Genomic DNA, 65,078 nt, shown 5'->3' with positions numbered 1-65,078 from the left:
GGGGGGCGTGAGCCGCTCTACGGGAGCACGGGTCGATCCTGCCGGCTGGGAAAGGCGGGACCGCCGCGGGCAGCGCTTCCCCTTTGTCTGCCGGCTCCTCGTCCCGCTTGGCAGCGGGGTGGCCGGAGGAGCGGTCGCGTCACTAGTTTGGAAGCAAAATCACTCACCACAGGGTCAGTTTGACTCTGGGGAAGTGTCTGTGCGGGAGGTTAACCCCGTTCAGCTAAAACTGCCTGAAAGGCACTTTCAGTTCGTTTCATTAATACGTGTGCACGCCAATACCCCTTCCTTGGAGACTTAGAGTAGGCTCAGATAAGCGTGGCTTAAAATGAAAGCTGTTGTTGACAGCACGAAGGTTTGCACTAGTTCAATTTTTTAATTATACCTGAAGTTCAGTTGCAGCTATTTTCTTCTTCTGGTTTAAACCCCATAGCTGAAAAGTTAGGAGCAAGCCTGTGCGTACAGAAATTGGCTAAGTTTTCGTAAGTTGAATTTGTAGATTATCTAAACCGGTACTAATCGGTCAACAAGGCCTATCAGAGTCACCCAGTCTAATCGCTACTCAGTCTTTTAATCGAAAAACAAAAATGGATTTTTCTGTCACTTTCTTAAAAACTTAAGTGACAAAAACAAAAGCAAAGTTGTCTGATCGTGTAATCTGTGTGGTTTCTAAACAGGACAGCTATGTTGCAAGTCTCTCTCCATTACCTTTTATAAAAATTCCAGAAGCACAGTGAACTTGGTCACTGAAAACTGTCAGCCAGGACCTGTAAATAACACTCATTCCTACTCCTTGAAGGAGGACCCTTACAGCTGATTACTACAAGGTGTAAAAGCTAAGGAATTGCAGGTTCCTTGAATGTTTTAGGATTTCATATAGCTCCTCTGACTCATCCTTGTGCAGTGAGGGAACAGTGCCAAGATGTATCATAGGTAAATTATTTAATATACCTCGTTCCCATGCTGAAATCCCACTAGGATTAACCAGAGGACTTAGAACCTCAGGTGAATCCCCTGATCTCGTGTTTGAGTAAGAGGATGCCAACGGCCAGTCCCTGTGCATTCCTGGGAATCTGTGGTGCTGAGGGATGCCTCTCCGGTCTGAGGAGCTGGTCTCCAGAGCCACCCCATGTTCCTGTAGTGGACCTGCATCAGCTGCAGCAGGTCACCAGGTGGTTTTTCCTAGGGCTTTTCAAAGGGTATCCATGCTGTATAGCAGGCAGCGGTGCCCGGTACCTCTTCAGTCTCTTGCTTGCATACACCGATCCCTTTCCTTATAGACACCATCACATGCCTTCATTGAGACGTCCCTAGGGCTAGCGGGGCTCTACAACAAACCTGCTGGGAGCTGAAAGGAACAAAATGCCGCCTTTCCCACCTGTATCTGCTGCCCTTCTTACTCCTTCCCACACCGGTTTTTGTACCAGCTGCATGGGGGGGTAGGAGGGGTTGGGTGGGGTTGAAGCAATCTGAAACAGTACTATAGTTTCCTAGGCCATGTTGTCTTGTAAGAGTCATAGGAGACAAAGAATATGGTCCACCAGCATATTACCTTATCCACTTTCTTAACGCAGGGGATGGACATTGCTCAATTCCTCTGTGACTTCTGTTCTTCCCTGTGGTATTCTACAGACCTTCACTTCTGAGAGGTGCCACAGAGTCTATAGACTCTACTGGTACTGCCCAGTGCTGTTACAGTTGCAGAGCTGCATAATTGTTGCATCCTGGTAAGAGAACATCAGACTTTATCCTTATCTTCAGTTTTTCACTCTCCTCTGTTCAGTTACTGATATTCATCTGCTCTTTGTGTTAGGAAAGCAGAAGGCAACATTACTTCAGACTACCTCATAGATCTGTTGAGAATACAAAAGAAGGTAACTCTCAAACACTTCTCTAGACTGTAGTACATACCTTTCCAGCATAGATGCTAAGAGTTTCTGGATGCTGTTACTGTGCACGGGAAAAGAGAAAGATGACCTTGGGTAACGAAGTGGGAGGGCACTGCACATGATAACAATGCGGTTGCTGAAGAATGGCATAGCTAGATACTCATCCAATTATCATATGAAAAAAAGGTTCAAATTCTAGTTTCAATGCAGAATAATTTAAACCTCAGAGCCTCCCTGGAATGGATAATGAAAACTAAAGCGATTTGTTAGTCCTGTAAGAAACATGCTAAAAATAGTCTCCATCTATGTGTGAAGTCTCTGTGTGCTTCTATGACCTACAGTAGAGTATTTGCTGACTGCCTTCCAAGTAATTGGAAAGACAAGCATATACAAACGAAAGTCTCTTTTTCTTCCTCTGATTAAAAGAGTAAAATATTTCATTGGTAACTCCAGGCTTCATTTTATTAACATTCTGTTAACACATACTGTACATGTAGCTAGATGGGATTAGCACGAACCTAATTACATTTGAAACAGCATTTGAACATAACTTCTGTAATTGTATTAGGGTCAAATTCTTCTATCCTTTGTCCTAAAAGATATCTTCATCAGGCTTCTCATCAAAACCTTAGTTCCATCTACATTGCAAACCGGAACAGTATTTTACTGTATTCCACTACATAGTTTATGTATGGTCTTGCTCCAAGTTCAGTGAGACAGATCTTTTTGCTAGAGGATTAGAAGATATACAGTTCTTCTAATTCTTCCTCCTTCTCTCCTTTTTTTTTTTTTTTTCGTTTTTGTAAGTTCAAATTTTTGTAGAAAAACTACAGAAATCTTCAGGGAACAAACTGCAGTCTGCATGGAAACTAATCCCTCTTATGCTTGATTCAGTAAGAAGTTCAAGGCTGAAGAGCTATGACAGTTTCTTTTGCAAATGATCTCTCAACTTTGAATTTTCTGATAGGAAATGAAGATAGTAATAAGAGGTCCTAACCCTGGCCCCTACAGAATAAGAAATGGGCTTAGATGGGATAACTGGGGAAACGGAGACCAGGAAAACTCCACCAACCTTTACACAGAAGACAGTTGCTATCTGACTGGCATAGATATATTTGCCCTTGCATTATCACAGCTTAGAAAATTTTCCTTACATTTTGAAAAGTAGAAGAAATGCAATTAAGTATATTACTTACAAACCCACATACATCTAAACTGATCCCTTCATGCCTTTTCATTGATAACCATAAAAATGGGCCCACTAGATGGGAGAGGTGGACAACATTCCATGAGGGTAGTATTCTATGAATTTTTGTTGTAGCTTTCACCTAAAATGTCACTCTCTTGAATTAATCCTATGATGTTTAACAATGTAGTTGAATTTACACTACAAACTTGTTCATACAGAGGGCAGTCCTTTGGATCTCCCTTGTACCATGCTGCACATTTTCATCAAATGTATTGGCCTTTTACCAAGTTTATCATACCTTGGGTTTAAACTGGATAAAGGGTTCAGGAGAGCTGGGGGATGAGGACTAATGAAAACATAAAAAATCTGATCACATAAGACTCATTCAGAATGAATCAAAAAGAGAATGTAATTCCCTCTAGACATATAGTCAAAAACTAATAACTGAAAAGATCAGTTTAATACTTTCATGACAAAGAGCAATTTTCTAGGCAGCTGTCAGTTGATAGGTATTCATAGAAATTCAGCATTTTTCCTCTGTGAAACTCAGACTAGAGTAGATGAGAGCAGCACACAGTAATTGTTTCTGGCACTGACTTTGTCAACCATTTCTAAACTGGGACTCCCTAATGTGCTTCTCCCAAATCACCTGTTTGGGATCTAATTGTGGCCTCTTTCAGTTTAGCAATACAAGGTGGATCACAGGTCCCTAAGACAGAGCTGGAGCTGCCTGAAATGGCAACTCAAATTTTCCAGGCTGAGCTGAAAAGACACAAGATAAGCAATTGTTATACGCTCTTTATTCTTTCTCCTTTTGCCTGGTGTTGTCCTATGTTAAGGGCAAGCCACTACTGACTGACGAGTTGGGTAAAATTGTTGGACGTGGAGGTTTTGCAGGGGTAATGCAAATGTAATGTTAACAGGTTGGAAACCAGAGTGGCAACAGCTTGCCTAAACAGGAAATACAGGGAGGAAGATGGAGGTGGTGTCTACCCAGTATTGACAGCAATGCCTTTAGTGCAATGTCTTAGACAGCAGCGAGTATCTGTCTTGCCATGGTGGCATGGAGCTTGGCTTGCAGCCATCACTTGTTCTTACCCTGCTTCTCAGACAGGTTTTGCAGGTGTCCCTGAGCGCTGCTCCTGCCATTGCCACCTGAGTGAGCAAGCCTGGAGTTTGGCATCACGTTCGTGGCACCACTGTGGCTGCGTTGCAGCAAGGAGCCACGGGACACCATGAGCTGGTGTGCATCCCACTGTTGTTGGCTGCAAACATCGCAAGATGCTAAAACAGACATGAAAAAAATCAAATATAATTCTTAAAAGAAGCAGGGTTGCAGATGAAGGTTGCAGTACAAAATCTTGAATTTCCACCCCTAATTTCTGAGCTGGTAAAATCCCATTTAAATGTTTTTCTGCTATGCTGGGGACTAAACCCTGTAAAGAGGTTCTGGTATAAGTCACCACAGGGGACTTTGGGAAAATGGACTGAGGTAAGCGTGGAAGAAGGGAAACCACCTCCTCCCCACCGAGGGGAGGGCGACAGCCCGCCCAAACGTTCTGCTGCCAACAACGGCTGCCGTGAGAACGCCCACCGAGCCTCGGGGTGCCCTGCCTCAAGATGGCGCCCAGCGCCTCACCTCCTCACCGCGCAGGCGCCGCGGCCCCCAACGCGATTGTGACGCCGCCGCTACCGGCCTCCGCCTCAGCTGAGGCCGCCTCTGCAAGGCGCTGGCCGGGGGAGTCGGGGCTGCAGCCTCGGCTCATGGTGCCTTCGCCCCTTCAGGCTGGAAGATGAGGCTGCTGGCGGCCGGACTTTTGCTGGTGGCGCCTCTCTGCGCCGCCTTCTACCTGCCCGGCTTGGCGCCTGTCAGCTTCTGTGAGGAGGGCGAGGAGAGCGAGGGCTGCAAGGTGAGAGCCCTCACGGGAGGGCCCGACACGGGCGGTCGCCCCCCTGGCTGCGGAAACCCCGAGAGGGGCTTGCCCGGCTCGGGGTTTCCGCGGCGGGCGGGGGGGGGGGCGGGACAGCCGAGTATCCCCCCGCTCCGCTGCGTGCGGGCTCCGGCCGTTCTCCCTCAGGCGGCAACCTTTGCTCCGGGAAGCCAACCACCACCAGCTCCCTTTGCCTTGGTGCACCCGGTGTTGTTTGGTTTTTGTTTTACGGTGAAAACCTCCCCCTTTCCCACTGAACTTTCCAGTCAGCGCCGGGAGGGTCCTTCGCCGGTGCTCGGTTCCTGGTTGCAGCCTCCTGTGGCGGCGGCGCTGCCGAGGGAGGGCGGCTCTGGCGTGGCCCAGCTCCGCGGCGGCGGTCGGGGCCTGTCAGAAGTCTGTGGTAACTCTGCCGCGGGAAGGCGAGCTACGAAACTTTAACAGCTCTTGCCAGCTAGCCATGCGTTTCCTGTCGGTCACGCTTTCCTTTTTGCAAGTCTGTATTTTCACACTTTTTTTTCCTCCTGGCCTTCCTCGTTTCAGTCATTAATCGAGCTCTTCGTGAACAGACTGGACTCGGTTGAATCAGTTCTGCCATACGAGTATGATGCGTAAGTACATCGCAACAGCCTTCCAGAAGCGTTTGGAAAGCCAGTGTTGTGTTCTCAGTGCAGTGATGCAACTGCTGATACAGCGCGCGTGTTTCTTGAAGCAGTGTTTTCGATGTAGGGATGGAAGAGTAAACCTAGTGCTTGGTGGCACTAGTGAAAAACAAGAGGCTGGAAAGGATGAAGGCCACACGTGTGCCTACTGCCAGTCCTCTGTTAAAGACAAGGCTGCTGGGTTTCTAATGGGTGCATGTTTTTGAGCTGAGTACTAGATTTGGTGTTGACTGTTCGATACATTTGAAAGTTCTTCCTGCTAGTCAAATCTGGGAAGCCAGGAGTTTTGTGTTCCTTGTTTCTGGCAACTAAAACAAATCGGAAGAAGAGTCTTTGTTATTTTTCCTTTTACCACCAAAGCTCTGTATCTAATTCTTGGTTTTTAATTTTTATTATTGTCTATGAAAACTACTACCTGCTTTTGCAGATATTTATAGGCCTACAAAGCAATGATACACACTATGATTTGTAGTCTTGCTGTTGGGCATACAGGAAAGAGAAGCTTGAAGGTGTTGTAGGTCTTATCCTGTGCAGTGCAACAGTACCAGCAAGACCAGAGACTAGCTCAGAAAGCCCCCAGTGTCTCTATTCATATTAAACTTTATGGAAGCCAATGAATTTAGGACCACTTAGTGAGGAAAAGTACTTACTCCCAAAAGATAAGTGTTTGTTTTTTTTTTATAACCTACTGCTACCTGTGTTTAAGTAACGAAGATCCAGAATGGGTATGTTCTCTCTCCCATATTCAGCTGTTTCAGACTGTATGTAGTTGAAAAGAGTTGGTGAATGGCAATTGGCAGTGAGGTACATTAATATTAAAAGCCCTTCCCTTCTTTGGAACAATGTTTCATGTTAAATACTATTTGTAAGGACTCCTTTAAGAAAGGGGTGTGGTTGTTTTTCTAAAACTTTTTTGCAAGAGAAATGGACAGTCTGTAGCGTAGTCTCTTTTTTCCTTCTGTGAGACATTCTATTGTTTGTTTAAATAGCCATTTGAGACGAATGCTTGGATGATGCATCATACGTTTTGTTAGAGATACTTCAGCTGTGATATATCTTGGTTGAAATTGATATGAAAATAGAAATATTTCTATATGATATATGCCAAATTTCTTTGCAAAGGCACTCCAATTTTTACCTGCCAGAAGAAGCATGAATACTGCCATGTTAAGTACATAACTTAAGAAATTGTTTTAGGCTGATATTTACAGTTATATGCCAATTAAAAATTAAAGGTAATCTTTTCCACTTTTTTCCAGTTTTGACTTCTGTCAAGATACAGAAGAGAAAAGACCATCAGAAAATCTTGGACAAGTGCTGTTTGGGGAGAGAATAGCATCATCTCCATATAAGGTTATTTTATCCCTTGAAGTTGATCCTGTTTAAACTTGATAGCTGCCATTCTGATGGCTGTAATCCATAGACATTGCTGAAGATTTGATGATTGTGTGGTTATTTTTTTTTTAATATAAGCTTTATAGTGTTTATGTAATAAAAAGAAAACCCCTCCCACCCCAAAGGCATCTTAAGGTAGCTAATTAAAGTTAGGAAGCTGAGCCAGTAATCACTCTTCTTTCCTGTTCTGTGGTAGAGAAGTCCAGAAACTGTATCTTAAGCAGTTCTTGAACAGCTGGGTATATCGTGTATTAGGTGATTTGAAATCATTAGGTTTTTAAATGTAATATTGGAGGCTGTAAACTGGTGGTTCAGGAATTGTGTTGTATACTTGGTTGTACTATTGGGCAACTTCCAGAGTGGGAAGGGGAAGTCAATTTGGGGTTCACTTCCAGTTTTTCCCTTAGCTGGGAAACTTCCATTTTTTTCACTTAACATCTGTTGTCTAAAACCAAATTTTTCATTGTTGATGCATGTCACTTGAAATCTTCTGTAAAATAAATGTATGGAATTATTTTGTAAATTAGGTATGTAATATTTTTCTGTCTCATGCCCTGCATTAGCAATGACCAAATGTAGTGTCCCTAAAAAGCTATACAATCAACTCGGGAAAATTATTAGCAGTAAAAGAGAGATGGTCAAACACTGGCTCTTAATGCTTGAAAGCTGTATACTGTTCAAGTGCAGTTTCCAGGCTGGGGTTTGCTGGTGAAACTGAAAACTGGACTATGTTTGTGTGTGAGGGTAGCTAGATAATCCAAATCCCTGTGAGAAAGAGGCAGTAGAGTTCCTGAGTCTACTGCTGCTCAGTCATTAGGGACCTAGTCACATCTTTTCATAGGACTGTTAAGGAGGCGATGCCTCCTCCCTTGTGTAAACTGCTTCTAGAAGTCTCTTTTTCTTTGTCTCTCTGAGCTAATGTAATTTTAAGTCTTATGAGTGCTGGCCACAAGAAGCTGTTAAATACACAGTATAGTGGTTCATTTGGACTGGATACCCATTGAATAGGTATATAACAATTACTTGTTCGAAATGGCTGCACACTACAGTAATTAGAAAATGCTGTTATTGGTTAGTGTTTAGGCCTTGATACTGTTAGAGTTTTCAGCTCACTATGTTAGAGTGTTGGCTCACTAACAGGTAAATCCTAACTGGGTTGGAATAGAACTTTGGTATACAAATGTGAGCACGTTTGTGTTAGGTGGTGTTGGCAGTTGAAGCTTAGATGCTGTGCAACTTGTTGCATTTTTGGCAGCCTTGTCTAATAACTTAGTCATCATGGGGAAATGCAGCTAAAATTAACAGGAAACATTAAAAAAGGGTGCAGTTAGCAGTCTGGTTTAGCAGATGATGAAATGACCAAAATAAAACAAACTGGTAAGAGAAAAAAGCAGTACCTTTTGTACTAATTTTCAAATTTCAGTCCTCAGGGTTTATCTGGAGGTAGTTTGTCTGGGCTATTGAGATTTTTAGCAATGTGAAAGGGAATTACTGGTGCTGAGTATACATAAATTTTGACATTTAAGTTAAAGCTGTTGTATGGGAAATTCTGGCTTTAATAGCAAGGAAGTGAAGTATCTCAAAAAAAGTCAGCTTTACCTGAAGAAAAGACTGTAGCAGATTTTTGAAGCAAAACTGGAGTTACTCTTTTTGTGTGCTTTTTTAACAGTTCACTTTTAAAAAGCAAGAAACATGCAAGAAGGTTTGTACAAGATCATATGACCCAGGAAACAGTGCTGATAAAAGCAAACTGGCTTTTTTGAAGAAAGGAATGCAGTTGAATTACCAGCATCACTGGTAAGCTGAGATACGTGCTTGAGGTTGGGGGTTTCTTGCCTGCTTTTTTGCATTGTTATCTATGTTTCAGGTGGTCGCTTTCTTTGTTCTATGTGATAGTTGTCCTCTACTGTGTATCTTGTGGGCACTACTGAAAACTGTGCATTACCTGAATGTTAAATGTCAATGTGAAATATGGTGCATCCCTTTCTGAGGACGTGTTCTTTGATGATTTCTGTCTAGGATTATCGATAACATGCCTGTAACGTGGTGCTATGATGTGGAAGATGGACAAAAATACTGTAATCCAGGATTTCCAATAGGATGTTTTGTTACTCCAGATGGTAGAGTTAAAGATGCTTGTGTTATAAATGTAAGTGGTGGAACTTTTTTCGTTAGTATAGCAGATGTAATTTCATTTACAGTTTTATTTTTAAGCTTTCTTTTCCTGAGAAAGAACAGATACCCTTGTAGGCATGGTTAACGTTCAGAACGTGGGCATTGACAAAGCTGAATGCTGCTTCTGTGTGCAGTGTCTCACTGATACAATTGTCCAAAAAAAGTGTTCATGCAGATCTTTTGACCATTATAGATAAAGCTATAAAACAGCTGTATTGGTGTCTAAAAGCTTTAGAAAATTATGGTTTTGTGCTGAAACTTCATGTGTATCCATCCCTGTACTTATTCATTCTTTGTCCATGTTGTGTTTGTGTGCAAGACCTTCTTTTATCGATTTCAGATAGAAGCTCTATAGTGAAGACCTAGAAACGAGCACTGTGTTCTAGTTGCAGAAGTTATGTCTAGCACAGTTTACAAGTTAAATGTGTCAGGGTTTTCCCAGATGGCTGGAAGATAACAAACACAGCTGTGATGGGGAAAGAATTATATTGACAACAATCTGAAGTGTGTCAGTCATCCTGGGAGTTCCATGGTGAACTAGTACGGTTACAGATAATAGTCATACAGTTTTATCTCTCCTGGGGTGAGGGACCACACTCCTCTCAGCGAGGAGAGAGCTCCCTGCTATGAGTCTGCTCTGCCATATGACTTACTGCTTGTATGCAGTGCAGTCAATTTATTTGTGTTCGGCAGGTCTGATGCTTCTTGGAAGTGATGCATTTATCATGCATGTTCAGTTTACTCTGTTTACAGTCACCTTCCAACTCAGTTACTCCTCAGGCTCCCTAGACTATTGAAAATGGTCTGTGAATTGAATAACCTATTCCAGTTAGGTGTTCAACTTTATCACTTTGTATATGAGATTGTTTTTATGTTAAATTGATACTGGTGTATGTTGTGTTGGAAGCTATCTGGTACGTAGAAAATGGTTGTAGCAAAGTCAGCAACTTGGATGAAAAGTTGTTTTTTTTTACGGGGAGGCCTTCATACATAGGCATCAATGGTTGAATTTCCTATTGAGTGCTTAGGGAGTTTGTACTGTGTATACATGAAATGCTGTGCAAATTGTGTGTGCTAGCTGTGGTGTAGATGCTTTACCAGTGTAGCTGTCATACCCAGCGTCAGTTTTTGTCTGTGAATTGTAATTGCAATGAGAACGTTGCATGGCATAGCACTAGACGGATGATTGTTACATGGGCATATAAGAACGTAGTACCATCAATATGACTGTAATCTCTGGGCTGAATTGAGGAATTTCATCCTCTTGGAAGTATACCCAAATACCTGTCCCAGCAGACATAATTATCTCTTTTAAAATGGGGGCGGGAAAGGGGTTGTTATCATGCAATGGCACAGCTACTGTTCATCCTCACATTTATGCTGGTGAGCTATATTATTGCTTCAACTGCTGCTTTGGAAATGGAGGAAACAGGTACCTAAAGATGGGGTTATAGTATGACACAGGTATGATCCTAGTCTACTCCCAATGGGAATCTTGTTCATAGTGAGAGAGGAGGAATCCAGATAAATTTGATGCAAGACACCTTCATATTTTGCTCGGAGGGGGCAAGGGATGGAAGTTGTCTGGCAATTGGAAAATGGCTAATATATACATTAAATAAAGGAATTTTTTTTATTTGAAAACTCAACTAGCAGTCTGTCATCCTGGTCCCTTAATTCAAATTAAAGTTTTTTAAACAATGACAGTGTTGAGGAGAAAAGAAAATCGAAGTCAGCTTAGTTGACTCTGGTATCATCTGAGCTTTATACAGTTCTTCATAATTCCAGATTCTGAAGGGGTAGGGATGATGAAGCAGAGTAGCTACTGAAGGTGAAAGGTAGTTTTTTGAAGCAGAACCTGGTTTGTAAGCTTTGATAGCTGGAGTGTCTACCAGGAAGACTTGGCGGTGGGGGGTGGTGGGGGAGGACAAGAAATAGTGAATCTGAATTACTTGTATATATCTTTGAACTTGTTTTGGCAGCTTTTTGTGGTAAATACAAAAATGGTGTCAAATACATTTAAATTTTACTAGTAACACAGCTGTGATACTTTATTATGTGGGTTTGTATTTATACAATACTATACCATGTATTGAAAAATATATAAATATTTTATATGGGTATATTAAAAAAGTGAATGTTGAAGTATTTCACCTTTTTTCTTGTACTTCATTGGACAGTAGTCTCATGTAAAGTTCTTGACTGCTTGCGCCCTCTCCTGTTGGAGGAGTTTCTCAATCTCTTGATGATGTTTTGTAGTCAGAGTTTAACAAGAAGAACACTTTCTACCTCTTCAACCACGTTGACATAACAATCATGTACCATAGTGGGAAGGATGAAAACTGGCCTGGTGCAAGACTGGTGATGGCGAGACTGAGACCCCAAAGGTAATTGTGCATTAGAACAGCAAGTTCTAGTACAAGGGAGTCCCAACAGTAGTGGCAAATTTAGAAATGATATTTGATGTCAGTAAGTTCTGGGGAACTGGTTGTTTTGACTTCTGATAAAGCTTTCAGTATACTGGTTCACAGCTGGAACTTTATTTACAAAGAGCAGTTCCATGGCTGTAAAATGTCACTTAACTTTGCTTTTAAAATGTTCTCCGAAGTCCCTCCTGATGGAAAAACTGCTTATGCGGACTCTTAGAACCTAACACAAACAATAGAAGCTTTCTCATGTTTTTATTGATTTGCATCTGGGTGTGCATTACTTTCTTTCAAAAGACATGTTTTCACATACACTGAGAAACATCCTTTAACTGAGTGACAATTTCCCATGTCATCTCTCTTATTATTGCTGCATTGCCTCCCAAATGTGCTTTGTATGAACGTACAGTATTTGTACAGGTGTACTTCTTCGTGTGTTAGTTTGGATACTGAGGTATGGGTGAAATATCAAGTTAATACTGGTATTCAGAACAGCTGAAGATGACGACTAATTTCCTAAGAATATTAACTTATTTTCTTCAACAGTGGCTTCTTTGTTTCTCTGTGGACTAGAGAGGAGATGCAACAATTCAGAAACAGACTGAAGCGCTTACTTTGGCCTCTTGTCAGTCTGTTCATGTACAGTTCATACTTACCTATATTTGAAAACTGCAGTCTGTTTAGAAAATTTCAAAGAAGGTTGCTTTTTTTTTTAGCTAAACTCTTCCCTCTTTTCTGCAGAGGTTAGGTACATTCTTAAATTATGCTACCACAGTTTCTCAAGTCATACAGATGTGTAGTACAACATGAGTTGAGTATACTTGTTTTTTCTGTTGCAATGGTATAGTGTGTTTTTAGTGAATTATACTTGCTGTGCAAGTTTATTCCTTCCATTTACATCTGCTCTGAGATGCTGGCAAGAAGATTCTACCAACCTTCTCCATTTTTGATTAATGCTTTATCAGTTGTATCCTGAATGGTTGAAAAATGAGAATTTTTCTTTTCACTAGTAATGCAGACCACAAGGGGGCACAGTTAGGTTGCACATAACCTTAATTTTGTCATTCTCTGACCTGGTGTTTTGCTTGGTACTTTACTTCAACCTTGAAGCTCTCCCGATGGGGAGTATTTGTGGCTGGCGCACCCTACGCCTTTCATGAGAGTTCTTATTATCTTGTGGCTTGACTTTGTTGTTGACATATAATAACGCATGTAAGGTAGAATTGTTTATCTAAATTGGGTGAATACAACTTGCCCAAGACCGTATGAGAGGGAAGCTATTTTCCAGTGTTAGAGGAGGTTCACAGGAGTGAATTCAAGCAAACCTTAAGGTTTCTTTGACTTTGTGCTTCTGTAGCTACAGTATTTCTAAGGTACCGCAGAGAAGGGTTTGTGTATTTGAATTTTAGAATGTAGAACATTGTTTTGAGTTGTTCTATATTTTTCAGAGTACACAAGGCTGACGAGGTGAAATTAGACCACCTGTATAGGAATGGAAAATGGAAAGGTTCCTACAGTCATTTCTTTTGCCCCAGTGTAAAAAAATAACAGTAATAAAAAAAACCAAAAAGATGCTCCCAAATCTACCAAGACAAAATAAATGCACTTCTCCCTATGAAACTTGAGGGAAGGTGAGAACCTGTGGGGATTGCTAAGAATTTCTCTGTCTTCCTTACTGATGAGCACACACTGAGATTAAGTCCTTCACCAATAATGTAGTCTTGTTAAAATGTTGGAAGGGAGGTATGATGGCAGAGAAGGGATATTTTGTGTTAAAGGTTACAATCTTACCAGGTAAAGATCTCCAGACTTCACAGCCTGGTTAACCGCGCAGCATTTTAGCTTAGGGCTAGGACTTTATTCTGATCATGGCAGAAAAGTGGGTAGGGTGAAACCACATCTCATGACCTTTAGAGGTCTGCAGTTCTCATCTCCCACATGCTTAGCAAATAACTTTACCTATAATGTTCTCAAATGCCTAGAAGTGTGAACAGATATTAACTGAATGTAGGATAGTGATCCAAGATCCAAATCCCTAGGATGCTTTCTGTGGAGTTTTTAGCTCTCACCACAAGTGCTTGTGAGAACTAGTGTTCAGTTCTGTTGTGGCTTTAAAGCTGTTACAGAAATGCTGTATAATGATACCTAATTATATGCATGATTTTATTTTTCTCATTATCACTAGCTACAAACATAAGTATTAATAAAAATATATTTTTAAGAACTTCAACCTTTGTTGGCAGAAGAACAGAAAAGCAGGTTCTCAAATAAGTTGAATACCTGTACAAAATGACATACACTGCTCTCCTTGTTTGTTTGTTTTTAAATAAAACCTTGTTTTAATTACCTTAGAAAAGAATTTGTGAAAATTTATCCTGTATTATTTAACTTTTTTTTCCCCTTAGCTACAAACATACAGATGAGAACAACTTAAGTTGTGAAGGTCCACCTATGGAGATTCCTGGAGAATTCACCAATAAACTGAATTTGATCTACACTTACTCTGTGACATTTGAAGTAAGTATTGAATTTGTTACATTAATATGTAATTCCCCAGATGAATGAAATCAGAACAACTGGATAATTTGCTCATAGCCACGACTGGATTAAAGCAGTGTAAATTCCATAAGGATGATCTTGTGAAGCAGTTTTCCCAAAACCTGTTACTTTTTCATTACTGTAGTTTAAGTGACACTTGGAATGTATAAATAAAGCCTTTTTTTTTTTTTTTGACCTCTCTTATGACTAATAGAAAGGTAGTAGATTGAATAACTGCAAGAGTTGTCTTCCTTGCGGTGTGCTCTTAGGTTTTCAGAGTTCAGTCAGGGTACTGATAGTCTCATGTTGAAGAAATGTTTGTATTATATTTGGAGACGCTTTTGTGCTAAATGTAGATTATAGCATATTATAAAGCTGTTTTTTCTAGTGAAGTTGCAGGCTTTGTCTCATTTTGTATAGCTTTTATTCACTAGCTTTTTTTGAGTAGGTGGCCATTTATCTTTTAGGGTTTAATACTCTAATGTTTACTAATACTCTAATGCTTTATTCAGCCTGTGATGACTTGGGCAGGAGGAAATTAGGCTTTCTTGCAACTGGGTCTTTACCCCAGCGTGGAAAGTGAGCCTCCTGTGGGGGTAAAGGTAATTTGATTCAAGTTACTTCAGACCTTGGTACTTTGGTTTCAGTCTGTCCTGAAAGCATGGTTGTTTTTCTGATGTAAGACACCAGTCTTACAGGATTTGGCTTGAGACCACCAGCTTATTTTGTATAGGCAGTCAAGCAGCCGTCATATGGTAACAGCTTTCATTCTACCAAATTGAATTTGATTTGAACCAATGACCTTGAGGTGCAAGGCTCTATATCCTGTTACTTTTCCCTTGAGACACCCAATCCTCCTTAGACTCTCTGAGTTTACTACATGAATGAGCCTCCTGTCTATTAACATTTGTGTTTAAATCTTGGTGATAAATTGCAATTTAGAATTGCAATGTGAACTTTGCCCGGTTATTCGCGCGACGTGTTATGCATTTGAGCTGCCTACTCCCTTTTTCTCAGGCGTAGAGCAGGTGAGGCTTAGCTGCCATGGGTTCAGGCGCTTCCAGCAGATGGCACTCAGCACATCCCAATCACCAGGCACTTCAAAACTGCTTATTTTCTCTGTTACCCATTAGCCTTGATTTGAAATAATACCTGATATGTTTTACTTTTTATTAGCAGTTTCAGAATAACTTAAAAGGGGAGTATTTATCAGTGAAAAGTATTTTTTTAAATAGGAGAACATTTGTTTCAGTAAGCCTGAATATATAAACCAGTAAAATGCATAACTGTTCATTCATGGTCCTTTCTAGTATGGCAGCTGACTTCTGGTGAGAAAGCTATGGTGTCTGCTTTAATTCATTGAAACGGGCAAGGTATTTAGGTCTGTGTATGTGCAAAATATACATGATCGTGCCTTTAATTTTTAGTACCCAAGTGTACAAAAATGTAAGCATGTGAGCAGTTTGATGTGCAGGTAACAAACTTTAGAACCACACTTCTGAAACTCTTCCAACTAGCTGTGAACTGCTGATCAGCTACTGCTTGGGCTGATAAAGAGCAACTTAAGGCAATTTCAGCCACATGGTTGTGTTGGTGCAGTTCTTCATTGTTATATGTTCTTGATCCAGAACATGAATGGGAACTTAAAAACTCTAGGCTGGAGACACAGTCTAAATTTTGAAAATTAACTGTACAAAGTTACCACCTGGTGAATAAATGAAGAAGTTCAGCAGAACTTCATGCCAGTCAGCAGGTAGAATTTGGTAGTAGGACTGCAGGCATACATCCCATGAGACAAGCTGTAGAGGACAAAGCTTGGGGGTTAGAAAGAATCATCACTGGTACAGCTCTCACATGAAGTGTTTAGAGGAGGAGATAGAAGAGAATGGAAGCATCTTTCAAAGGTGAAAGTTGCTGAATGATTTCTTCTTAAATTCTTCACAGGGATATCTGGAAATGAAAGTTGTCTGCCAGGAATCAGAGTGGAAAATAGTCTGTATCAGACAGCATTATGGCAGGGAGTGAGGAAGCCTGTGCTAAGTACATTAAAGGTGATGAGAGAAAAAAATTCCAGGGGAAACTAGAAACATATTCACAGAGTATGTTTAACAAAGTTGAAGTTTCAAGATCAGTGTGCTATGCTGGGTGTATCTTGTAGTGATGGCATGATTGTTTTTCAGCATGCATTTGGGAGCTGCAGGCAGCTACATACTGAATCACAGAAAGATGAGGCTTAGTGAAGCCTCAGTTGAAGGCAGAAGACGTGGATAGGAGACTTCAATAAACAAGATATTCTTTGAGAGGCTGAAGAGATGAATTAATGCAAGAGGGAGGTCTAACATCCAGGGTTGATACCAAGCTTAGATATTAATGCTGAATGGAAGGTTTGTGGAAGAGATTTGATGTGCTTATTCCTTCTCAGAGACTGCAACAAACTTGTACTTGTTTCTGTTAATGGCTATTTAATTTCTTTGTAGGAAAAAAATAATATTAAGTGGGCTTCCAGATGGGACTATATTTTGGAGTCCATGCCACATACGAACATCCAGTGGTTTAGGTAAGATTTGCATTTATACAGTGAATAACCTTGCAGGGGAGCACAAAGATTTCTTCTTTGTGCTTCCAGGGATATATAACTTCTGCTGTGGTAGAACAAAGTCAGTTTTCAGGCAAGAAAACTTTCTTGTTTTCATATGTGAAGTAACTTTTATCAGTCTTCCATCTCTTGGGAGCAACTGTAGTATTGCGTTTCAGCAAAGGAATGCACCATCAGTGTCCAAAAGGAAAGCAGCTTCCATCGTTTTACTTTATCATCTCCATTCTGTAGAACTTTTGAGACATTGCCACTCTGCGGTGTTCTTATTGTTACTGTCTGGCTTTCCCTAACTGCCAAATGAGAGGTACATATGTGTACTGTGTGTTTTGTACTCAGCAGCTGCTTACAGTAAAAAGAAGGGCTTTTTTTCATGAGTAAAAGATGTATATGAAAAGCTCTTACTTATTTCCCTCTGTACCATGCAAATGATATCAAGTAAGTAGATCATTTATGTTGAAATGTTAATGTTTTGCAATATAAAGTGTTTGAAAAGGCTAATCTGATTAATTATGTCTCCACAAAATATTAAGTCGTGTGATGTAGATTTCATTGGTTGAAAGATATAAAATCTATTTGACAAAGTTTGCTTTAAGAGCTGTAGCTGTTTCACTAGGGAAATTACTTCTGAGCTATATGAGGAGGAAAATAAAAGCAATACGTAACGGTCTTGAGAATTAACAATATATCATAAAATACAATTCTTCTCATTTCTGTCTCCTAAGAAATCGTAAAGGTACACAACTTAAAAGTTTATCTTCTCTGGGTGCAAAGATACTAAAAGGTCTGAATGACTTAAGTGAAGTCTGAATATCTAAGGCTATTCCTCAGACTTGAGCTGTACATGTGGTATGAATTGGAGTTCATGTCCTGAAACCTGAATAAGTGGATTGAAAGTTTGACTTTTTCTTTATCTACAGTATAATGAATTCCCTCGTAATTGTTCTCTTCTTATCTGGCATGGTGGCTATGATCATTCTGAGGACTCTTCATAAAGACATTGCAAGATACAACCAGATTGATTCTTCTGTGAGTAAGATTTACAGCTTTTACATGAGCATGTTTTTCCGGAGATAGTGTTGTCTTATCAATTAGTTTTGAATACAATCTAAAGAGATGCATAGCTACCAAGAATTTGATACGTGCTAATATATCTGGGAGTTAAAAATAGCTTTATTGTTATTTCATCTTTTCTAACAGCAGGAATACATGGGCAGATGTGGCAGTCTTACTTTTCTAGTGTCATTTGATGAACTTGTAATGTGCAAAGACAGACTTCAGGTTTTAGAAGTATGTGGAGTGATTCACAGAAACTTTTTGGTAGTGAACGAACTTGATTTTGAAATGTTAAATCCCTTTGTTCCAAGATCTCAACCAAGGAAGGCCTCTTTTTTTAATAAATACTTTCATGGTATACCAACAGCCACAAGACACAGTGCAGACATTGAAAAGTGTTCCGGCATTGGTTCACCATCAAGATGTGGCCATTGCTCCTGAGTCCTGTGGTTGCATTATGGAGTCAGTCTGGACATGTAGCTGGTGGGGTGACATTGACCTAAGCAGCCAGTGTGTTATATATGGAATCTCCATCCTTGGAGATATTCAAAAGCCATCTGGACATGGGTCTGGGTAACCTGCTTTAGGAGCCCTGCTTGAGCAGGGGGGTTGGACAAGATGACCTCCAGAGGTCCCTTCCAGCGTTAGCCACTGAGTGATTCTGTGACTCTGGCGACCTGGGATTATATGTAAGATTCCTTGTCGATGCTGCCCTGTTTTAAGTCGTTATGTGGCCTTAGCACAGGACGTGCACTTATATCTGATGCAGAGGTATTTGTAGCCTAGAAACCCACCTGGGCATATTTTCTGTCTAAAAATGTGTTTTATAGTCTGAACAAACCAAACTTGGGAAGACAACAGTTATTTTTATTGATAACTTGTTTTATCCCCTCTGTGGGAGATCAGGCTTAAAACTATTGCAGCCAGGTATTGTCCCTATTGTAATGAAGCTGCATTAGGAAGCTCAGTCGCTGTAACTTTTCCAATTCCAAGGTGGTATTTCTTTATAGCAGTTTGTAGTTAGCACGTGACTTGTGAAGTTTGGAAAGTTTGTGGTCTAAATTTCATGAGAAGAATGATGCTATGCAACTTCATAAAGCAATATATTTTTAAAAAACTGTATTAGGTGATTATTGCAAAAAGGATTAAAAATTAAACCAATGGCTAATAGTGGAGTAAAATTAGTGTGAGGAGTGGTAGTTGTCTTGCTAAATGTTATGGGAGAGATTTTGATTAACATAGGCTAATACAAATTGATGTTGCGTTTTGTCTGTGGCTAGAAAGTGTGGTGGAATCACATACTTTGTCTCCGGTTAGGAGATAAGAATATTCCAGTTCATGTGCAGCACAACTTCTGATCTCTAGCTGTGTTAGAACTACTTGGTGTGTGTGTAAATGATTTTTTTGCTTTTTAAATACAATTCCGTGGTGATCGCTGTGTCAAACTGAGCCTGGTTTGTCTGACTTAACATAGTGACTGAAGCTTGTTGCCATCTGACTGAACCTGTTGTGAGTTCTTTTGAAATACGTACCCCTTAAAATGGGAAAGGGGTAGGTCTGCTGCCTTGGTGGAAGAGAATATAACTGATTGTGAATTAAAGAGACTTGACCAGTTGACTGTGAGTGAAAGGCTGAGTAAAAATTACTCTTTCTCATTGGTAAAGTAGTACTTGCAAGCCAAAGATGAGAAATAGTGTCAGATACTACAAAGTTTTGAATTTTCACTGTTGTTGCTGTCTGTCTGGATAAAGAAATACTTTAAAATGCACAAAAATGTTTCATGTTGAAACTAAAACATCTGAAAGTATTTTTATTCTTTTTTGTGTTTTTGATATTAAATATCTTTTGTTAATGCAAATCCAGACAGTAATTAAAGTGGAATAATTTTTCCACATCCTTTAACTGATCGTTTTTGTGAAGCTCCTGTTTGATCTCTCAATTAAATTATGTTCAATATCTTATGCTGTGTTGTCTTTATTAGTTGGTCATTCTTAATGTAGTAAAGAGCAAGACTTGTAGAAGCTTGATTAGTTTTTATGTATAACAGCAGGGATAGGTGTGACTTTCAAAAAAAACCACACTTTTTTATTTTCTTGCCAGTTGTAACAGACTTAAAGATCTGTTGCAGTTCAAGGACCTGACTTTAAAAAGTGTGAAATAATTGTGCAAAAGAGGACCTGGACTGAGGAAGCTGCAATGAAGAAAATTAGCATCTCACACTTAGGGAATGCTGGTGATTCTACTCGAAAACAGATCGATGCACAAGCCAGTGATTGTGGTCTTAGTATGCGCATTTAACGTTCAGCTAATACCAACTGGCTTTTAGTGTAATGTAGATTTAGCAAGACCTATGTTAATGAAGTGTTTAGAAATAATTAAATTACTTCTAGGGTCTTATGACTAAGAAAAGATTCCTGAACTGAACTTAAGAGAATTCATGTCAGTATGTTTTCAACAGTGAGAGGTAAAACTCTTTTCTCTCTTTTTTTTTTTTTTTTTTAAATCTCTTTGATCATGACTACTTGAGTGTAGGGGACTTAAATCTTTGTTAGAATATTTTGAGAACTAGGCTAAATTAGTGGATAAATTGAGGATTACTGCACTTTTTTAAAATTTAGAGTAATTTTTAGCATATCTTTAGATTTACCTCAAATATTTTTTTTTATAATGATAAAGTGTAGCTTCCTACTTGGATTAGTTGTACAATTCTTATCCTCATCTTTGAATGGTAAAGGTTAGCAATATAAAATACTGCTGAAGTCTTTAAACAAAGTCTGGAAAATACTGACTTACAGCTAATTGGCCTGTATCAGAAGAGTTTTAATAAAAATCGAGCTTTGAGACCAACGCTCTGGGCCCATACAAGATAAATCAGGAGTCTCAATCTGCCAACCTGGGTGTCTCTCTCTCTCTCTCTCTCTCTCTCTCTCTCAACCCAAGGTATTACTATGTGGCTATATGTTTTAAAGTTTGTATTAGAACCAGAGGGTGTCTTTTGAGTGCATTTGCCAGATCAGGTGTTGATAATAAATGTAATACCAGCTGTTCCAAATTTGTACAACATTTTCCTTGTTCTGTCAGGAACTAAAGTACTGAGTATTTATTTCTGCTTAGTGTTCACCATTTTGAAAACAGATGAAGATTTGCTTCAGATGGTAACCTTTTAAATTCTTTTATTTCTTACTTAAAACTACCTAGGAAAAGTCTTTTTTCTGTCGATGTCTTTTTCCTCAATAGCTTTCTCATCATCATCATCACAATTAGTTCAAGTTCAGACTTACAGGAAAGTGTGGTCTTTATGCTTCTTTAACCAAATAAACCTTTCTTTACTGGAAGAGCACTGATGTGTCGGAATTATACCTAGATACCTGTTGTTATTTTCTTTGCAGGCATAGTTTTTGGTTTTGTTTTTTTTTTTTATCAAGGTGTTATCTTGTATTTAATAGTTTTCAGTTTTTGTATTAGCATATCAGACTTCTGAGAGTAATTTGTAGCCAATAAATGCAAGCAGCTGTATCAGTGTCATGGTTTAACCCCAGCCAGCAACTAAGCACCATGTAGCTTGAATGGAAAATTGGGGGAGAAAATCGGGAAAAGGAGTAAAACTCGTGGGTTGAGTTAAGAACGGTTTAATAGAACAGAAAAGAAGAAACTAATAATGATAACACTAATAAAATGACAACAGTAATAATAAAAGGATAGGAATGTACAAATGATGCGCAGTGCAATTGCTCACCACCTACCGATCGACACCCAGCTAGTCCCCGAGCGGCAATCCCCTGCCCCCACTCCCCCCAGTTCCTATACTAGATGTGACGTCCCATGGTATGGAATACCCCGTTGGCCAGTTTGGGTCAGCTGCCCTGGCTCTGTCCTGTGCCAACGTCTTGTGCCCCTCCAGCTTTCTCGCTGGCTGGGCATGAGAAGCTGAAAAATCCTTGACTTTATTCTAAACACTACTTAGCAACAACTGAAAACATCAGCGTTATCAACATTCTTCACATACTGAACTCAAAACATAGCACCATACCAGCTACTAGGAAGACAGTTAATTCTATCCCAGCTGAAACCAGGATAATCAGTATGGGGAAGGCAAAGATAATCTTCCAGAAAAAAAAAAAAAATTACATAATCTGTCGCAAGTTGAGGTGCTCTGTGTCATTCGCCAGTTTGGTCTGTGTTCTTTCTTACCCTATTTTTTTGTGTGCTGTAATTCTAGTGATAAGCAGTCCGTTGAACTAAACTCAATACTTCTAGGTTGAATGAAACCTGTAGCTTTTAACTTTATGAGGAAGAGAGTGGTGGTCTTGAGGGGTTGTTTGTCATCATGTGTGTTTGGGTTTTTTTATGAGGGGAGGTGTTTGTTTTGAGTGACTTTATTGAGAAGTTTTATTCTTCAGCAGTGGTTCCTTGGAGCCACTGGACTGAGGATCCCCACCCTATGCCATCCATCTATTCACCTCTGGCAGTGGGACAAACAGTGTTGGTACTTGCCCCCAGTGATTCTAGGGACCAGACTTTCTTCTGGAGTACAGGGACCATTTCATTCCTTTCCAATGATGTCATTGAGACCAATGTGCTTTGTAATGAAAGCAAAAAAGATAAATGCTTGAACTAGATTGAAATGCTATAATCCAAGTTAAATTAAATGGAAGGCTTTGTTTTAGTTTTAAATTTAAAATGACATTATATGGTTTAGCTAATTACATTTTGTTTTTTCTTGCTCTGAGATGAGGATTTTCTTGATAAATCCTGCCTTTTTCTTTCACTGAACCATTAGGGGGTTATAAAATCAATGAGTGATGAATCACATGCAATTAGTCTGTCTTTGGATCTAAACTGGAAGTTAATCAAACTTTAAATATGCATTTTGCATCTTGTTTGTGTTAATTCACTACTGCATTATGTATCTTTGCTAAAGACATTGTTGATTTTATACAGGAAGATGCCCAAGAGGAATTTGGCTGGAAGCTGGTTCATGGAGATGTGTTTAGACCTCCAAGGAAGGGAATGTTACTGTCTGTCTTTTTGGGGCAAGGAACACAAATTTTCATTATGACATTTATTACTTTATGTAAGTAACTTTTATTAAGGTGATGTGTTTGTAGTATAATAGTGTAAGAAAGATGCAATATTATGAAATAAATGATAGAAGTCTTCTTTTGAAAATGAAGTCCTTCCTTTAGTAAAATAAAATATTAATGCTCTTTCATAACAATAATCTAGATAGCTCCAGTAACGCTGTTGTAAGCGGTCTCGTTCAAAATGTTGTGGTATCTGGGCTAGTTCAGATTTTTCATGATTGCAGAAATGAAGTGTCCTTGTTACAAGTTTCTTGTTAAAAAACAAAACCAGTTTGTCATGGTGTAAATTATCCAAGGATCCAGTAATGCAAGTTCAAAGACATGTAATCAAAGCTTTAATGTTCTCGGAACACTTTCCATCTAATACATTTGACACAACAGCCTGCAGCCATGCAGAAATATGAGCAAGAATGCATGCCAATGAAATAATACTGGCACAACATTGAGATAATATGAGAGCCTACCATGAATAGCTATATATCCATGTGATGATGTAACCTGTCAGAAGTTGGTGTTTTATTATATGTTATCTATAAAGTACATAACCATTCCTTTTCTTACTGTACAGTAGAATTGGGAAGTGTACTGATACTTTTTACAAAATAAGAATTTTTCAAATTCTGTTCTCCAGGTTTTATTCAGATTTTTTTTTCTTTCATAGATGAGCTGGTTTTTTTTCCTATTCATTACATGATGCTATAAGATTAATAGAATTTTCTTGATGGGCTTGTCTTTCAGTGTTGATCACAACTCTGACTTACTTAACTGTGATAGTTTCCTGTGCAACCAGTGTAGTATAGAAAGAAATGGGGGGGGGGGAGAGTCCTTTTTCTGTTTAAAAACAAAATTTCCCACTAGAGATCACTAACAAACTCCTTTCTGAGAGTATCTCTGGGCTGGCCTCTACAATTAGTTCAGACGCAGGCAGCCCTCTTCTAATAAAGAGGCTTATTTTCAAGACAGCGCATTCTTGAGGAAAATGTTATCCATCGTGGTGGCTGAGAGCCTTTTGTGGAATTGCAAGCAAATGACTCCATGTGTCTAAGATCTTCTATCTTTGCACTTATTTCTATCTTAAAAAACACAAACAAAAAAAAACCCCAAACCAAAAAACCCACCAAAACCTAAAAAAACTCCAACAACTTCCTCTTCCAACCAAAAAAACCCCAACCCTTAGCTCTGTCAAAGTTTTTGGCTTCTCCAGACCTACTGTTCTCAGATGTCATTTATGCCACATATTAAACTTCTGTTGTTCCTTAGCATGCGTAAGTATTGACCGTGGATGTTTACAGGAGGACTGTAGGATTTTGGAAGCAGACTTTTTCAAGCTGAAATTTGGTTCAGGTTCACTGTTCGTCTCCATGTGGCATTTTATTTTTCAGTCTTTTGGCTATGAGAAATTTTCTATTTAAAAGATGAGGGGGAAATAATGCTTTATTATGAATGAAACAGTGACATCAGGGGTATGGTCATGTGATGGGGATATATGAGAGCTTATGCACATAGTCTTCATTTAAATATCTGGTAGTGAAAGGGATAAACCTGTACAGTGATATGTGTTACAGGAGGATTTTGATGTGTGTCCACTAATGACTAAATCTTTTTGTTTCTTTAGTCCTAGCTTGCCTTGGTTTTCTTTCTCCTGCCAACCGTGGTGCTTTGATGACCTGTGCAGTTGTATTGTGGGTCTTACTAGGAACTCCAGCTGGTTACGTGTCTGCTAGAATGTACAAGAGTAAGTACGTGCATTTGTTTAATGTGACAGCAGGTTAAATTCAGAATTGCTTGGGTTAATATAGACCTCAGACTGGAGCTGGTGACTCAGGCAACAAATCTGCTTCTTGCTGCTGTACTACAAAATAGTTGGAAAAAGTTCTGAACTTGAAATTGTTTTTACTTTTTCCCCTCAGCATTTAGAGGCGAGAAGTGGAAGACAAACGTTTTGCTTACAGCTCTGCTTTGCCCTGGGTTAGTATTGTTTCCCCTCGTTCTTTCCTTTATTCTTAAGTATAAATGAATGAGGTGGGAGGGAAGTAAATTATGATGCTTGTTTGTGTGATTATTTTCTTTATTTTTCTCCAAGTTGCTGTTCCTTTTGTATATTGCCTATCTGCAAATATAAAGAAAAGTGAATTTTGAGGAGCTGGAGCCTAGTACTCTAGAATACAGCTTCTTAGCATCTTGTTTTGTAATCAGCTGTGGGGGTAGGAGGACTCTCTTGCAAGGTAGTGTCACAGCCTTTGAGAAGCACTGCACCAGAACATTAGGCATAGTGATGGCGTAATTCCAATTTGGTACCACAGCACTGGGTATGTTCCAGGTAATCCTGTCTTAACTGTTAATAGGTATGGTTACTTTGTTAGAATGTACGTGGTTTTGTGGTAAATTTGGAGTGTTTTTAGTGCTCTTCTGTAAATAGGCAGAAACAAACTTTTAGGCAGAACCTCTGTTACCTTAGTTATAATATCAGTGTTTTCTTGTAACTGTGTTACTGAAAAGGACACAGGATATGTAATTTAGATTTTTTTTTTGGTACACTAAATAACTATGTACTGCTATACTAAACAGTAGATATTTACTATGCTTCTGGGTGAGAATGATGCAGAGATTCTCTTAAATGGGTTATAACTTTTATTTAAATACAGGTAGTGTCCAGTTTTGGATATGGCTGTAGCATGTATCATACTATGGCCAATACTGTCATGCTTGGGAAGGGTGATAGGTCTCCTACCTTTTGTTTTCTCGTAGCTCTCAAGACCTTCCATGAGAATTAGGTCAGTGAAAAAAGGGAACAGAAACTAATTTCTTCTGCAAGTCTTCTGTATTTCTTGGTTGCAACTGAAGCTACCCTTTGACAAATGTCCTTGGCAAAAGTTGAGGAAAAGGTTATAAATAATTTTTTAAGGTATTTCTCCCCCCAAAAAGCCCAAAATGAATAAAACATGATTTGGTTTTGAGTATAGTAGAATTTCATCAAATGAAATGTGATGCATTTGATAACAACTGAGTGTAGTATTTCTACGAGGAAATCTTATTTCTAAACAAAATGTGCTTCAGTCTCCCTGCTGTCATTTAGATATTATCTTGAGAGAGAAGAAAATATTTATCAGTGGAAGAAATACTGTGCTGATCATTTAAACTCCGAAATAAATTAAGTTTCACAGAGGAAGTAAAATGATTGGGGATGGTAGAATAGGAACAGATGTCTTGATTATGCTATGCTAGTTCAGTGAATTTGCATAATATCATAAACAGCCTAAGGCCGTTATAGTCTCAGTAGACTGATGGGAGTTCATATTTGCAATATTTTTTTCTGACTTTGGAGGGGGTAAGTGGGGTCTGTGTTATGAGCTTGGGCAGATGATAAAGATTAGCAAGACTTCTAAAATGGATTTGATTTTTATTTTTTGTTCAACAAATGCTTACACCAGGGGTTGTTTGGGTGTGCTTATTTAACAAGTCTATTCTCCCAAACAGTTCTGGCAAGTGTAAGGCCTCTCCTAGGGAAAAAGGAGCCTGCCTATTGCTCTAATCCTTCCTCCTTCCTTTTTAAATTAAATACAGTGGAAGATGCATGTTCACTTCAGGGCAGTGTAAATTCTGCGTCAGGAACACTTTTTTAACAAAATCCAGACAATGGTGCACTTTGAAGGGGCCCTTCCTGAGGCTGAATTTTCTGTGATACATCTCTGAATCCATGAATAATGGAAATTCAAGCCAGCTTTTATATGGGGTTCCCTTGTAGTACATTTTGCTTTGCTTTCAGAATGGGATGGGTTTGAAGTCTTCATCATATGTCTTGGAGTTGTTTTCTAGTGTTTTCCCAGGATGTTTAGAAAATGAGGTAGATGCACTTAACTGTGGAGGGAAGAACAGGTCCAGAGAGATGTGATGACTGATGTAGTCTTTATTTAAATTCTCAAAAGGCGTGGGCTACTTAACTGTGTGACTGCATAAGGTGTTGATACGAAGATTCTTGTATGGAAGAGCCCTTTTTAATGCACCCTTCTGCTAGCATGTTGCTGTGACACAACAGCAACAGGTAGATGTTTGTTGTGACAGTAATGTGTGGCTTCCTAAATATGAGGTTTTCCTATCACTGTTTTTTCAGAGGGAATTTACTGGTTAGAAAGGACCTAAATAAAGGAATTAAATGACTGGCAATAATAGGAAAGGTAATTCAGATAGGAGGGGTTTTATATTTATTTTACCTTTTAGTATTCTTTGTATAGGTCTTCACACTTGAATCTTTGTTAGTTTTTGGTTTTATGTGCAGAGTCTTTATTTAAACAGTGGCTTTACCATAGATTCTTGCATTATAGGCATTGAGTGTTGCAAGCGTTTTTACGTTAACTGAACAATTGCTGAAAGTAACCAGGACTGTTAGGGAATGAAAGATTGCAAGAAGCTAAATTTTTCTGATACAGACTTGTGTTTTTTAATATTAACTGATATTTATTCTTTACTGAATATTTTAATATATTTTCTGATATTTTTTAGGATTGTCTTTGCTGATTTCTTCATTATGAATCTCATTCTGTGGGTAAAAGGATCCTCAGCTGCCATCCCTTTTGGCACTTTGGTTGCTATCCTAGCTATGTGGTTTGGAATTTCAGTCCCACTAACCTTTGTTGGTGCATATTTTGGCTTCAAAGAGAAGGTAGGGCTCTTTGAATACAGTTTTGAAATACACTTGTCTTCTGCAGTTGAGCCATTGAATCCCTAAGCACACAAGAACTGGTTGGATTGAAACATCTATGGCCCTATGACTGTAAAATGATGTTTTATTTTATCATGATTTTGAAACTGAGTATATGCTTGTAATGTCACACTAAACTTTTTTTTTTCTGTCTATTCATTAGAATCAGATTTTAATAGTGCTCTTGGATGTCTTGCTTGCCTTTTGTATTTTAGGAATACCTCAGCAGTTTCATTTTTGAAGTAGTACTTCAGAAGTACTTCAGTGTGTACTTCACTAGTTTGAGATAATGCCAGACGACTAAGAAAACTTTTTTTTAATTAAGGACTGAACAGATTTCTTTCCTTTTGTTCTGACTTGCTTACTGACCAATAGTTGGAATATCTAAAGCATATGTGTTTTTTCCTAATGATGGATATCAAGTTTGTAGTTTTCTTGTTTGGTAACTTCTGATGGCTGATAGATGAAAATAAAGGTATGTTTATCAAATCTTTAGATGCTAATATTAGGGAAAAGCAATCTTATTGATGATGTAACAATTTATCTTAATTTTTTTCGAAGCCTATTGAACATCCAGTTCGTACAAACCAGATTCCTCGCCAAATTCCAGAACAGTCCTTTTTCACAAAACCGTTGCCTGGTATTGTGATGGGTGGTATCTTGCCCTTTGGCTGTATTTTTATTCAACTTTTTTTCATTCTGAATAGCATTTGGTGAGTATCACTTTTTTGTTGTTCTAGTTATGCTGGTTTGATAATAAACACACAGTTGAGTTTGAACATCCCAAACCAATGAATATGAGGAATAAACCAATTCATAGAATTTTTGATCTTCTTGCAGACTTTTGTGGAATTTCCAGAATCTGCATATTTATTCCTGTGCTTAGAAATTATAAAACTAGTTGTTCTTATTGACAACTGCAAAGTATGAAATTTGACTCCTGTTTCCTTGTTTTATCTTCCTCGCTCTGAACGGCACAAACACGGTTTAATGCTGTTGTGGTTAGGTGGAGCCTAATCTGTTGTGCAATTATATTATGATTTATGAAACTAATATGATCTAGCAGTTTCAGCTTTTAAATCAGAATCAGGTCAAGAATTTGGGATTCCATGTTCTGCAAAACAAAGACTCCACTGCCTGTGAAACATCCACATCAGTCCTAAATCTTGTCAAAACCTAGTCAAGCAGATGCATGGAAAATTAAGCCAGTGCAATCTTTCATAACATTCACAGTGTAAATATGAAATGTTTAATATATTGTTTTTCAAGAGAAAATATTAACCTGAAGGTGCTAAGTTGTCACGGTGTCCTCTGTTTATGTTGAGATTTCTTACAGAACAGTTTTCTAAATGTATTCTTAAATGCAAATATATTAGATACGTTAGCCTTTCATATTAGTCCTCAACAAAAGTAGAAACCGTGTAATGTAGCTGGAAAATGTAATCAGCTGACAAACAGGTACACTCTGGCCTTTTGTAGTTGAAATTACTGAATTCCCAAATTGTTTCTCATTATTTATCCTACAGAAGGGGAGCATGGAAGGAACATGCAACTTCCACTCCCTCTGTCAAATCGTACACTTGCAGTATAATTGTCACCATCACTCAATAAAGGTGTTTGGTTACTTCCCTTATCTGAATGACCCCAGATTAAAAGTAAACAAGCATATTTCCATTGATTTTTTTTTTTTTTTGAGTGTTTTGGTGTTTGGTTAGTCATTGTATTGGAGTCAGACTTGGTCAGGGGATAGACTGGAAATGGAGGAGCATCTGATTGGATGTAGTGAGGAGATGCAGAAACACTTGGAAAACTTAGCTGCAGTAGTAGGAAGGAAGTGGGTATTGTAACTTGGGAAGAGACTACAGGTGATGTGAGTGTTAAGGAAGCTAAAGGAGGCCTGAAGTGATAACCATTTCTGGAAACTGCCTGTAACTGTTCTCTGTGAAAGCTGATTGAAGGTTATTTCAAGGGAAGTATAACTGAGGACTTTGAACAGTAGTTTTATTTACAGAGTACATTCAGATAGAGTAAAAAAAAACTTTTTATGAATTGGCCAATAGTGCTATAGACAAAGTTGCCCCAGTGGTGTGGATTTTTTTTTTTTTTTTTTTTTAATTACCTTAGCATCTGGCCAGGTAACACTGTAAAGTAACTCAGAGAACTTCAACCAAAAATTAGACTCTTTATTTTATTTTTTATTTTAGGTCGCATCAGATGTACTACATGTTTGGTTTCCTGTTCCTAGTTTTCATAATTCTTCTAATTACATGTTCTGAGGCTACAGTTTTGCTGTGCTACTTTCACCTGTGTGCAGAGGTAAAAAGTACAGTTTTGATGTAGATACCACTTGTAGTTGGAAGATGTTAGAAATAGAGTTGAGGTATTCACGTGTATTGTGATGTGCTGGATGCTGTGAATGGATTGTATTGTCAACCCTTGACATGGCTGTTTTGGCCACTCTTGGGAAATGTGCCTTTTGCTTCAAAATCCACTGTTTGCAGCAGATAAGCAAAAATAAACAGCCTTCATCTTAGAATAATTTCATGTTCATAGTGTAAGCAATACAGCTGAGTGAGAAGGTCAAAAGTAGCTACAGGCTATGTTGGAATTTTTCTTTTTCTAAGATAAATTTTGAAGAATTAAATGTATTTCATAAGACAATGTTATTTTTTTAACCGGATTACTTATATTCTGTTTTCTACGTGATGTCTCTTACTGAATGGTTTATTGTTTCTTTCAGGATTATCATTGGTGGTGGCGATCATTCTTGACGAGCAGCTTTACAGCAGTTTATCTCTTTATCTATGCAGTTCATTACTTCTTCTCTAAACTCCAGATAACAGGAACTGCTAGCACCATTTTATACTTTGGTTACACGATGATCATGGTCTTGATTTTTTTCCTTTTCACAGGTAAGTCCATTGTTCAAACTAAAATGAATGCAGGGATTTCTGGTTTTGAAATGAGAAACACTAGGTGAAATTTAGACTATCTGAAACATTAAATACAATTTATGACTCTTTAGGCAGTGTTACTTTTATAGTTTGTGACACCACATATCACAGGAAGATATTCTTTAAGGTTTTTTTTTCTAACTTGAAATTACATTTATTTATAGTATAATTAATTTTCCTTTATTGCATATTATTTTAGCAGTGAGTTCAAACCATTATATTTTCAAAGTGCCGTTCTCGTTTACTTTGTATCAGGGAAGTTTAACTTGATTCTGGATTTCATAATTGCTTCTAGAAGCTCTATAGTTAGAGATACTGCACTCTGCATATGGAGAATAAAAGATGTTTTCAGCTTTCACTATTAGCAGGTGAAGCAGACTGGTGCTGGGAAAAAAGTGAATGTTGACGATAGAGAGTTCTAGTACTGTTAGAGGTGGTCTTACCTGCTCATTAAGCACCACTTCTTAATGGCAGGAATGTACTTTAACTGGAGGAACCTATTTGAAATATGGCTCTCCATTTTTAGTAGTCTTAACTTTTCTGATGTTACTCATGCAGACTAAATGTCTTCTACAGAATTACTCTAATGTTCATAATCATTTGGCTCAAACTATAATTTCGAGGTTGATTTGATGTGAAATCTCTGCCAGATTTACCATGTGTTAGATGAAATTAGAAGCTCTTTGAAGGGTACTGGCCCTTAAAAATAGCCAGGGGCATTTTATATTGGTGTTCATCATACTGCTGCTGGTTGTGTATGTAGTTTTAACACATGAAGTCAGATTTTCTTATGTATCACTGCTTAGCATCATGAAGTACTGCAGTGGTAGAACTAGAGAAAATGCTTGTTCATATATAATGGGTTGTTCATAAAACTAACCTTTGCATTCATTCCTAAGATTTGTAATAGAGGATCTCTCTGTGGATGGCATGATGGTTCGGGTTGTTACTTCTTAACATCTGCCTGATTATTGAAACCTGCTGTAATTACTTTGTGTTGGCTTTATGAAATGCATCACTTAACTCCCTCGATGTGGTTAAAAAAGAGTGGCTAAAATAAGTCATGAAAGTAAGTCTTAGCATCAGACTTCAAGTTTGTCTGTTCAGCAGTGAGAAGGACCTCTTTCATCTTTGTTGCCTCTAATATTGGTTGATATGAGGCAAAAAAAGCACTGTTCATAATAAAACACTGAAGAAAATTACTGTATGCGTTCGAACAAAGCAGTTACTCTGTAGAAATCATATTTAACAAGGTTAACTGGCACTTATTGCTGGATTTTTATTACTGTTTATTATTTAGACCTATGTCTCTTCAACAGAAAGTAAAAAAAAAAGTTTTAAAAAGGGGGGGAAGGGAGAAGAGGAGAATTTAATTCTTTTAATTTTTAATTATTAGAAGGCAAACATAGACATTGGCTTATTGCCAGTTAAACCCCTGCTTAAATCCTGGTGAAACAGGCAAGCTCCAGATGTCCTTTATATCTATATATATATTTAAAAAAAACCCAAACTATAGTCCAAAATGTCTTAATTACTTTTAAACTAAAGCAATATGTTAATATGTGTCTGGGTTTTAGCATAGGTTAGTTGCTATTCTGCCAATTTCAATTTCACTTACAAGATGCAAATTGGTAGAATTAAAAATATCCCTTTCATATATAAAATGATAATTGAAATTGTTATGGCAGCTGCTGAAACGGTATTAAAAGCTTCAGATGTGCTGATCCTGGAGTTCTTGATGTGGAGGCCAGTGAGGCCCCAAAAGTACAACAATAAACTGTGCTACTGTTACTTTTGCAAGTGTCTGGTTGGTTTTTGGTTTTGTTTTGGGGTTTTTTTTTGTTTGTTTGTTTTACATTTAATAGAATAGCTAGTCACTATGAAGGTAATAGGTATAATAGGCAGTGTGTAATAAATGCTGTGATAAATTTCTTTCCCGTATTTAGTTTGATGATTGATTTTTGGGCTGAAATGTAAGCCATTCTAGATAGATGACTCAAGCAGAAGACGCCTAACTTTGCTTTGTTTTATAAAATATTCCTTAATAGCACTTGCTTTGGAAAATAAGGGTTTAGTCCTTCACAAGTTTATGGAGGTGAGGGAGCTTGCTAATGTAACTTTACACGCTGTTTGCATTAATAGTGTTCTTCCTGTATGTGTGTTCTGAAAATGGGACCTTGATCTGTTCCACTTAAGTTAGCACTAGGTATTTTGGTTTTCTCTATTCTTGCCTATTAGGTCTCAGCAACTGTGACAGAAATATAAAGGGCAGTGTTAATACCTCCTATGTGGCGGTGTGTTGTGTTACTGTGGACATTACAAAAGAGATCATAATGAATAAGTAAATAGAAACTGAATGCTTGTATGGCAACAACGACAATAATATGATCTGACCGGTGAAATCTAACAATTAATGTGCACACCCAAACAAGAGAATTTTATTTTAATGTACAAAGTGCAGCTAATCTTTCAAGAAATAATAAGTGTGGTTGAATGGGGATAGCTACATGATTACATGCATTTTATGCTAGGAGACGAAAAAATGCTGAACATAGTCAAAGCATGTTGCTTTACAGTGACCTCTATTTTTGAACATCATTTTCACTTGTGAGTTAATGCCATTTTCAAAATTGAGTTTTGATCTTCTGGATAGATTGTGTTTAGAATCCAAGATTCTGAAGCACCCACCACTGTGCGGTGATTGAAACCAGTATGATACAGAGAGCTTTTAAGGTACATAAGAAGTATCAGCCAAGTGCAGAGTGCTTTTCTATTTGCTTTCTTACAATCTGTTCGTGCTTTGAATTCTTTTTTCTTCATTAAACAATAAAGCTAGAAGAAATGAATAGAGCAGAACAGTCTGATTAATGTATTTTGGCATTATTCTGTGCAATAATCCTTGTTTTTAATTTTGAATTTAAGCTAGTTTACTAATAACTTTCCCTTACCCAGTTAGATGCTGGCTTTCTGTGTCTTAAGATCTTTCTGTGTATAAGAAAACTGTTGCTGAGTGGTAGTATATATATTGCAGACCAGAGTATTCAACAGTATATAAATTGGAGGACAGAAAGATCAAAAAACAACTGAGGTGTCAGTGTCTCTCTAGTAAGTATAAATGCATGTATTGGACATATTTTGCTTCTTGGCTAGAGAAATTACCTGAGACATCTTCACAACTGGGTTCTTGAATTTTAAATAGCTCCTGCAAAAATGATCTTTTAGCTGTACCTCCCTAGGATGATCAGTGATGTACAGTGGGCTGCAGTGCACTAGGATGGCATCAGTTTCCTAGACTAGTAGTGGTTATTTAGAAAGGCAGAATCTTAAAATATGAAGGTCACCCACTTAGGGAAAAATAAAAGTCTACCCCACAAAAGTAAGTTCTTAAATGTATGTAGTTTAAATGCTTTTTCATTTAATTTAAGCTGGTGAGTGGTTAGGATTGGTTGAAGTAAACATTAGCCATGAAACTAATTTGTAATATTAGGTTGAAACAAACAGATTTTACAGGCTCATTGGAGGAATTGGTGTCAGGCATGGTATCTTTGTGCTGTGTTGTTTGATAGAGATGTGCATATGAAAGCTGTGAAAACCTTACAGTGGAAGGGATTTTAGATCAATCAGAAAATAATTTTAGAGGCCTCAACTCTTTCAGCTAGTGGGGTTTTTTTTGTTTGTTTGTTTGGGGGTTGGGTTTGGGGGTTGTGTTTTCTTTGTTTTTTTAAATACTTGCTGTTAGAATTTTTTAAATGGCTTTAAAAAACACCTTTCGGTATCTGTTTTCTGTCATGTTGTGTTCACTGATGTCTGTCAGTGAAGCAGTAAGCTGAAGCGGTATGCTACTTGTTGATAGTGCTTCAAAACTTTGGTTTCAGTTTGGATGTGTTTTGAAAGAAACAAATATAAGCAAGATCTTAGGGTGGTCTTATCTAAAGCTTACCTAAATAGTCCTGCTATTCTAATGAGAGGCACATTTTAAGTAAGGGATTATTCTAATTTTGCTGCAAGATGTGCTTGGTAAAATGCTCAGGATTGAAGAGCTGAGTATGCTTTTCAAGAAAATACATTTTAAGCCATGCTACTTGAGGTGACAAGGTTGTAGTTTAACTAGTGCAACTAATGATGGTAATTTTACTGGGTAGAGCCACAGTTGTAGGAAACTGATCACGCACTTATCTGTATTTTAAGATTGGCCTTAGTCAAAGTAGTTAAAAGGGGAATCTGAGAACCTGTTATGCTGGTCAGCACTGGCCTAAAGATCCAGTATGTTGAAGTTTTCTGTACAAAGTGCTAAAATTTGGAACATGTGGCAAAATTGTGAAATGAGCTAAAATGTAGAAAACTTTCTAGCTAGAATTTTCAAACAGGCCAAACTAGTTCAGAGTTGTTCTTCTTCCCCAATCATTATTCATTTTCATATCCCTTTCTGGTTGGGATATTTACTCCTGTACAGAAAATTGGAAGCTTTTTGACTGAATTACTTTTTGTGAACCTCTTAGCAGTTCGTGGAACCACAAGCACCCCCAGGTCTGAGGTGGAAAAACCACTGAATTTCAGTGGAACCAAGCAGTGTACTCTTACGTTCTTCAAAAAAAAGTTATGCTCTTTGCTCCAGTACCGTAAGCAATCCTGTAGATAAAGCAGCTCTACAACTTAAAGCAGCTTATAAATAATGTTTCTGTCTATTAATACCCCTTTTGTAATATCAACACAACTCTGTGCTGACCTGAGCTTTTGGAAGTTCCTAGTCTGAGTGTTTGGCCCATCTTAATTAAAAAAGAGAGCACTAAAAATGCCTAGTTGATTTGCTGTGATTAATTCTCACTTCTAGATCTGGAGTTGGATTCTTGAGGCAGATTTTCAACCTAGTTGTGATTCTGCCAGCACCTTTAAACCATTCTGATCTTTGAGCATCAAGTATACTGTTTAGGAGAAGTACTTTGGGGGTCCTTAATTTGATGCTGTTTTTGAAGTTGCGGGTCCATAGAGGTATCCACATCTGGAATTTCTAGGATAAGTTTGTTCATGGGAAGGAAGAAGAAATTACGGTACTGGTAAGCCCTAATTATCGATGTGGAGGTAACAACAGAAGGAAACTGCTGACCAGGGAGGGTACTGACTACATAAGGCTGTATCTTGGTGATGAGTCTAGCCTTTCTCTCCTGAGCTTATAAGTTCATGGTTCAAATCTGGTGTCTGACAAACATTACCACTTACTGCTTGCGTTAGGAAATAGTCTTACTCTAGTTCCACTACATTGGCAAAATTTCTGATAAAGTTTAAAAAAAGAGCAGGGCTACTTGGTCTTTGATTTGCTAAACAGACTTTTTTAGGAGGGAAGTTGAAAATCAATGTTACTGAAACCTGTGAAAATCTGTTTATAGATGAAATGCTTGTTCACAGTAGGAAGTTGTCAGTTTCTGCTATGAATGAGGCCATGTTTTATAGAAAGCTGGTGTATCAGAAAGATTTAGAGTGACAAGGATTGGAGGAAAATACTGTAGATTTAGAGGGTGTTCCCATATTAAGTTATGGCATGCTCAGAAAACTGTGTGGAAAATCTCATTCTTGTGTTGAAGTTCTACATTTTAGTTATGATATTACAGTTTTGTTCTAGAACAGCAGATAGATTTTTAAGATATCTCATTTGTTACACATTTGGAAGAAGCATTGCTTTCAAAGCCATAAAAGGCTCAAAGTGGGCTATATTATAAAAACAACTAGAAAGCAGATGCTGAGAACCATTATTAGGAAAAAACCATGAGCGTAAGGCTTAGAGTAACAATGCTGATATTGGAGTATTGGACACAGTAGGAAGGAGTGAGAATTGACCATAAACTGCAAAGACTTAGCGATGTCAAGCCTACAAAGGAATTAAATTCCTTCTGTGGCTGGTGTCTGATCTCCTATCAACAGCAGTAAATCTGCCATCTCCTACTGTTTCAGAGGATGATAACTGCAAACTTGGAGGGAAAGGGTAATCTGTGGCATATAATAGTAGGCTGTCAAAAAGCCTTTAACTGCAAATATACATGGCAGCACAAAGAATACAAGAATTGGCATATAGATAATAAGCATCCAAAGACAGGTTCCTCACTTATCAAATGTGTAGATGTGGTCTGAAAGACAGAAATGTAATGAATGTAGAAAAGACAAGTGCTTAATAAAGAACCTCCTAGTTAGTAAACCAGTCACAATGAAATAGCGAAAAAAGTTGGAGCTGATGTTAAATGTGGGCTGTACAAACAGAAAAGGATGAAGGTAAAACTGGAGGAGCTTGAGTGCATGATCTTGCAAGTGCCTATAGTGTAGCTGGTAAGGGCTGTCACAGGGCTGGCATGTAGCTGGGTCTTTGAGAGTGAATTCAGCTGAAACTGAGACCTTCCCTTTTTCTAGCTGGTAAGGCTTAACATCTGTGTGGCAGTTTACTCCTAGGTAAAAGCATGAGGAGCAATGCATTGCTTCCCTTAGAGGCTTAAGACTTAATTAATTGTATGGTACTTAATGTCTCCTTGCATACTAAGTTCTTAAAGTAATTTAAAAATAAATGTGATGGATAATGTCTTTGCAGTTGCCCCGTAATAGTGACTGCAGGGTGCAAATTACAGACTTGTTCTTCAGCTTAAAACCAGAAAATTGGTATAGACTAATCTCATTCAGTGTCACCTCTCCATCATCTTACTCTATATTGGGCTAACTGGAGCCACAGGACTTGACATGTGGCCCACAGTCTTTCTAGAAGGTAGTTGTGGGGTTTTTTTTCTCCAACCATTGGGTTGGGTGACTGAAGAACTGTATTGGTAAGAAATTAAGAAAGGCTATACCAAACCAGACCACAGGTTCTGCTACCCAACCACCCTAACAGCAGTACTCCCAGGAAGGGGTGTGAGAATAGGGCAAGCATGTACTGGTGCTTTCTCCCAGCCTCCCATCAGCTGTGGCTCAAGGGCTTTTTTAGCACTTGAAATGGTGTCTCTGTAATTAATAGCTTTTGGATTTCTTTGTTCATGAACTTGTTCAATTGCCCAAACTAGTGTATGTTTCTTTTATCTATAGTGACCTGTGACAAGAAAATCTGCAGCTTGAATATATGTTACACAAAATTATGTGTGTTGGTTTGTGCCACTGCTAGTTTCATTTGATGCTTGCTCCCAACTTCTGTAGTACTCCGAGCATTGCATTAGCAAAAGGAAGTAATAGGATATACAGAGTAAGAAGTTTCCTGTTCTGGAATATAAATAGAGCACAATGAGCAGAAAACTGGGCCAGGTGACTTTTCCCAAGGCCTTGGTTTGTGTCATAATTCTTAGGTGGCTGTGAACTATTGTAGACCTAGAAAACCCAGGTAAGTGTTGACTTTGTGTGCATATAAAAGTCAGTTTCTTGAATGGTGCTGTGTGCCTGCTAGTGGTGATAGTAGCATCACCTTCAGTGGTTTAAATGTACATCAAGCAGCCTGATCCTAAAAATCATCTTTGATCTAAATCAATAACTTAGCCTAGGGATGAATGTGTGTTGTTAAATTTAACAAGTGCTGTTATTCTGGATAGTTAGCTGGATTACAATGTTATATTCTGTCCTGCTGGGAAGTACTTGTTAGATTTTTCTCTCAGAGCAAACTGGAAGATAAACTAACCATTTTCACTTTCTCATTTTAGGGACTATTGGATTTTTTGCCTGTTTCTGGTTTGTAAGTAAGATTTACAGTGTTGTGAAAGTGGACTGAAAAGCTTCAAAGTGTCTTTTGAACATATCTCCCTTGCTGTTTGATGATTTTTACCATGTATTGAAAAACATCCTGTGTAATTATTCTAATTTGTAAAAGCTGAAGAGCAGACTACAGCATAAAATACAGATTTTTGTGGAAGGAAATGGCACTATTGGAAAAATGTTTACATCATTATACTCATTGAATATGTTAATTCTAATATTTCTAAAAATTATATCCAAAATTTGATTTAGGACAAATAAAAATTCCGTGAACTAGTTTATTTGAAAAATGAGTGCATTATACAGTCCTCCAGCTGAAATTCCGTGTGTTTTGTTTTTTTTTGTTACCTCTTTTGGTTACCATTTATATACCATGAAAGCATAGGACTGTCAAGTAAATCTATGTAAAATGTGAATTTTTTTAACTTAACTATGATTGTACATATTATCCTGCACCTTCTTTACAACTAGATATCTTCTTACAAATGTACATGCATTTAGTGTAATGTAGTCTTTATTAAAAATACCGACACTGTTTTTTGTTCAAAATAAAACTGCACAACTCTAGCTGACTTGTTTCCTTTCTTGTTAATTAGGCCTTCACTACGTGGACACAGATCACATTAGTTTGACCAGTTGATAGGTCTCAAGTTTTATATTGTTTGTAAGCAGTTTGGCTGTGACTTTGGCTACAAATTGTCTATGCAAGCAGAAGGACTGGTAGGTCACTTGAATCCATGGCTGTAGGATGGGTAGGGGCTTCTGAAGCTGCTGCTGCTATTATCTGTGCCTCAGCTGTGTGCTTACTCTAACTTTCCCCAAAATATTTTTTGTTGGGCAAATGATTACTTTCTATCAGAGAGTGAAAGATACCACCTTTTCCTTCTTTTATCCCTCTGAAACACATATCTCTCTGTTCTTCATCCTATGAAGACTGTGTGCAGCTTGTTGGGAAGTTTAGCCATGAGTCTAGTGGGCTGAGGAAGGGGTGATTCTTAAAGGTGAAGCCTTTCTTCTTGCTCTCTGCAGAGCCTGTGCTTAAATCCTGGATTACATGAGATGGAGTATCTTAATAGCCTCTTCAGTTATAAGATTGTAGGCATTCTTCTCTCAGCAATGTCAAGGCTTTAAAGAGGCTCGCCAAAATCTTGAATTGCACTTGAAGCTGAGCAGAGAGTCACTGCAAACACATAGTTCAAATGGCTATGTTACTGACCCTGTTGGAGATATGCGCATAAGGGGATGTTCACTCAGATTAATGGGCGAAATACTCAAAGCTTATTAACTGGCATATGGAAACATTCATCACTGGAAGCTGCTTTTCAATGTCTAAGCCCGCAATTTAACAAGGCCCAAACATATCTTTTCGTAGTCATACAAATACCAGGTAGTTGTAGTTAATGTTTAATGTCCTTTCCAAAATATAATCTTTGGTATGAGGATTGCAAGCCTCACCTCTACGTGTAGTTGTTCCCACCAGGTTACTGAAGTGTGGGACAGATCACCTGGCTAAGCTGGGATGAGTACCAGGCTATATCTTTTGAACAGTGCCTGTGGCATAAAAATGAGGCTTTAGACAACTTAATAAAAGGAGCCAAGCATTCCTGTACCAGGAAGAGCTGGCTACAATAAGGATTGTTTCAAGTGAGGTTCAGGTATGCTCTTGATGGCAACTCGGCCTTCCACTTGCTTTTCCCCTCCTACCACCAAATCTCCATTTCCCTTCTGTTTGCTCCCAGAGGTGGAAAACTTCAGAGCTGCCATTAGAGAAATCAGCTTGCCTTTATCTGCTGGTTCAAGAGCACCATTCACTATTAAAGATTTCATGCTCATATTGAAATTGGTGCTGCTCTGTTTAAAAAGGTCCTTCCTATTAAGTCTTATATTTAAAGTTGGGGGAGAGGGGGGATTTTATTGGATACTTAAAATTAAAAAAAATTGTTGTCTGAAGCTGCTTTTGAATTCTACATGTTCAAAGGGAAATAAATTCATGAGAGAATTTGGAGCTACAATTGCCATAAACTCCCAGCAGGAAATTTTGCCAGATTAATAAATATGGATTTCACAAGAGGCAAAGTAAAATTAGTTGTAAAATTGTATTTACGGTGCTTTTACTGTTTTTACTGTGACTAGTAGTGAGCTAAAAAGTAGAAACTGGGTTAAGCAAGTTTCTGAAGCTTGCCAGTAGTCTAGAGCCAAAGCCGTAGTGGTAAAATCAGTTTTTCTCATGCAGTTATCATCAGAGAACTTGGTTTGTTTTTTTGTAATAGGTCCTGTTCATGCAAATCTGGCATAATTTGTAATTCAACAGTCTTTGTGGTGGAGACAAAATGTTGCGGAGCAATAGATAAAACAATCAGAAAAAGGCTTGAGTTTTGGTCTCATTTCTTCAAAATAGATGGATACTGTCATGGCAAAGGCAATTATTCTGCTGTAATGGTCTGTCATGGGCTGTATGTTTGAGTATAATTAAAGTAAATTTTGAGGATGCTCTTTATTTATGTGCTACAGGGATGAGCTGGGGCAGGCAGTATCGTGACTGACTAATATCTGAGTGGTGGCGTGTTTTAAAATAGTTTGTCTATTGTTGTTTTCCTATCTGTGGACACCTGTGAGATTTGCTGCTGCACTTCCCCTGCTGAAGAGGCAACTGCCCCCATCATCTCTTGAAGCCCTCTACATCTATATATTTTTGCTGGCCCCAGATCTAAGATTTGTGCTGTTTGCAGAGAATCTGAATATAAACCCTCAGAATTTTCTGACATCTTTTTTTGACCAAGGAAAAATTGCAAGCTGTCTTTTGGTTTTGCACTTATTGAGAAAGGCACTAGGCTGTAAGTTAAATATGAATTGTTATGAGCATGTATCAGTTTAAAGGTGGTGTAAGCCTTAGCCAGAAAGTAGTAGACAAACTTCTGAGTTTAATTTTATTGAGTGCAGAATGGGCTGTAATAACGTGGTTTTCCAGTGACTCTCAGTGCTCTTTTGGGGAGTTTTTAAACTATGGGTGAAGATCTTGTCTACTCTGTGTTGAATCAGCCATGGATTTTTGAAGATGAAATGGTCAGTGTGGGGACACAGATGTTTTAAGTACTTAGATTACCAGTAACTGGTGTCTGATCTCTAACCCATTTTATATTCACTTATAAATAATAGCTGTCATGTGGAAATAGCTGTTATTCATCTACTCTCATTAGAACAATGGGCTTAGTAAAGCATTCCCTATCCTGTTGCAGATACTTGAGCCTTCCTGCCCTCTTTAAAAAAACAAAAACATTAGGCTAAGATTTAGCTTTTCTGAAGTGTGTGTATAGGCATCTACAGTGCATTTTTGCGATGCTCCCAGTAATGGACTCGCAACAGATGAAGTAAAGCATCTCCCGTGTAAGACTTTTTGTAATAACCACCCAAATCCAGCAGACTTTTGTAGAATGTCATGTTTGTCATATTTTAAGTAAAACTTGACAAGTTACAACAGCACCTCAAAGGAAGGAGGGATTTCAGTGCTGATGTTTTACATTTCATTCCGCTTGCTTGAACAGTGTTGGAACAGATACAGCCTCATCTTCATTCCTGAATGTAAATGCCGAGAACAAGGCCATGCTGATGTACAGCAAGGGTGGGAGTCAGGTGCAGTATGTATATGGGATTGCTGCCCATACCTATGTAAATGTCCTTGAGGACTATAAACGGTGTTGCTGTGGGGGAGCTGGGAACACGTGGCGTACTCGTGATTAGTTGTGATGGAAGGATGTTTGATAACAGCAATAAACTTGTCTTCAGTGGCTTGCTTAATGTTACTTATACCAGTTGTGCTTTTGTGTTTGAGAACACATTCCAAGTTCACATTTAAAATTTGTCTCAGAATTAAGTCTGCTATGCCAATAGCTTGAATGTTTACAGAGATCTGTTGCAAAGGACAGAGGGAAAGGAAATTTAAACCAAGCTTTGCCTGCAGCTAAATGCTAGTATAGACCTAGGATCTCTTCTGGAACCTGTGGGTGAGATCTTTAACAGCACTCACCACGTGAAGATCCAACTGTGAAAATCGCACATAAAAGAAAGAATATTAGGCTTTTTGCATCGTAAGGATCGGCGATAAGACAGATGGTTGCTGAAGTGGATGGAGAAAGGTTAGGTCATGCTGGTCAGAAACTCTAAGGAAAGGATGATTCCTAGACGTGTGATTTCCTGATGGAGATCTGTCTTCCATAGTCTTACACCAGATGTTCAGATGTCCAGTTCCATTCCCATGAGCTGTATCACCAAAGCTAATGGAAATAAAGTAGTAAAGTTCAGCACAGGTGTCACTGTTTCTCTGACCAGTCTTACGTTCACGTTTTCACTTGCAAGCAGGAATTAAATCACTGCATTTCTACAGAAGAGCTGCTGGTGCTTCTAGGCTAAGAATAGAAAGATGAAGCTGCTGTGCTCTTCACCTGCAACTATGACTTGTTTAACTCAACTAAACTTAAATCTAAGTCTTAAAAACAGTGTCTGCTAAACTTATGTCATGGAGCTGAGTTATTTCAATATTCCTATTCTTATTACATGTGAACTATGTCTATTGACCATTATTTTTAAAAATAAAGACATGCAGGGTGGTGCAGGTGGCTTTGGGTTATGTGGCCTTCATTTTCCATTTCTCTTTCACATCTGTTGGGGACACCATTTTGCCCTGAGCAGAGCTCCTCCTGCCAGAGAAGTGTGAAAAAGACTGTCTGGCTTTCCAGTGCACTTCTGCGGCCACAGAGACCAGGAGGGTGTCCCAGAAGGCTCAGCTCTTGCAGCAAGGGCCCAGGTACATCAGAAGAGGTCAAACTGGTTTAGCCTCTTTGTTAAGTCAAAAGTCACAACTTGACTGCAATGCGATTTGCTTGTGGAGAACGAATTTTTTTGTGGCAAAGAGTGGGTGGGAAGGGGCTTAAGAGCAGCCTAGGCTTTCCCCTAGGGTAATAACCACTGATGCAACTCTTCTGGAGACATGGTACATCCTTCTTGGTATGGTTTCTTCACACCTGGGTGGGATGTCTTTGACTTTGCTGGGATAAAAGCAGGATGGATGTCTTTCATGTCCTGTTGAGATGCTGCAAGCCTGTACCCAAAACTTCAGGTCAGGATCACCGTCTATTTTGGTATCCAAAATAACTACAGTTAGGGAGTTCCCAGTATGGTACTTCATCTTCCTAATCTAGATGCCTCTTAAGTTACAAGCCGCACACGCTAATTAGCTTTGCTCATACAAACTAGGAAGCTCTTAGACTTTCTGTGAAGTTATTAGTGCCAGGATTTTTAAGGATAACATTAGTGTCTGTGGAGTTTACCCAAGGTAATTTATGTTCTATTTGCAACTCAGGGAAAACTCTTAGATGTTTGACATCATAAAACAGTAAAACTGGGAGATTTATTACAGGGGCAGAAAGTACAGGGCCCTTGAGCTGCTTTGTTTATCATAAAAAGTCAGATTAATCAGACGTGCACATGTGCCTCCCATATTTTCTGGTTTTGTTTCCCTCCTGTGCTGCTCCTTGACAGGCTCTGCAGTAGATGAAAAGGCGTGGGAGCCCTGGCAAAAGTCCTTTGGACTCTACGGGACGAGGATTATATGTGTACATCCAGAGGATGTTTATCTCCCTCTTGAGCGACCATTAATAGAGAAGAGACATATGCAACTGAGCTCTCAATGAGGCTGTAACTTCTCACGGAGAAGAGCAATATAGGAAATCCCACTAGCGCAGTTGGTGGGTGGATTGAGAGCTGATGCTCCCGGCCTGTGCCAGAGCTACCGGTATGATGTCAGCACCTCCGAAACGCTCATCCCAAAGGTCGACGGCTGCAGGCGAAAAGAGACACAGTAACGATGCATTTCGGGCACACGGCCGGACCCTGCGCTGCCCAGTGCCGGCGGGCAGGGCTGTGGCCACCGCAGCATCCTCGGCAGCCCAGCCAGCGGGGCTGGGGTGGGCAGCCTGCGGCCAGGTGTCCTGCCTTAGTTGGCTTAATAAGATGCTCCCTCTGCTTGGAGACCTTTTCCCACCGCTATCCTGAGACCACGGTGGCTGCAACAGCCCCGCCTCTTCCTTATGGGGGCTTCTGCAAGACTGGTGTGAGTAATATCTGGGTGTTTTGGGAGGGTTTGCAAGGAAACACTGTCACCTCGGAGGTGCTGCGACCAGCAGAGAGAAAGTGGTTTCCTCTAACTGCGCTGGAGCCGGGACTGCATTTGGCTCAGCTCGTCCAGCAGATGCTGCTCGTGCCTTTATGTTCGCAGGTCCTCGCTTTGTACGGCCTGGTCACGCGCTCAGGGTTAAACTTAATCCAGATTAAGAGACAATCCATCAGATTGGCAGGGGCCAACGCATAGGTTCCCCTGCAGGTTAGCATGGGGTACTTTTTCCAACAAATTTCTTATTGATGCCAGCACTGGGCATCTCAGGATGACCCCTATCCTGCCTGCTATAGCTACTCAGCTTTTGGTCTTCACTGGCTGGTCTTCTCTTTGCTGTGGATGCGTGGGGTGCATCGAGTAGATGTTTCCTGGTGCTGCCGGGCAGCAGCAGGAGAGACCCTCCGGGTTTCTCAGTGGTGTTGGTCTGTGAGCAGAAAGAGAAGCGGTGTTAGCATCAGGTGGGTCCTGTGTCATTCAGGTAGGGTCAAATGGCTGCCCATGGCCAGGCATCCCTCTGGGAGGGGTGCAGATGGGGTGGCAGCAGGGGTCTCCCAGCCAGACTGGGGGAAGCGGGGTCACACAGGCGGCTGCGAGTCTTCAGGCTCTGCACAGGCTCAGCTGGCTTCCAGCTTTCTCCTGTCTCTCCTCTCCAAACACCTCCTTTGGAGGTTGCATCAGCAGGGAAGATTTGGTTAAGAGGGGGGGGGAAAAAAAAAAAAAAAAAAAAAGGCAGGTACTTTAGCTGAAACAACTGCCCATCATCCTTCATGCATTGCAGGGTGAGCTCGTGCTGCAGGAAGAAGTCCCATGGGAATAAGGGAAGCCAAAGCAGAGGAAAAGCAGATAAAATGGTCTAGCGTGTGTCCGCGGGGCTGCGTGAACAGCTTTGTGTAGGGTAGGCTGGGGGAACTGAGATAGCTCCAGCATCAAACAGGGAAAGCCGTGATCTGGTATTAATTGTGCAGCTGAGGGTGGTTAAGCAGCGAAGCCCCTAAGACCTTGTGACATTGTGAAGTTGTTAGGGCTTTCAGGTGTCGTGAGGAGAAAAGTTGGGGAAGGATAGGAGTGCTGGGCTGTTGGCTGGAGCTGTTCCTGTGCCCTAAGCGTCAGGACGAGATGTGAGTTAAACCACAGTTGTTGAACGTCCCCTGTCTGAAGGGGGTGGGGGGAAAGGGGGTGTTTGTGGCAATAACTGTGGTGACATTGCCTTGGCGTGAAGGTTTCCTGGGAAGAGGTGGGCTGCGTGGTCATCTGGGAGGTGGGAGCTGGTTTTTTAGGCTCCCTTGGAGCAGGGAGTGTCTCTGAGCAGGAGGGTGGCTGTGCCATGGTGTGTCCCAGAAGCCTGTCCCCGGGCTGCGATGCCACTGTCACAGCAAGCTTGGGGGCCCCCAGGCCAGGTACATCCCTGGGAGATGGCAAACATGCTTTTTGGAAAACAGCGAGACCCTGGCGTGGCAGGACCTTGAGGTGGGGGAAAAGATTGTCCTGGGCTTAACTGAGATCAAATGGCTTCATGGTGAAGAGTCCAAATTGGGAAATTTAAAGCAGGGAATGAAAGTCTGCAAGCTTAGTCTGTCAGCTGGGGTGTTTCTGTGTCTTGGATGTAAAACCAGAAGGATGGTACTTGTGTTGTGGTGGCAATGGGAGAAGGTGCTTGGCCCTCAAAGATGGCAGGACAGGCATGTCCCTGCCATGGGTGGTTAGATGTTGCACAGGAGAGGCCCTCAGGGCATGTGTCACGCTTAGCTCCTGTCCTGTCACACTGTGGTCTATGTTAAGGCTGGTGGAGATACATCTATAACGTGTTTAGGGCTTGTGCTTTGTGAAAGGGCTGACTGGGGTGGCTGTGGGCATGGAGAACTCCTGCAGATCTTGTAGGACAACTTCGTGTTGGGTGATGTGGGGAGGAGGATGCCTTTTACCTCCCAAACTTCTGACTCAACCCCAAACCAGCCTGAAAGAAGATCTGTTTGAAGCCCCTGAACAGGTCCATGGTCCCATGGATCAAACCCAGCGGGTGGCTTCATCTCCAGCTCCCTCTTTGTGTGGCAGATGCTGCAGCTTGTGCTTTGTAGAAGCAGCCAGGCTTTCCTGGCCTGATGTAGGTATCCCTTGGGAAGTGCAGGATGCCTTCCCATGCACTGCATCATTAACAACTGTGAACCGCCATTCCTGCATGCTGTACATAATTCTCTTTACATACTGACTAGAGGTGTCCAGGCTTCAGAAATGTGCTCGCTGTGTAAGAAATCACGTGCCAGCGGTGATCTAATTAGCCTGCTCCTCAGGATCTTGCCACAGGGCACATGGGACCTGGTGTCTTTATTTCCCTCTTCTTCCAGCTCTGAATGACTCCCAAGTTTCCTCCTGCTTTTTCCCGTAATGAGTTGTGTTGCACTGGGACAGACCTCTCAGCTGAAAGAGTCTAATTTCTGGAGTAAGGATCAAATAGCCATTAGAGTGTTTGCTACTAATTAATTATTGCTTGTCGCTGCTCAGAAGTGGAAGGGCTCAATTGCAATGTAACAGGCTTACTGGTGCTAAATAATTCCTGTTTACAGGAATCTGAAGGCTGGTGGTTACTCGCTGCTTGTAGTGCTGGTCTTCTGGGGATGCGGGGAGGGCTGACACCCCTGTCTGTGTCACACCTTTTTCTCCCCCACCCCACAAAGTCTTGTGGTTTCTTGCTCATCCTGAATGATTTTAGTTGGCTTAAAATGGATGATGTCTCCCTTACCAGTCAAACATTGCACTCTAGGAAACATCAAAGAACTAATTAACCTGCCGGACTGCTTAACAACATTACAAAAAGATTTCTTGTAACTAAATACAGGACATGTCTGCCATCTACTTTGCTCATTTTTAATTTAGAAAAGGTGGAAAGCGGGTGGGGAGAAGAGGAGAAATGTGCACATCCAACTGGAGGACTGATGGTTGACAACCAAGCAGCGGTGATTTATGACTGGGTAATTTTCCAGCTGCCATAGTTTGTGTTAGCGCAAATGAGAATTGATGGCAGTTTGAGTTAATAGCCGATGCAGTGAGGAGCTGGCACATGGTAGCTTTGATCTCCTCTGCCATAGGAGCAGCCACTTCTCAAACCACCCAGGCTTGTCTGCCGAAACCGGGAGGAGCGGGTGGGCTCCAGCTGAGTGGAGGGGTGGGTGCCTGGGAGAAAGGGACGAAGGTGCAAATGGATTCAGGTGAGACCAAGAAAGGGCTGCGAGTGTGGCAATGCAATGAAAGCAGAGCCCAGTGCGTGCCCAGGATGGCTGGGAGGAGATTTGGATTTCTCTCTTTGCTCCCCCTTTCCAATGCCTTGCTCCTCTGTTGTCCAGGGCACCCCAATCCCTGTCTGCACTTTGTCCTTCCTTAAGCATCTCGCACCGTTCCTCCAAACGCTGATAAAACGGCCAAGGACAGTACTCGTCTACCAAGGCATGATGGGCCACGCCACCAAGCGTCATGATGAGAGGACTACTGGACAAGGAGCCCAGGTGTTTAAGCATGTCTAAAAAAACTGGAAGGTTTCCCCTCCTCTCCCTTGCTAACGCCCAGGGGATATTTGAGAACCCTCTACCCAGCCCTATCTCCATCATGCCCCACTCCAGAGGGATGCAGAGGCTGGGGCAGGAGCATGTGGAGCTTAGTCCCAAGGTGATGGGAACAGCAGCAGGGACAGGACTGGTGCTGGCACCGTGGTGGTGCCCACCCTGCATGCACAGGGCTCGCCTGGCCTCAGGGAAATGCCAGCAGCCATCGGAGCAACGGAGAGGGGTTTAGTGGAGAAGAAACAAAGTGCACAGAGAGAGCGTTCACCAAACGTGAAGCCCCTCGGGGCTGCCCTGTGAGCATCCCACAGTGGCAGCCCAGCCCTAAGCTTATGCGAACACATCAGTATGTGGTCCCCAAACCAGGCGTTGCGCTCTCTATAAGGTGTTTTTAATTTTTCACTAAATTATTTTCTCAGCGCTAGCACTGATAGAAAGAGGTTTTTATTCCAATGTGGTTTATTTTCAATAATTAAGGGGGATAGTAAGACAATTGCTGGCAAAGTACATTGCTTATAGCATAAATAGCCTTTGTTTTAAGGTTTTCCCTAGTGTCAAAGTTCTTCAGTGGCTCTCATTAGGCAATATTACACATGCCAGTCTTTGACAAGGGGCAGCAAGAGGAGCGTAGCCTAGCAGAAAGAGTCTAAAATATTTAAGTATAAATCATTTACCTCAAAAGTTGACTCTCTGAATGTTTCTTGCCACGGTACCTGACTAATTATCATGTTATCAAAGGATTGTGCAAACCTGTAAGCCTCGGTGTTTGGAGTGGTTTGACAGATAAGCCTTCCTGACGGAAATAGATGTAACTTTGCTATTATCAGTCTGGTTCACTTTTGAATTTTGAATTACTATCATTTTTTTAAACTAATAGTCTGTTTTATGTAAACCGCTCGGAGATTAGGAGTTGATTTCAAAGATCATCCTCCATAAAGTCTCTTGATCATATTTTATGGTTCCTGTGACTCATGGGTGTAATCTTGTATCCCTGGGATATTCATGACATGTTCGCCTAATTCCCCATGGTAGCTAATCTCACTTCTGTACCTTAAAAAAAAAAATATTAAAATATCTTTAAAGCAGGACTGGCAAAAAGGCAACTTTTACAGCCAATCTTCAGCTCCAATTGCTCCTGCTGAGGAAGTCATAATGATGAATTTGTGACATAATTTCTGCGGCAACATGCTGGGATTTCATAAATGGGGATGGTGATTATAGAGCAGGATCAGGTGAAGCTGGATTGTGATGGAAAAAGCCCCGATTCAAATGCAAATTGTTCAATAATGGCATAGGGGATACCAGAAATTACTGGCAATTTATTTTATTTGGGTTAAGCTCCTCATTCAGTCTTCTCTAGTCGGAAAGTCACTCTTTTAAGGATGTGAGCAAAAGAAATGGCTGGAAACATATCTTTCTCCTCTCAAGAGAACAAAATTGTCCTAATTTAATAATAATTAATCAGTTAGCGTAATTAATAACAATGCTCTCTATTTTTATGATTCTTCCCATTCAAGACTCTCCAAGTGCTTCACAAACCCTAATTGATTCCACCTTACCACTCCCTATAGCAGGACCACATAATTTACCCCATTTTCTGGAGACGCGGAGGCGTGTGAGTCAGGCAAATCATTTTAACCAGGTTAAATGATTTGCCCAAGGTCAGATGAGGAGCCGAAGTCAGGACTATCTGTGTTTCAAAGATCAGCCTCTACCCAGTTTGGGTTTGGCTATGGGACAGTGCGTGCAGCTATCGCGTGGCCATGCAGGCAGTGGCCACCCAGTTGCAGCCTCAGAATAAATCTGGCAGTTTTCTGGTATCTAGCACGTGGAGCTGGGAGTAGGAACAAGCCCCATGGGCACGCATCAGTGGTAAAACCAGCAGAATTGGCTTTTCGTTAGTTATTTTCACTGAAATTGGATTCAAGTTGGTTTGTTTTGGGAGTTTTTCTTTTCCTTTTCTTTTTTTTCCCCCCCTCCAAATCACTTGGAATTTAAACTGTTTAGCTGAGGATTAAACTAATTGCTTCTGTAAAATGCTGTTCCCACACCATCTAGTGTACATCTGTTAACTGGGGAGGGATAACTGAACCAGTTGCCAGATGGTCTCTTGGATTTGGGTGGCCGGGAGCCAAGGAGCTGCCAGTTGGCGGTTTGTGGAGTTCTAGCAAAGAAGTCACGCTACGTGCACATTCCCCTCAGTTACTCTTCTCTGCCTTAATGAAGATACTGCCTAATGCAATAAAGCAGCCATTAGCCCCCTCCCTGCCCTCCCCCCTCCCCAAAAGGGGTGAGTTTATAAGTCTGATTTGTCTGACTGAAGCAGGCTTTTCCAGGAGCTTGGGTTCTCCTCACGCTATGTGTGCAAAGGCACTTTCTCAAGTACGCGAGTTATTCAATCCCGTGCCCGCCGGCTGCCTCTTTCCACGCTGGAGTGGAAAGATGCTGTTGTAACAAAACTGCTATTTGAAAGGGTTTTTTACCTTTCTAGCTAACAGTTCAAACTTCATTGCTTAGCCTTTTTTATTGAATACCACATCCATAATGCATATTGGCTCACATCACACTGTACCATTTTAAAAACTTCAACCTGAGGGCTAGATGCTGTGCTTTGTATTTAAAAAGCATGCAATATTCACCTGTGCTTGGAGGAGGACACAGCCCTACTCTGCTAGAAAGAAGTGTTATGTCAGACTCTGAAGAGGCTGTCCAAAGTAGGGTAACACAGGTGCCCTTGACCAAAACTCAGAGCATCTTTCCCAGGACTGGGCCAGAGCTTGGAATCCTCAGAGGTGACAACTAGGCAGTGTTTTGCATGGGACTGCTGCTAGGGGATAGCCGTGGCATCCAGAACCCAACCTAGGCATGGAGCTTGCTCTGTTTCTGACCATGCAGTGCTAGACAGGGATGGGAATCGCATCTGGCGGGTGGTGGAGTCACCCCTAGGAGTGGGACAGCCACAGCCTGGGGTGGTTTGGAGTGGGAAGGGGCACCCCATACTGCAGGTACAGTATGGAGGAGGCAGAGAGCAGGACCTGAGCTGGTGGCCAGCTTGGACTGTATTCCCACTTAGACTTTGTGCTGGTGAGGTTTCCTCTTCAGGGTGCGTGTCTTTGAGAGCCATGAAAAGCCAAAGCTGCCTGCTGGGGTAGGAAAGGACAGAGTTGGGGCAAATCCAGTTTTATAGCAATGTTTTCTTTTTGGTAGAGAGTGTATTTACTGAGAAATATTAGGCTTATGTGACTTACACTGAACACTGCAGCGTAAATACTCAGCTGGATCCCCTGCAGTGTAAGTACTCCCTAAGCCACGATGCTGTTACTCTCCTACCTGGGCCGGAGCTTGCATGCAGTATAGTGCATGTGTCTGTCCAGGTGAAGCACTGCTCAGTAAAAATAACTAATAAAAGCAATGGATGCACTTGGAGGTGACAATACAACCAAATCCAACTGCTTTTTGACAACCAGAGCCTTCTGTAGTAAGATTCCCGCTCAAGCAGGCAGATTTTGCAGGTGGAAATTTCCTGCATCTGGGGGGTTTATCTGTATGCCTCTGCAGGGTCTGTGATGACCATCGCTATCACGATGGGTTGTGGAGTGGAAAGCACCCACCTTGAGATAAGTTAGTGAAAATAGGACTCTCTTCTAGTTGAGGAGGTCTGGGGTGGTGCAATATGGAACTTTTTTTTTTTTTTTCTTCCACCCCTCTTAGACCAGCAAATCCTTTCCTGTCCTGGCTTGGGGACCCTGCTGGCCTGAATGCTGCAGCTCTTGCAGAGCTCTCCTCAGAGGCAGGCCCCAGCAACAGCATGAGGGGAAACTCAAAAGGAGGGGGGAATTTATGGTTTCACCATTAAAAAACTGCTTTGGCAGCTGGAAATTTGGTGTTTGGTTTACTGTCAGAAAGGTGGTGGACACAGGCAAGTTCCAACCAAAAAACTGTCGCGGGGAAGTCAAGTCAGCAACGGTTTCTCTCCGTTCTGTGAGATGGAGCGACAACACCTCCAAACCCATTGGTGCTGGGGTCAGACAGCGGGGCTGCATTCCTGTCCCACCCTGGCTGGGTAGCTCCTCTGACCTGAACCGAGAGCAGACCCTTGGTCTATCCTGGCGTTGCGGGAGGAAGCTCAGCTTGACAAGGCCATTGGAGTCTTAGGCTTTGGGGGATGATTTGCCACCTTGCAGGAGCCTGTGCCCGTGGGCTCTTGGGGATTTCCTTCTCAACTGTACATGGGTGATTCCCTCCCACACTTGTGGCAGGCATTGGGAGCTTTCTCTGACAGCAGAGCAGCTTGGACAGAAGGGGTGGTTGCGCCTCCGGGTCTGCATCACCTGGAGGGTGACTGAGCCTACTTCCATTCATTTCTGGAAAATCATTTTTTTTTCTTAGTTGTTAGAGTTAAAAACTACTTCCCATAGTCAATAACTGCCAACTTACTGAGTTTTTCTGCTGTGCAACGCAAAGCAAGTAACTTAAAGGCTAATGAATCTTGTCTTCTGCCATATCCTGTGCATTTCTCTGCCCAGGATAGACTGAACTATTTGGCTTTGTTAATGATGGTAAATGGACTGCTTAGCAATTGCTGTTGCTTTGAAAGGTGAATTTATTTTTTTCCTGAAAGGAGGAGTTTGGCAAGGGGCAGAAATGGTGTGTGCCCCCAGTGCTGGTCTTGCACAGCTTGCGAACCTCCCTAGGGTGGGTTGTGCTGGTGAGCGAATCTCCTGGCATTGCAAAGCAGTGGCTTTTCCAGATGTGGTCTGTGCCGATGGGGAAAGCTGAGACCCTGTCTTTGGGGAGCTGGGAGCTGCCCTGGGCATAGGGAGTTCAAAAATCCCTTTGCTCCTTGCCTGGAGAGATGCCTGGTCAAGTTGGGGCCAACCTTTGGTGGGGCAATGCCTGTGTGGAGGCTCTCTCGGGACGTGGCATCACTTAGCGAACGTTTGCGCAGCTCCTAGTGGAAGCTGGGCTGGGATCTGCAAGACACCCTGAGTAGGCATGGGAAACAGCCCTAACCCCACAAAGCTTTCTCCCGGCTTGCCACGGTGCCCTGCGGCACGCTCCTGGCGAGCCCCTGCCCGTGCCTCTCGTGCAGCACGCAAGCACGGGTCGGGCAGAGGTTTCCCCGGGCAGGGGCCGCGTGTGATGAGAATAGCACACAGCTATATACGGAGATGTCTGTGCCGCCATTCCAACCCGTGTCCTTTTGTTCCTCCTCTGGAGGAATGGGACGTTCCCTGCCAAAGAGCCGTTCTCTGGAGGGATGACACCCTGTCCTGGGGGCCCCGAGCCAGGAGCAGGCAGCTGCCTGTGCTGTTGCCCTGCCAGGCAGAGCCTTGGCAGATGTGGGGCACGTCTGCCTTTTCCTTTTGCTCCAGCTTTAGTGTGAAAAGTCTTCTAGGAAATTATGCCTGAACACTTGGGGTTTGGGCAGGGACCTGGGCAGGAGCAGGGGAGGGAGGAGAGGGGTCTCTGGTGGATATTTGTTATCATCTGGAGATGTTCCTGCTCCCTTTGAGCTCCTTCATCTGCCCCAGCCCCAGGATGCAACCATCACCGTTATCTGTGCGTTGCAGGCTCCCCTTCCCAGCAGCTACGCGTGGTGCTGGATCTGTCCTTGGACCTCCTGGCAGCTCATGGTTTATGCAAGCAATGATGCAGCTTGATGGTGAGGAAATAAATAAAATTTAAAAAAAAAAGGGGGGGGGCATTTCTGTTCCTGGCAGTGGCTGCTGGGAGGTTGGGGATGCCTTGACACCCTCTTTGCAAAGCCTGTGTTTCCAGGGGTGTTTTGCTTTGGAGGGAGCAGGAGGGTCGCACAGAAGGAGTAAGTAGCGGTGGGGACTGGACGCAGCGGAGTTGCTGGGGCTGGGACCCCTCCTGCGGCTGCCTGGGCTGGGGGCAGGCAGGACAGCACCCTTTCAGCTGGACCTTTCAGACTTCCCAGCGAGGAAGGGAGTTGGGTGGGTGGGTGCGTGACAGCACGAGGGGCAGATGATTTGAGTTGCTTTTCTTCTCCGCTGGCTGCGAGCCTCTGGCGTGGGTTGGGGCTGGCCTGGGGTAGAGGGTGCTGGATCATATTTATCGCTGCGCTGTAGGTCTCCTGGGACTGCACTGCATCAGCCCTGCTTGCAACCCTCCTGCTGAGCTCCACATCGCCCATATGCCTTGTGCCTGCTTGGCTTCTCCTGCTCCTGCCTGCTGCTCACGCACGTGCAGCATCGAGGGAGGACAAAATGTGCGTGTGGCACTGGAGAAAGGAGGAGATGAATGGAGATTTGGGCTCAGAAGGGAGTTTTGTCTGCTGTCTACACACAGGGATGTGGCTAAGGCCTTGTCTGAAATTCTCAAGGAATATAAAGTAGAAAACAGCATGCTTTCTTGGGAGTAGAGAAAGCAAAGCAAACCATCCTGAACAGGACCCATCAAGAATGCAGTGCCGCTGCTTGGATGCTCAAAGCGCAGGGCCCAGAGGCTGCTCTTGGACCAATATTAGGTATATCACCAAGTCAAGATATGTGGAGGTACAAACTCCATCAGTGCAGTCATGCTCTGCCCTGCCCATCCCTAAGAATGGAGCTGGTGCATCTCTGTCCTTGGAAGACACTTTTGAGAAATAGAGGATGAAATGTGAAGCAAGCCTTTGTGGCTGTTTTTAAGGATGAATCAAAGAGATAAAGGCAAACCGAGATGCTGAGAAGGTGCACATATGGAAGAAGCTCCTTTATTGAAATTACAGGCACACAAATCCAGAAAAGCCTCGTGGGTTGGGTCTAGGTGCTGATTTTGGTAAGCTTCTTAATCAGCATGATCCCTCCTTGCCCGGGCTACAGGGCAACTGACCTTCAGAAACCCGGGTCCAGGATGAGCATGGCAATCCCTGAGGCTGCGTGGTGGCACGCGAGGGGTCCCCGCTCCACGGGGCTGTGACACAAGGCAGAAGAGTGAAGGAAATGGTCAAGGGCAGAGGACAAACCCCAGCTCCTCAGAGTCCCGGTTTCCCAAGACAATGCAGATCTGCGATGCTTAGAGAAGGTCCTTTGGAAATGACTGACGGTGAAATGTTAGCTTTGGTTTCTGTACCTATCCGTTGCGTTTTCAGGAGGGTTGCTTTTTCACCTGGTCCAGAAGCTCAGGTTTATTGCAGCCCTTGTGCAGAGAGGATCCTTGGAGGTTGCAAAAGCCATGGGCGACTTGGAAACGCCAGCCTGGCTTCAGGATGGTGCGTGGGTTTGCAGGGAACCATCCTGCTGCGCAGAGCTGCGTCACTCCTTTGCACATCCAAGTCATTAACGTGCAAGGAAATTTGGGAGGTGATCATTCAAAACTCTGTGCCTTCCACATAATAGCCTCAATTTCTCCGAGCTCATTTGGAACGTGTTTGGGGGTCGGATGAGAAATGAAGCGGGATCAGAGTTAGCCTGGGGGAAGCTCCCATTTACGTGCATTTCTCTCTTTCCAAAAAAAGAGGTCTCCAGCGTATGCATGTGTAGCAGAAAGTGGTCTGGGCAAAGAACGCGCCCTCAAAGCAATTCCAGTTCTGTCTTGGGGATGTGCCTTGCGTTTCACATAAACTGAACTCGGTCCAATATGCTCTGCATGTTAGATTATGGCTTCGCGAGCACGTTCAAATGCGAGACTAGTACTAGTAGGCACTCGCGCTTCAATTTATGCTAAAAGCCAACAGATGGGGAAAGTAAATGCCAGGAAACCAGGCCCTGGTCAGGTGGCTTGGGCTGTGCTCATACTGTATTTAGACAATAGGCTGTACTGCATATTTGGAGGCTGATCTTGTGAAAATGAAACCCTGCTGGTGCTAACCCACAGAGGCTTTGCACACTGGGAAAATGGCCAAATTCCTCTGGAAAATGGTGAACCTCCAGCTGGGGGAATTAATGAAAATTCACTTTTGCCAAAAAGTAGAATTTCATCTTTTTGCATGACAAAGATTAGCTCTTACTGATGGAGATTCCCTTTCTCCTGCCACCCCATCTCTCACACGCAGGAGGAAACATGTGGCAGTCAAATACCCAAAACTGCTGCAGGGACCACGAGTAATTTGTTCCCTGTATGTGCTAGGGGTAAGGCAAGAAGTCAGGGCTTTGGGCTGCAGTAGGAATGGGTAGGCTTCATGCTCAGAAATGCTTCCTAGATGTAAGGAGTCACCAGGGATGGGATTGCCCAGGGCATCTGTGGCACTGGAGGGTTTGAAAACAACATGGTAAGTATGTTTGCAGACATGCAGGCTTATACAATCTGTTTCAAAGTGGGGGAATGGACTAGGGCATCTCTTCTAGCTCCGTTTCCTATGATTTCTGACACCTGCTCCTCAAGTTAGCTACTGGGCAACTTGGGCTCAGTTGCTGGAGGAGATGGCTGGCTGCACAGCTCTTCTGCTCCCAGCACTGGCCTTGTCCTGGAGTTTCCTTGCTTTCTGGAAAGCTTTGTAGTGGTTTGGCTGTTTATTGGTTGAATCTGGCTTCACTGGGATGCTTCCCTAACTCTTTCTCTCCATCCAAAGTGAGATGAGGATTTGCTCCTTGTACCAGGTGTGTAAGTGGTACAATCCAAAAATCCCCTGCTCCATCCTATCCCCTTGCCCGGGCTGACTTCAAGGAGACCAAATTCACAAGGACCACGTGCGTGAGGCAAGGTCTCTAGAAGGCAACAGCTCCTCAATCCCCCAAGGGTTGAGACTTTCAGAGAATTTTGACCTAAGTAACTTTCCCAGACCAGTTTTCTCAAGTTTTCTTCTCTGATTTCCAACACCTCATTTCTGAGGTGGGTGTGCAGTTCCCCTCCATTAGCTCAGCTCCTCTCCTTCCCTGGCACAGACTGCAGGATCTCTGCTGGGAGCACAGGCGAGATAACCAAGCATCTCAGATGGACACCAATCCAGGCAGTATTTTAGTTTTGGAAGTGCAGTAAAAAGCATTTCAAGGATTTTGCTCTCTAGTAGAGCTGTCTGCCTGTTTCTGAGCAGAAACCTGATCCGAGTGCTCTTGTAAAGCCTTGTGCTATTTTCTTCAATAGCTCAGCGGTTAAGTCCTTGACAGTATCTCTTAGCCAGACTGCCTGATAATCACAACTGGAGTAAGCAAGAAGACCAGTTTACCTTCAAATGCAATAATTATATGTGGAAGAAAAGTAACTCAGCATGTTGCTGTGCTGTATCTTGCTGCCCTGCCTAAGGAGAACAGCAGAATGACCTGGAGGATGGGGTGCTGCTGTACTGGGGAGGAGAGGAGGGCTGGTTTTCCTCTTTCCTTGCTACTGGATTTTTAGCTTATGATGAGGAAAAGTGGGGAGATTCAGGATCTTTCATCATTTCTAATGTGAAGGGGAACAAAACGATCTGGGATCACTGATCACAAATCTATCTTGGAGGACCTAAAATGGGTTGCATTTAGGGAAGTCTGCCTAACTTTAAAAGAAAAATGATATCTGGGAGTAAACATCTGTGCATCTGTCCTAGTTTCAGCTGGGATAGAGTTAACTGTCTTCCTAGTAGCTGGTACAGTGCTATGTTTTGAGTTCAGTATGTGAAGAATGTTGATAACGCTGATGTTTTCAGTTGTTGCTCAGTAGTGTTTAGACTAAAGTCAAGGATTTTTCAGCTTCTCATGCCCAGCCAGCGAGAAAGCTGGAGGGGCACAAGAAGTTGGCACAGGACAGAGCCAGGGTAGCTGACCCAAACTGGCCAACGGGGTATTCCATACCATGGGACGTCACATCTAGTATAGGAACTGGGGGTGGGGAATCGCCGCTCTGGGACTAGCTGGGTGTTGGTCGGTGGGTGGTGAGCAATTGCACTGCGCATCATTTGTACGTTCCAATCCTTTTATTATTGCTGTTGTCATTTTATGAGTGTTATCATTATTAGTTTCTTCTTTTCTGTTCTGTTAAACCTTTCTTATCTCAACCCACGGGTTTTGCTTCTTTTCCCAATTTTTCTCCCCCATTCCACTGGGTGGGGGGGAAGTGAGCGAGCGGCTGCATGGTGCTTAGTTGCTGGCTGGGGTTAAACCACGACAGCATCTTAACAGCCAAAGGCTGGGGACTTCTGGCAAGTGATAGAAAGGATTTTTTGGATCCTGGTGCCGTTGGCATGCAGAGAAAAGGAAGGCGAGTGCAATGCTCTTGGGGGATCAGCGTGGCCAGGTGGGATCTCCCCTCGTCTCCCTCTGCATGGAAGAAGCTTCCCTGCTGCTGGCTGGGTGGCCTGAGCAGATGTACAGCACCTCGCCCTGGGGATCTCTTGCAGGTCCCTGGCCACCAAGGGCTTTGCTGGGGTCATGGCACGAGCCCAGCCGCAGCCCTGGTTCCTGCTGCCCCTTCCCTGGGACCCAGCACCCCACTTACAGCTGCAGTGCTGGCCTTGGGAACCGCCTTGCTGCATTTAACAAATATGGGCTGTAGGGAGAAATGAGAACATCTTTAACCACCCTGGGGAGATTTGGGTCGTGCTTATGACTTGAGAGTTTACTTGATGAAGAGTGAATTGATGCTGTCCCCCCTGCCCCCTTGCAGCCCTTGGGAACCACTTGTGAAATGAATAGCAATTGTTCTCTGCTCAATTAGTCATATATAAGTGAATGCCTCATGGTGGCCGTCCCCAGAATGGTGCGTAATTGATGCATTTCGCCGGTGGTTACACCAGAAGGATCTCACTTTCTTTGCATGGCAAGGATGGGGGAAAAGATACAATGACGGCCGAGTTGTCCTCGGCCTCTCGAGAGGAAGCGTGCAGTTGCTGTGTGGGATGCTATTGAGCCGAGCACGGTGCTCTTGAAACATATTGAGCTTATTAGAAGTGCATGTTGACTCTGGGACTTCAGTCTGACTGCGTGGCAAAACAGTTAGGCCAACGAATATGTGATAATGTTTTTTATAAATGTGATAATTAGATAAAAGAAGGGGGAGTTGGAGTTTAGACTCGAAGACACTAATTAAATTCACATTGACAAATCAACATATTGGTCTCATATGGATTAAAGCAGCCCTGAAATGCTTCTTTTGTTTAGATTACACTAATTAAATTCACACATTTTGCCAATCCACAACAGTTACCTTGAAACACAGGAGGCTGAAGCTAAAGGTTCGAAATGCACATCAGTGAACATGCAGAAGTCAGAGCATTTTTGCGGAACAAATAGCTGGGAATTTTAAGAAATTTTGGGGCTAACGTTTGTGAAATTTTTATACCCTTGCAACCAAACACTGTCAGAATGATGCATGCTTTTACTTAAACGCTGAGCGCTTAACTGCAGTTTTAAATTATGCTCGGTGATGAGGTAATAAAGTATTTCAGTAAATATGTCTCGGAGGAGAACTTGGGAAGGAAAAAACACATCTATTCCCAGTAGCCAGTCTGTTCAGGTCAGTCTTTAAAAACCATAGGTCACACGTCAGAGAATTATGGCCTGCTGCTGGCAATATTTTTGGAAGTTAGGACTTCATAAATATATCAACTACTCGACGCAGGGCTGCCCCACAGCAGCCACCACCAAGCAAAAGCCAGGGGATAGGAGTTTTAAAAAACTAAGCTAATATTTGTGTTCAGCAGTGAGTTTCTATTGGTTTAAATCTTAAAAAACTGAGCTCATTGATGTGCGCATCGCCCAGAAATGGGAGAGGTGGTGTCAAACTGGGAGCACCCTGTGTTGAGCTGCTGCTGCTGCTGTCCTGGCAGGGCAGGTAGGTGCCTTGGGAAGATGCTTTTTAGGGTTTCGGGCTGCTTTTCCAGCTTGCCCCAGCTGGAGAGGACCCCAGAAGCATTGCAGGGTTGTGTTTTGCACTGTACAGTCCAGGCAAAGCCCGTCTTTCATCTTTAAGGACAAAAATCCAAGCGCAAGCATTACTGCTTCATCTCCAAAGCCTTAGGTGTGAGGCCCCCCGCAATAATCCTGAGTCATCACCATCTAGTCATTAGTGAATATTCTATTTTCTGTCAGTAAACACAATTTAAGCACTTGGCAGTTAAGCTTCTTAAGATTCATAGCTGATGAGGGAGCAATTAGGACAGGATTTTAATGAATACACACAAACTGGGGGGTTCCCGCTGGGGGAAAGGAGGGGTTCGAGCTCGGTCTAGAAAAGTGTTCAGGCACACTGCAGTAGAATGCACTTAAACAGGAACTCTTTACTTTGAGGCCAATTATACTAATCTTTGCCACGTTATCTGTTTAAAATCTGGCTGTCAAACAGGCAGCGGGCCCTGTAGCTGTCTGAGTTGGGGCATTTCTACTGCAACTGGTGCCACACTATCACAATAATTTACTATATTTCCTTGAATAAAGGAACACTTTTTGTCCGTGTTCCTCCCAGAAGATTTGGTAGTTACAGGGTTTGATCACTAGTACAGGGAGAGATTTGGGGCTTTATTTCGATACAGGCTACCCTTTTAAGTGTTTCCAACTGCAGGTGGAAGGTGAGTCTGTGTGGGAAAGCAAAGGGGAAGGGCTCTGTGAGGAGCAGGGGGGGCTCTGAGGTGTGGCAGGACTTCTCACCCATGGTTTTTCATTTCTGTTGTGGGTTTTTTAGTTTGGTTTGGGGTTTTGGGTTTTGTTTTGTTTGTTTGTTTTTTTAATCAAAGCACTAAGATGCTGGTGGATGGAAAATGCTATATAAATTCAAATTTCATTCACTTCTGTCTGCCATCAGCCGGGGAGCAGGTGAATCACAGTTCCCAGGCTTGGGAGCGATGTGGGTGCGTGGGGATGAATGAGCATCATGGGGGATAAAATGAGCACTTTTGGGGCTCTGCCCTCCCTGCTTGAAACAGCCATGGGGTGGCAGAGCAAGGGCACATGCTCAGGGGTGGCACTGTGCCCCTGGGGCCCTCCCAGCCCCAGCGTGGCTCGTACCCGCAGGACTACCCGTGGGAGGGAAAGGGGATGGCGTGGTGGCTTTCCGTGTAATGACCTTGAAGGCCCACTGGAATCTGAGACATAGCAGTTACAAATCCTTGTCACCTGCAAACTCCTTTACAGATGTTAATTAATTAATCCTGCCTAATTTGATCTGTTTGTCAGCGACTTGCACTTGATCATCACCAGCCACGTTGACGAGTGGTTGGTTGCTGCCGTGTGTGTAAGGTGAGGGCGGGTTGCTGGGAATTGTCTGATAGCAGCCCTTATTTGGGGGAAAAATAGTGGTTTGTTGCAATATAGGGTTTCTGCCACCCATCTTCACCCAAGGTAGGATTTCTGGGTTGCTCCTGCCTTGCAGTTGGGATGCTTACGCTGGCACTGGTGCAGAGGCTCTGGCTCGCAGGGTGCCAGGCGTGGAGGTGGCACTGGGTCCCCAAGTTGGACCCAGGAGGGGACAGTCCCCGCGCACGGCTCTCGCTTCTCTGGGGTGTTCTGTTTGAGCGCCGAAAGCTCCTTAAAGCCTCTGGCTTTGTCTCTGCGCACCGCGGGGGTTGCTGCTGCTGAAGCTGCAGTTCTTGCTTAGCTCTGCTGGTGACAGTGTCGTCTGAGTAAAATCCCACCGTGGCTCTTGAGGGTGGCAAAACGCTGAGTGCCTCTGTCCCAGCCCGGCTGGGATGTGGGGATCCAGCTGCTGGCTGCATCCCCGGGATGCGTGAGGCTGTGGATAGATGGATGGCAAGGGGACAGTGCCTGGGCTGTGGGGGTAGGAGCAGAGGTTGAGTTGGGATAGGAGGAAGCAGGCAAGGAGGAGGGATAAAGTGTAGGAGGCTCAGCTAAGTTTTAGCTAACTATCCAGATGCTAGAGTTGCTCAAGCTAGCCAAAGTTCAGACTACTGCTGCTGTGACTGGTTTAAAAATGCCCATTGCCCTGAAGGATGCTCAGGTCCTTAGCCCATATCCAATGAGGTCCCCGGGAGCCGGGTTGGTTCAGATCTCTGCAGGGATTTTTGTGAGGCTGCACCAAACAACCACCCCGAGATGGTCATAAGGTCACGTGAAAATTGGAGGTGACAACTGGCCAAGGCAGCTGCAGATCTGGAGCCATCCAAACTCTGGACAGCACGAATGCGTTTTCGGCTTTTCTGTTAGATCACAGCAGGTACAGAGCCCTATACAAACATTCAGATGAGTCTGCGCCTTTCCCATGTCCACGTACTTTAGTTGTGTAATTACGTCTTGTAATTACTTGGTAACTGTCATGTCCCCAGCCCGTAGCCAGTCTATATGAGAAGCCCGCTACTGGAGAAACGAGCTGTGCTTTTAGGCCAGTGGTGACCAGTGTCCTTGAGAGGAGGAATGCTCAGCTGTGTATGAGGTGCATCAGAAAAATACACAATAAATGAAGCCAAATGGAAACTTGGATGGAAAGGAATTAGTTGGTGAACTAAATAATTGCACACTGCTAGTCTCCCTTCATGTGAGCGTAATAAGTGCGTAATTCAGGTAATGAGCTGAAACCAAGGGCCCACCCTGCCTACTGGTGGGCTGCAAGAGCAGAGGAATCCCTGGGACTCAGTCTGATCCTGCTGTAATTCAGATCATTGATGTCACCTGGTGCTTCCAGTCCTCTGGAAAATCAGCTACTCTTAATTGTAACCTGTCCCAACCCATGGCAATTGCCCCCTCCTGCTGACTACCCCCTCATTTTAAAAATAAAGAGCATCCACTGTTTGGCGCAAGGATGATGAGCCTTGTTGAACCTCCAACCTCTGCTGCTCTTGGTGAACAGCTCGCGCCTTGTGGTCACCCGGCAGCCGTGATGTCCCCAGGCTGCGTGGGTGCCAGGGATGCCGCTTACTGCACAAGTCCCTGCTGGTGGAGAGGGGTTGGGCATGCTTGCATGCAAACCTCATTTTTCCTGGGGCTTTTTAGCTGCAATATGGCTCTAAAGATAAGTTTTCCCACCCTGAAGGAGCCTGCCAAGTATCTCAGATGTCTTTGGGGGGGCATAGCAACTCTTTTTTTTTTTTTTTTTTGGCTTTTTGCACACTTCCAATCCCAAAGCTGTCCTTTCTTTTTCAGAACAAGCTATTCTCTGGGAAAAAAAAAAAAAGAGACCAACAGAATAATTTGCTTAAGACTCAGATTCACAGCAGCAAGTAAGATATAATTGCACCCTTTGATCTTCAAAGATCTCATCCAGTGTCTGCTGAAGTCAGTGAAAGCCACTCTGTTTGACTTCAATGAACATTTATAATATACAACTCGGAAATATCCTTCCATTTTATCTATACATGTCTGATGCCTCTCTGGTGAAAATAAACTTCAGTGTGTAAGTTTGGGCGTTTTAACATAATTTTATGTGGCATGAAAGTGTTTCATATTTGAACATGAAAGGAATAAAATTTGTTTGCCCAAAAAACCACAACTGCTATTAAAGAAGCGTGTGGCATCAAGCCCAGATCACCTAATAGGAGTTTATGCAACACTCGTAGCTGCATCAGCGTTGCCGAAACAAGTTGCTAATGAGCTGCCAACCAAGCAGCGATGCTGCCATCTGAAAACCTTTCTGGTCCTTGGCACCTGCCTGTAAAAGAGATGTGCGGTATATAAGCTCAGAAAATTATCTTCATTATGTCAGATTAACTCTGCGCATAGTCCAGTGTTTTAGCCTACTGTAAAACTGGAACTATCTCTATGTAAATGCACTAAATAATTATCTGAGATTTGCCTCTGTGGGGGGGTTGGTGTTTTCCATCCTCATCTCCATCCCTATATACATCTTCAGCAGCAAATGTTACAGGCTAGTCCAGAGGGGAAGGTTTTAGCAGCATGAGGAATTTGTAATAGAAATCAAATATTAGTACAAGCAAGATGATATCTTGCCCAAATGAGACTTGATTACATTATTAATCTTGATAGTTATACATGATTTTGTGTGCATGTGATTTGAATATTGGATTAAAAAGCCAGGAGATGAGTCACTGAGATGAGTTGGTTTCTTGGGAAATCCACGCAAAAAGGTGGCTTTATTGCTGAGCAAAATTTCCATGGGCTCTGGGATAAGCAGGATTTTATCCTGCTTGGATGCCAATGGAGGCTTTTCCCTGCAGAAATCCTGGGACAGAGCTACCCATCGTACAGACCACAAGCAGCGAAGCAGTTCAATGCATGCTCGAGCACCCCAGCCAACTGAGGGGACCTGAGCCCTCTGTTACAGTTAAGCACATGCTCGTGCTTTTGATAAACAGGAATGGTTTTAATGACGCACTAATGATTACCAGCATCGTGGCCTCAGTATATTTTCTTCAAATATATCATCACCTAATGGGACATACCCTTCTGTTCACAGCCATCGCTGTGGTACCTTATCTCCTCTTCTTTGCAGTCTAGCTTCTGTCTATCATCTTTTTCTCTACAGTTATGCTTTGTACACCCCTCTCCACTTCATAGCGTTTTTGGTCAGGGGAGCACCAGACTGTGGTCCTGCTCCCGGGGTGATGCACCCCATGGGGTGGGTGTTGTGGGAACACGCTCTCGCCAACATCAGGCTCTGTGAGCTCAGCCAGGGCCCCGCCAGCAGTGAAACCTGGAGCATCTCCAGCAGCCGAGAGGGCTGCAAATATGTGTTCATTAACCATCTGGCAGACTAGATCCCAGACATTTCAAAGACCAAATATCTCACACTTGGAGTGTTTAACATCTGATATCTTTTTAAAGAAAAAAATCCTTTTTATTCCCTATTTTTTATATAGAGAGCAGTTGTAATGGAGGGAAATGCTCAGTGTTTGGTCCTTTTATTTACTTTTCAGTGGGATTGCTCTAGTTGTCCCACCTGCTTTTTGAAGACTGCTTGTAGGGTGTGTAGTTCAGCAAAGCAGAACATTGCAAGAAAAGATAACATCTATAAAAATTACTGAAATCTCACTTTGCAGGCTGGATTTATTTATTTTTTTTAATTACAGGTGTGAATGGAAAAAAAAAAAGTCCCTAGAGAGTCTTTCAAAAGGGAAACACATGCCTGTGCTCAGTGCATGTGAGTACAGTATGACAGAGCATAATCATAGAATTGTAGAATAGTTTGAGTTGGAAGAGACCTTTACAGGTCATCTAGTCCAACCCCCCTGCAATAAGCAGGGACATCTTCAACTAAATCAGGTTGCTCAAAGCCCCATCCAACCTGGCCTGGAA

The 65,078-nt window shown here is 41.9% G+C and overlaps 1 protein-coding gene across 1 annotated transcript; it reads left to right on the top strand.

The window, feature by feature from the left end:
• The first annotated feature begins 4,750 nt into the window (after nt 1–4,750).
• Nucleotides 4,751–38,863, top strand: LOC104834825 (transmembrane 9 superfamily member 2-like). Its single transcript, XM_010572454.1, has 17 exons — nt 4,751–4,988; nt 5,550–5,617; nt 6,928–7,021; nt 8,733–8,860; nt 9,083–9,212; nt 11,498–11,625; nt 14,070–14,181; nt 16,680–16,759; nt 17,716–17,824; nt 22,793–22,925; nt 24,551–24,670; nt 24,846–24,903; nt 27,436–27,595; nt 28,196–28,347; nt 29,839–29,950; nt 30,375–30,546; nt 38,247–38,863. Exons 1-17 carry the CDS (start codon nt 4,872–4,874, stop codon nt 38,312–38,314), a joined length of 1,941 nt encoding a protein of 646 aa, XP_010570756.1. The 5' UTR covers nt 4,751–4,871; the 3' UTR covers nt 38,315–38,863.
• The last annotated feature ends 26,215 nt before the right edge of the window (nt 38,864–65,078 follow it).

Source organism: Haliaeetus leucocephalus, unplaced genomic scaffold (assembly GCF_000737465.1).
Source record: "Haliaeetus leucocephalus isolate CR32 unplaced genomic scaffold, Haliaeetus_leucocephalus-4.0 Scaffold340, whole genome shotgun sequence".
NCBI classification, from domain to species: Eukaryota; Metazoa; Chordata; class Aves; order Accipitriformes; family Accipitridae; genus Haliaeetus; species Haliaeetus leucocephalus.
The sequence above is the reverse complement of the archived record's forward strand: the minus strand, read 5'-3'. Positions and strand labels throughout refer to the sequence as shown.

Bases quoted from the DNA above. Each gene is read 5' to 3' on its own strand.
- LOC104834825 (XM_010572454.1), top strand. From the start codon at position 4,872: ATGAGGCTGCTGGCGGCCGGACTTTTGCTGGTGGCGCCTCTCTGCGCC. The intron at 24,904-27,435 runs GTTAGTATTGTT...GATATTTTTTAG, and splicing joins ACAGCTCTGCTTTGCCCTGG to GATTGTCTTTGCTGATTTCT. The intron at 27,596-28,195 runs GTAGGGCTCTTT...TTTTTTTCGAAG, and splicing joins ATTTTGGCTTCAAAGAGAAG to CCTATTGAACATCCAGTTCG.